Source organism: Hyperoodon ampullatus, assembly GCF_949752795.1.
Source record: "Hyperoodon ampullatus genome assembly, chromosome: 2".
Taxonomy (NCBI): domain Eukaryota; kingdom Metazoa; phylum Chordata; class Mammalia; order Artiodactyla; family Ziphiidae; genus Hyperoodon; species Hyperoodon ampullatus.
Window position 1 is genome coordinate 116698250 of NC_136915.1, and position 60948 is coordinate 116759197.

At 37.1% G+C, this 60948-nt stretch overlaps 3 protein-coding genes and 1 pseudogene across 4 annotated transcripts; 2 read left to right on the plus strand and 2 right to left on the minus strand.

The window, feature by feature from the left end:
- Nucleotides 1-3055: 3055 nt before the first annotated feature.
- OR10K2 (olfactory receptor family 10 subfamily K member 2) lies at nt 3056-4000 on the minus strand (the record flags this gene model as incomplete). Its single annotated transcript, XM_079726103.1, has 1 exon — nt 3056-4000. Exon 1 carries the CDS (start codon nt 3992-3994, stop codon nt 3056-3058), a length of 939 nt encoding a protein of 312 aa, XP_079582229.1. The 5' UTR covers nt 3995-4000.
- A 32948-nt stretch (nt 4001-36948) lies between these two features.
- Nucleotides 36949-37918, minus strand: LOC307065217 (olfactory receptor 10T2-like; annotated as a pseudogene). Its single transcript has one exon. The product of its transcript is annotated as an olfactory receptor 10T2-like (transcript).
- A 7041-nt stretch (nt 37919-44959) lies between these two features.
- On the plus strand, nt 44960-45865 carry LOC307068261 (olfactory receptor 10K1-like; the record flags this gene model as incomplete). The annotated part of the gene is given in 2 exon segments (XM_079726046.1): nt 44960-45736; nt 45740-45865. Coding segments are annotated over 2 exon segments (903 nt in total).
- A 13906-nt stretch (nt 45866-59771) lies between these two features.
- On the plus strand, nt 59772-60706 carry LOC307068224 (olfactory receptor 10R2-like; the record flags this gene model as incomplete). Its single annotated transcript, XM_079725985.1, is given in 3 exon segments — nt 59772-59981; nt 59985-60135; nt 60138-60706. Coding segments are annotated over 3 exon segments (930 nt in total).
- Between the last annotated feature and the right edge of the window lie 242 nt (nt 60707-60948).

Genomic DNA, 60948 nt, shown 5'->3' on the forward strand with positions numbered 1-60948 from the left:
TCATCTTCTTCCTATTAGTTATATACAGACTGTATTTCTGGTCACTGGGCTCAATGCCTTATTGAGACAAGTACACTTGTGCCACAGTCACATTTTAATTACAAGGATCATAGAAAGAGGATGGCTCTACACATATAAAAGTGTGCATGTGTGCTTTTCTGAGGAATTGTCTTCTCAAATGAAGGATGTCTAGGAGAAACTTGTGCTAGCAGAACTAAGCTAGCACAAGTAGAATTAATGTTTTATTTTATAAAGGCTGATTTTCTGAAAATGTGTGAAACTATTAGTAGCTCATTAAAATCACCAGGAAAGATAAAAAGACAGTAAGGAATTTAGAAAAAAAAATGCATTGAATTTTTTTCTCTGAATGTATCTACCCAATCAACCTATCAACTCTTAATCTTTGTGAATGTTGTTTTTTTTTTATATCACTGACTAGGAAAACAAAAATCTATGTGTTTTTAATAATCTTTCACTGACTTATATGGAATATATATCCTTGAGGCAGGAGAATCTTTGTGCTTGCTAAACACAAACTTATTCATCTTTCTCAATGTAAATGTCTCTGTGGAGTTATTTAACTGTTGTCTCTCAGCTGTAATTCACTATTCTCTACTTTATATATAACTTAGGTTGAGATCCTGAAAATTACATTTTCTTGAATCATAATTGGTTCATCTGTTCAATGATAAAGAGTGTCTTAGAAAATCAGTCCTAATATCAAGGCCAGCCTGATAGGCTACAAATCCAATTTCAGCGCAACTATATTATATCATGGCCAAGGTCACAGAAATTCCCTAATTCTGCCTTGGTTTAAGCTTTCCTACAGTGTATTCAAAAGATATATATATATATATCTTTATATATATATATATATAAAACAATGATGAATGGGAAATAAACATACCGATTTATTATTATTGGTTGAATTTATGCCTGAAACTTAAGTTCAGATTTCTCTATAAATTCAGCTGGAATACATGGCCTAGTTGAAGGCTGAAGGGGCTTTGTTTTCTTGCTAAAGCCAACCCCCAATCCAAAGATCTTATCTCTTTCCTGTAAGTTACATATGACTAAAGAGGGGAGCTAAAATTAACCAAGGGTGTGTGTGTGTGTGTGTGCGTGCATGTGTGTGAAAAGAGGAAGGATGGCAAGATGTTTAGTTCTAACCCATGAGCACAGGCCCAAAGCCAAATTAATTCTTTGGTGAAGTGAAAAAATAAAAAGAGCCAGAATAAAATGTCAGAAGGAGAATCATTCTAATATACATAACCTTCTAACAAACAGTGATCCTACCCACTTGTGAGTGTTCTGCTATCTGACTCAAAATGATGGTAGCCACAAGTCTTGGAAAAGAACAAAGCAAAGTTGGGAGTTTTTCTTGTTCCCCCTCCTTCAACACCATATTACATCAGGATAGGGATTAACTATACCATATGATATAAAGGCCATTTACCTAATACTTATCAGTATATCTTTTCTACAGAAGTCACATGGTTTAGCCTACTGTTGAAGATGAATATTTATGCATTTTGAAATCCATTAATTAAGAAAGTCATAGTCTTCACAAAGGGTCATGTGAGAGCATTGAAGGAGCATTAAAAAAGGAAGTGAGTGATGTGGAATCAGTATTAATTTTACTCAGTAATAAGAAAGACATTTTAATTTTATGAGTGTCAGTTTTCTCATCTATAAAAAGTAGGTTATAATATACACTTCCAAGGGATGCTCTAAAGTTCAAATATGGTGACATTTTAAAACAGAAGCTCATAAATGCAAATTTGAACAATTAACACATTAAACTGATTCACATTAAGGGTTATCAGTTTATTTCCTTTTCATGAGATGACTTGATAGGCTAGAAGTCTGGGCTGAGCAATGGTCCCAAGGAAAAAGAGAAGTTGGTGGCCAAAGAAATTAAGTTTGTTTTGGTCTCTGTGACCTTCAGGCCCCGCCCTCAGGAAGTCACAAGCTTCAGAGAAAGGGAAGAAATGCAGTAGGCTTACATTCTTAGCAGAGAAGCTCAGCATTCCACAATAAAAGAGGGCCTGTGAATAAAACATCCAGTTCCTTTCCTCTTCCTTCAACCCTTGAACGTATATAAGTCACTGATGAGGAAACTGGTGGAAGAAAAGACTAAGAAATGAAATGATTCAGTCAGAAGACCTTTATTAACAAGTTCATCTTGAAAAAAATATATAAAGCAAGGAAGAAGCTCTCTCCATGGAGCTCCTTGTTTGCTCTCCTTTCTGTAAGAAGGAGAGATAAGTAAAATGGCTAATTCAAATTCTGGCCTGAAATGCATATGACAACCCCCGAGATTCGTGAAACAGAAACTGTTTGCTCTTTACACAGATTTTTCTATTTGATTACTATTTAATAAAATGAGTTTAAGCTTAACCTGCTTTTCTTGACCACTCTGCATGATTTTAGGTGTTCTCTTTAACCTATACCTTTGTGAATATCTTTAAGGAATGCTGAGCAAATTAGATTTGTACCAGTTTATAAAAAAATTAGAAAAAAACCCAGCTCCCAGTAATAGAAACATAGAGGTGGAAAACCTTTTGCATACTTTTCTTATTTGAATATTAATTAGATATAACTTATGCACCAAAAATTATAACTTTACAAATGTTATCTCATTTAAAAACTGTTATCTGACTGTACTGAAGGACTGAGACTCAAGGAACATCCAGAAAAGGGAGAGATATAGAGACAGGAGAGTTAGGGTTGTACAATATTTTGTAGGATTGGTTTCCATTCTGGCTGAGATTGGGTAATGGTATTTGTCAGAGCCTAGAATTCTGAACATGTAGTTGTATTCCTACATTCTAATGTTAGCCATCCATCATTTATCCATCAATTGAAAAAACTTCAATAGGCAATAATTTATGTGATCATGGCAAGAAGCTATTATTTTTTTATTTGGAAATAAATGAGAAATGATCTCTGTTCTTAAACACTGTTCTCAATTGCTTGATCATTTTTGCTCAGAGAATTTTTTCCCACATACTTTGTGTTTTATTACTTGAAAAGAGCAGAATCTAGATTAATGTCATGGCAGAGAAATTGTTCTTTCCACAACTCTTTGAAGAGCTGATTTGAACTCTTTATTTCTCAAGCTGTAGATCACAGGATTGAACAATGGAGTTAGGATAGTGTAGGATACTGATATGAGAGCATCCTGGCTTGAGGAGTAGTTGGACTTAGGCCTTAAGTAGATAAAGGAGGCACAGCCATAATGGACAATGACAATAATGAGGTGAGAAGCACAGGTGGAAAAAGCTTTGTACCTGCCTAATGTGGAAGGAAACTGGAGTATAGCAGAGATGATGTGAATATAAGATACCAAAATCAATAACAGGGGGATAACCAGGACCAACGCACAGAGCATGATAATGACAAACTGACTAAAGTGGGTATGGTGGGATGCCACCTTGAGAACAGGAGAAATGTCACAGAAGAAGTGGTGTAGTTGGTTGGAGGAGTGAAAGGGCAGGTGAAATACCAAGGATGTGATGATCTCTGCAATAGTGAAACCACAAAGACAGGCAGCAGCCACAAGTCCCACACACATCCCATGTCCCATGAGCACTGTGTACCGCAGAGGGTTACAGATGGCCTCATAATGATCATAACCCATGGCTGCCAGCAGGAAGGAGTGAGAGCAACCTAGGAAGAGGAAGGAAAACATCTGGATAGAACAGCCCAAGAAGGAGCTGGTCTTCTTCTGTGCTAGCAGGTCAACCAGCATCTTGGGTACAATGACGAAGGTGTAGCAAGTCTCGGAGCAGGAGAGTCCAGCAAGTAAGAAGTACATAGGGGTGTGGAGGGCTCTGTCCAGCACAATGGTGGGAATGATGATGGCATTGGTGCCCAGGGTGAACATGTAGATGAGCAGGAAGACAACGAAGAGCAGCCACTGCAGCCCAGCCAGAGATGAGAAGCCGAGGAAGACAAACTCTATCACCAAGGTCCCATTGACCCACTCCATGGAAGACAGATCATCAGGAGACAATCTGGGAGAGAAGACAGTGCCAAGAAAACCCCCTGAAAACTAGAAGAATCATTAGAATGATTGTTATATTGATCATCATATCATGTGTTCTCAGGTTTTGAGTTCTAACTCATTCCTCTTCTTTCCAGTTTTTGTAAGACATGAAGAAGTATCTAAAATTATTCAAAGTGTGCATCCAAATTTGAGTCTCCCCAGTATTTTTAATAACATAGGAAAAATTTCTTGACATTTCCCAGATTTAACTATCCCTTCATCTCCATTCCCAGGATGAGGCTGCTATTAAAACTCTCAGCCTCGGGGACTTCCGGGTAAGATGGCGGAAGAGTAAGACGCGGAGATTACCTTCCTCCCCACGGATACACCAGAAATACAGCTACACGTGGAACAACTCCTACAGAACACCTACTGAACGCTGGCAGAAGACCCCAGACCTCCCAAAAGGCAAGAAACTCCCCACATACCTGGGTAGGGCAAAGCGGAGAGATTCCCGCACAGAGGATCGGTGCCGAGCGGCACACACCAGCCCGAGAGGCTTGTCTGCTCGCCCGCCGGGGCGGGCGGCACTGGAAGCTGAGGCTCGGGCTTTGGTCAGAGCGCAGGGAGAGGACTGGGGCTGGCGGCGAGAACTCAGCCTGAGGGGGGTTAGTGTGCCACAGCTGGCCGAAAGGGAGTCCGGGAAAACTCTGGGGCTGCCGAAGAGGCAAGAGACTTTTTCTTCCCTCTTGGTTTCCTGGTGCGCGGGGAGAGGGGATTAACAGCGCTGCTTAAAGGGGCTCCACAGACGGGCGCGAGCCACGACTGAAGGCGCGGAGCCCAGTGACGGGCGTGGGACGCTGGGGCTGCTGCTGATGCCGCCAAGGAGCCTGTGTGCGAGCGCAGGTCACTGTCCACACCGCCCTTCCGGGAGCCTGTGCAGCCCGCCACTGCCGGGGTCCCGGGATCCAGGGGCGGCTTCCCTGGGAGAATGCACGGCGCGCCTCGGGCTGGTGCAACGTCACGCCGAACTCTGCCGCTGCAGGCTCGGCCCGCACTCCGTGCCCCTCCCTCCCCCCCGGCCTGAGTGAGCCAGAATCCCCGAAGAGGCTGCTCCTTTGACGCTGTCCTGTCTGAGCGATGAACAGACGCCCTCCGGCGACCTACACGCAGAGGCGGGGCCAAATCCAAAGCTGAGACCCAGGAGCTGTGAGAACAAAGAAGAGAAAGGGAAACCTCTCCCAGCAGCCTCAGAAGCAGCGGATTAAAGCTCCATAATCAACTTGATATACCCTGCATCTGTGGAATACATGAATAGACAACAAATCATCCCAAATTGAGGAGCCAGGAGTCAGTGCTGTGCCTCTGAGGTGGGAGAGCCAACCTCAGGACACTGGTCCACAAGAGACCTCCTAGCTCCACATAATATCAAACGGTGAAAATCTTCCAGAGATCTCCATCTCAACACCAGCACCCAGCTTCACTCAACGACCAGCAAGCTACAGTGCTGGACACCCTATGCCAAACAAATAGCAAGACAGGAACACAACGCCACCCATTAGCAGAGAGGTGGCCTAAAATCATAAAAAGTCCGCAGACACCCCAAAACACACCACCAGAGGTGGACCTGTCCACCAGAAAGACAAGATCCAGCCTCATCCACCAGAACACAGGCACTAGTCCCCTCCACCAGGAAGCCTACACAACCCACTAAACGCACCTTAGCCACTGGGGACAGACACCAAAAACAACGGGAACTACGAACCTGCAGCCTGCAAAAAGGAGACCCCAAACACAGTAACATAAGCAAAATGAGAAGACAGAAAAACACACAGCAGGAGAAGGAGCAAGATAAAAACCCACCAGACCTAACAAATGAAGAGGTAATAGGCAGTCTACCTGAAAAAGAATTCAGAATAATGATGGTAAAGATGACCCAAGATTCTATTTCCCAGATCCAAAATCTTGGAAATAGAATAGACAAAATGCAAGAAACAGTTAACAAGGACCTAGAAGAACTAAAGATGAATCAAGCATCGATTAAAAACACAATAAATGAAATAAAAAATACTCTAGATGGGATCAATAGCAGAATAACTGAGGCAGAAGAACGGATAAGTGAGGTGGAAGATAAAATAGTGGAAATAACTGCTGCAGAGCAAAATAAAGAAAAAAGAATGAAAAGAACAGAGGACAGTCTCAGAGACCTCTGGGACAACATTAAACGCACCAACATTCGAATTATAGGGGTTCCAGAAGAAGAAGAGAAAAAGAAAGGGACTGAGAAAATATTTGAAGAGATTATACTTGAAAACTTCCCTAATATGGGAAACGAAGTAGTTAATCAAGTCCAGGAGGCACAGAGAGTCCCATACAGAATAAATCCAAGGAGAAATACGCCAAGACACATATTAATCAAACTGTCAAAAATTAAACACAAAGAAATCATATTAAAAGCAGCAAGGCAAAAACGACAAGTAACACAAAAGGGAATCCCCATCAGGATAACAGCTGATCTCTCAGCAGAAACTCTACAAGCCAGAAGGGAGTGGCAGGACATAATTAAAGTGATGAAGGAGAAAAACCTGCAACCAAGACTACTCTACCCAGCAAGGATCTCATTCAGATTTGATGGAGAAATTAAAACGTTTACAGACAAGCAAAAGCTGAGAGAGTTCAGCACCACCAAACCAGCTTTACAACAAATGCTAAAGGAACTTCTCTAAGAAAGAAACACAACAGAAGGAAAAGGCCTACAATAACGAACCCAAAACAATTAAGACAATGGGAATAGGAACATACATATCGATAATTACCTTAAATGTAAATGGACTAAATGCTCCCACCAAAAGACACAGAGTGGCTGAATGGATACAAAAACAAGACCCATATATATGCTGTCTACAAGAGACCCACTTCAGACCTAGAGACACATACAGACTGAAAGTAAGGGGATGGATAAAGATATGCCATGCAAATGGAAACCAAAAGAAAGCTGGAGTAGCAATTCTCATATCAGACAAAATAGACTTTAAAATAAAGACTACTAGAAGAGACAAAGAAGGACACTACATAATGATCAAGTGATCGATCCAAGAAGAAGATATAAAAATTGTAAATATTTATGCACCCAACATAGGAGCACCTCAATACATAAGGCAAATACTAACAGCCATAAAAGGAGAAATCGACAGTAACACAATCATAGTAGGGGACTTTAACACCCCACTTTCACCAATGGACAGATCATCCAAAATGAAAATAAATAAGGAAACACAAGCTTTAAATGATACATTACACAAGATGGACTTAATTGATATTTATAGGACATTCCATCCAAAAACAAGAGAATACACATTTTTCTCAAGTGCTCATGGAACATTCTCCAGGATAGATCATATCTTGGGTCACAAATCAAGCCTTGGTAAATTTAAGAAAATTGAAATTGTATCAAGTGTCTTTTCCGACCACAATGCTATGAGACTAGATATCAATTACAGGAAAAGAGCTGTAAAAAATACAAACACATGGAGGCTAAACAATACACTACTTAATAACGAAGTGATCACTGAAGAAATCAAAGAGTAAATTAAAAAATACCTAGAAACAAATGACAATGGAGACACAACGACCCAAAACCTATGGGATGCAGCAAAAGCAGTTCTAAGAGGGAAGTTTATAGCAATACAATCCCACCTTAAGAAACAGGAAACATCTCGAATAAACAACCTAACCTTGCCCCTAAAGCAATTAGAGAAAGAAGAACAAAAACATCCCAAAGTTAGCAGAAGGAAAGAAATCATAAAAATCAGATCAGATATAAATGAAAAAGAAATGAAGGAAACGATAGCAAAGATCAATAAAACTAAAAGCTGGTTCTTTGAGAAGATAAACAAAATTGATAAACCATTAACCAGACTCAAGAAGAAAAAAAGGGAGAAGACTCAAATCAATAGAATTAGAAATGAAAAAGGAGAAGTAACAACTGACACTGGAGAAATACAAAAGATCATGAGAGATTACTATAAGCAACTCTATGCCAATAAAATGGACAACCTGGAAGAAATGGACAAATTCTTAGAAATGCACAACCTGCCAAGACTGAATCAGGAAGAAATAGAAAATATGAACAGACCAATCACAAGCACTGAAATTGAAACTGTGATAAAAAATCTTCCAAGAAACAAAAGCCCAGGACCAGATGGCTTCACAGGCGAATTCTATCAAGCATTTAGAGAAGAGCTAACACCTATCCTTCTCAAACTCTTCCAAAATATAGCAGAGGGAGGAACACTCCCAAACTCATTCTACGAGGCCACCATCACCTTGATACCAAAACCAGACAAGGATGTCACAAAGAAAGAAAACTACAGGCCAATATCACTGATGAACATAGATGCAAAAATCCTCAACAAAATACTAGCAAACAGAATCCAACAGCACATTAAAAGGATCATACACCATGATCAAGTGGGGTTTATTCCAGGAATGCAAGGATTCTTCAATATACGCAAATCAATCAACCTGATACAGCATATTAACAAATTGAAGGAGAAAAACCATATGATCATCTCAATAGATGCAGAGAAAGCTTTCGACAAAATTCAACACCCATTTATGATAAAAACCCTGCAGAAAGTAGGCATAGAGGGAACTTTCCTCAACATAATAAAGGCCATATATGACAAACCCACAGCCAGCATCATCCTCAATGGTGAAAAACAGAAATCATTTCCACTAAGATCAGGAACAAGACAAGGTTGCCCACTCTCACCACTCTTATTCAACATAGTTTTGGAAGTTTTAGCCACAGCAATCAGAGAAGAAAAGGAAATAAAAGGACTCCAAATCAGAATAGAAGATGTAAAGCTGTCACTGTTTGCAGATGACATGATACTATACATAGAGAATCCTAAAGATGCTACCAGAAAACTACTAGCGCTAATCAATGAATTTGGTAAAGTTGCAGGATACAAAATTAATGCACAGAAATCTCTGGCATTCCTATATACTAATGATGAAAAAATCTGAAAGTGAAATCAAGGAAACACTCCCATTTACCATTGCAACAAAAATAATAAAATATCTAGGAATAAACCTACCTAAGGAGACAAAAGACCTGTATGCAGAAAATTATAAGACACTGATGAAAGAAATTAAAGATGATACAAATAGATGGAGAGATGTACCATGTTCTTGGATTGGAAGAATCAACATTGTGAAAATGACTCTACTACCCAAAGCAATCTACAGATTCAATGCAATCCCTATCAAACTACCACTGGCATTTTTCACAGAACTAGAGCAAAAAATTTCACAATTTGTATGGAAACACAAAAGACCCCGATTAGCCAAAGCAATCTTGAGAACGAAAAATGGAGCTGGAGGAATCAGGCTCCCTGACTTCAGACTATACTACAAAGCTACAGTAATCAAGACAGTATGGTACTGGCACAAAAACAGAAAGATACATCAATGGAACAGGATAGAAAGCCCAGAGATAAACCCACGGACATATGGTCACCTTATCTTTGATAAAGGAGGCAGGAATATACAGTGGAGAAAGGACAGTCTCTTCAATAAGTGGTGCTGGGAAAAATGGATAGGGACATGTAAAAGTATGAGATTAGATCACTCCCTAACACCATACACAAAAATAAACTCAAAATGGATTAAAGACCTAAATGTAAGGCCAGACACTATCAAACTCTTAGAGGAAAACATAGGCAGAACACTCTATGACATAAATCACAGCAAGATCCTTTTGGACCCACCTCCTATAGAAATGGAAATAAAGACAAAAATAAACACATGGGACCTAATGAAACTTAAAAGCTTTTGCACAGCAAAGGAAACCATAAACAAGACCAAAAGACAACCCTCAGAATGGGAGAAAATATTTGCAAATGAAGCAACTGACAAAGGATTAATCTCCAAAATTTATAAGCAGCTCATGCAGCTCAATAACAAAAAAACAAACAGCCCAATCCAAAAATGGGCAGAAGACCTAAATAGACATTTCTCCACAGAAGATATACAGACTGCCAGCAAACACATGAAAGGATGCTCAACATCTTTACTCATTAGAGAAATGCAAATCAAAACTACAATGAGATATCATCTCACACCAGTCAGAATGGCCATCATCAAGAAATCTAGAAACAATAAATGCTGGAGAGGGTGTGGAAAAAAGGGAACACTCTTGCACTGCTGGTGGGAATGTGAATTGGTACAGCCACTATGGATAACAGTATGGAGGTTCCTTAAGAAACTACAAATAGAACTAACATATGACCCAGCAATCCCACTACTGGGCATATACCCTGAGAAAACCATAATTCAAAAAGAGACATGTACCAAAATTTTTATAGCAGCCCTATTTACAATAGCCCAGAGATGGAAACAACCTAAGTGTCCACCATCGGATGAATGGGTAAAGAAGATGTGGCACATATATACAATGGAATATTACTCAGCCATAAAAAGAAATGAAATTGAGCTATTTGTAATGAGGTGGATGGACCTAGAGTCTGTCATACAGAGTGAAGTAAGTCAGAAAGAGAAAGACAAATACTGTATGCTGACACATATATATGGAATTTAAGAAAAAAAAATGTCATGAAGAACATAGGGGTAAGACAGGAATAAAGACACAGACCTACTAGAGAATGGACTTGAGGATATGGGGAGGGGGAAGGGTAAGCTGTGACAAAGTGAAAGAGCGGCATGGACATATATACACTACCAAACGTAAGGTAGATAGCTAGTGGGAAGCAGCCGCATAGCACAGGGAGATCAGCTCGGTGCTTTGTGACCCCCTGGAGGGGTGGGATAGGGAGTGTGGGAGGGAGACGCAAAAGGGAGGGGATATGGGAACATATGTATATGTATAACTGATTAAATTTGTTATAAAGCAAAAAAAAAAAAAAAATTTCTCAGCCTCTCACTCTAAGTTTACTCTGCAAAGCTAGTCCATTCAATTTTATTACCTTCATATTCTCCCACTTTCCTGCAGCTGCAAAATAAATCATCTGAATGCACTACGTTTATATATTACTTTATTTATAACTTTATACATAATCTTCAATAGTTTTTCATTATCCATCTGCTTATACCTAAAAGTCTACTCTTAGTTTAATCTCTCCATAATCTAGACTTACATTCTATCCAACTCTTTCTGCCTTATTCCTGACATGGATCATCAACTCCACCTTCTTATATGCTCATTAAGCTGACTCTTGCTTCCGTGTATGTATTCTGTTCCCAAATCTGGAAAAAGTTCTCCAAGATGGAATACTTCTACACATCCTCCAATGCCTATGTTAGATTCTTTCTTCCTGCAGACAGAACCACAATCTTTCTTCAAGCCTCTTGTCCATTTTCATCACCTTTCATTAAAGCCTACAAAAATCACCTTATGGTTATCTTTCCCATCACCATTCTCACACCTCTTCAGTCCAATTTTCCCCTGATGTCAGACTGATCTTCTGAAATATAAATTGTATCTTATTGCTCGCATCTTCAAAAATTTTACTCATGGCTATAGCACAAAGTGAAAAGTCTTTATGGTTTTTAAGGTCTCCTTTTGGGAGCTAAACAATGTTTCAGTGTTTATTCATAGACACTATGGGATGCATCACTATTGTGCAATATGTTGTATTCTTCCTTGCCTCTATTCTTTGCTCATGTTAGTTTGTTAACCATTTTTTTCTTTACAAATATTTTACCATTATTCTGAAGCCTCAACCAAGTCTATTTTTTTGGAAGCTTCCTTGGAATGTCCTCATAAAGGAGTTGTTTCTTCCTCAGAATTCACATAAGACATTGATTGCCAATTTGATTTGTTGTCTATTTAATTTTGAAATAGTGTGCTTTTTTTTCTTTTCCATTAAATTTTATACTCGAGGGTAAGAAGAGAATCGTAAGCATTTTAATCTAAATTCTCCTCAACATCCAGAACCATTTTAATTGCCTAATAGTTTCTCAATAAAAATTGTCATATAAATAAAAAAAGCTAACTTGGTATGTTGTTACATACCACATTCACATGACCAGGTTCTTCCCAGAACTCACAGAGTAAGAGAATCCTCAGTGTTCTCTGATTCTGGCTGTGAAGATTTTACAAGATCATAAATTTCTAAATATTTCTGTGCTACATGGAACTAAGTTTTACCCTTTCAGAGCAAAAGGAAAATCTCAGTTTATAATAGAAAAATAACACTGAAAAGAGCATCTGGTCACTGGAATTCTACATACCTAGATTTATTCTCAATTCCTAGTACGTTTGCAACTGTCTAGAACGTATCAGAATGCAAATAAATGGGAGGGAAATTGTAAAGTGACCTTGAGTTTATCCCATTTAAAAAAGTATACCTTTCAGGGCTTCCCTGGTGGCGCAGTGGTTGAGAGTCCGCCTGCCGATGCAGGGGACACGGGTTCGTGCCCCGGTCCGGGAAGATCCCACATGCCGTGGAGCGGCTGGGCCCGTGAACCATGGCCTCGGAGCCTGTGCGTTCGGAGCCTGTGCTCCACAACGGGAGAGGCCACAATAGTGAGAGGCCCGTGTACCGCAAAATAAAAAAAATAAAAATAAAAAAAATTATACCTTTCAAAATTATATCTTAACTGATATTAATAACAAAAAATAATGTCATCATACTCTACCTTAGACGAGAACCACTAAATCAAGAATATCAGGCACTATTCAACAGTTATTAATCAGAATGATTACGACCATGTGTCAGGCGCTAGATATGTGTTAAAAATACCCATATAAATGATTTGGTCCAAAGCCTCAAGTTGCTCACATTTCAAAGGTGAGACGTATTCAAAAGAAGAGATTGTTATAAAACGATGTGGTTGAATGATAGATATGCGTTTGCAATTGTGAGAAAACTGAGGAGACACTTTCTTTTATATAGCCTTGGAAAAATTATTTTGTATTTATTTCTGAGTTTATTGATGTCTGTTATAGCAATGTTGAATTAAAGCATTCTTGGAAAAATATCGTGAGTCTGGGCACTATTTAATTTCTATGACTTTTATACAGATGTGTAAGAGCTCAGGTAACCACAGTTACATCTCCTGCCTGGAAAGTGCTGCCCTGTCCCTTATATTTTCTGCTTTTATAGTTATACCTCCTCATCCCCCCAACCCAAACCTTGTGAAAGGGACAAATCTTCTCTTTCTCCATCTTATCCCCCTGGTTCTTTGTTCAGTACTTAACACAGGATTTTTATTGCCTAAAAGGTATATTTATTAATAAATAATTACTGTTATCTTTCTAATTCCAGGATCCTCAATTCTCAGGACTACTAATAAATTTCTACATATATAATCTTGAATTTTACCCTCACAAACACATGTAAAATTGAGTAATATAGGAATAAAATGTAGGAATTTTGAACTTAGATATAAGCTTTAAACCTGACTCTGGCATTTTCTTTTGGTAAGGTCTTACATTCTCTAAGCCCCATTTTCTCATTTGTATGGTGAAAAAAGTAATTCCTACCTTCCAGGTTACAGTGAAAATTAATTGAAATCATGTATACAGAAGAGACTAATTCAGTACATAGTGAGTGCTCAATAAATATTTCCCTCTAATCACTTTATTGTGGTTATACAGGGATTAAAATCAGAAATATTTTCATCAATGATATAATGAGCATTTAACTCATGGCAAGTTGTTGAAGCTGCCTTTCTGTACTTTCTCGAGGGTTGGGAGTGGATTTAAGAGAGATTAACATTTTTCTGAATTCTCCAAGCTTGATTAAAAGTAACTTGGTTTTACATGGAGTCCTGTTCTGCACTGGAAGGGAAGCAAGTGTTACTGATCTTGAAGTTCCATGCAAGTTCTTTGGTATCTGGTTGTTATGTAGTCAGAGTCACCCAAACAGTTATCCATACCTAGTAGAAAGCAAAAGACGTATCCTAAATTTTCTATTTTGGGGGGTGGGCTATAGGATAAACTTAGAATATAAAACTGTAGTTAAACTTAGTCACATACAAATAACAATGTAGAGGTTTCTCATTATGGACACTCTGTAATTGTCAATGATGCCTATTGTATATATGTTTTAATTTACATATTTAGATATCAACCTCAACTCTTTGTTGAGCTCTTAAAATTTGGAGTAGATTGTTTCATAATTCTCATATTTTATGATTTTATCATTTTGATTATGTTTTAAGCACTGCAGTTATAAATGTGAATAAAATAATTTTTCCTTTCTCAGAGGAGAGAGAATCAAATAGTTAGACATATTACAAGACAGACTATCATAAACACCATAAAGGAACAAGCAAAAAATGTCTGAAAATGTTGAGGAAAAAACAAACAATTTCATGGAAATCTTTAAAGAAAAAATAGTATTTGAATATTATCTATAAACATTTTGATATGTAGACTGAGCTTCAGTGGCACTATTTATGTAAACATTGGGATAGAGCTGATTAATATTTTCCTTAATGTTGATTGACCCTTCAGAATTGAACAGGTGCCTGCTGTTTTGCTGTCATAGAGATACACTTCTTTTACAAAGGAAATACTTAAATTTATATAGGGTTGTGAAAAGAGAGACACACCTTTCCTCCCTTTGTCTTCCTTTTCTTTCTTTACCGAAACCTTCACATTGGGGTCACAAACTCAAAAACAAACAACTCAATTCAATTAACTTCTTTAGGGATCATCATCCCAAGCATCAGTCCATCAGTATTGCTTTTAATATTTCCAGGAAGAAAAATAGGACACAATTTTGGTATTAATTTATTAACCAAAATTTAGATTCATAGTATAGAAATATAATGTGAGCTATCATTTATCACACGTTTTTAATAGTACAGACAGGGTGAAAATACTGTTATATATAGTCTCTCATTTGGTCATCATGATCTCATGAAGTAGGTATTACTTTTAAAATCTTCACTATGAAAAAGAGTAATTTGAGAATCAAAGTGTTTGTGGGCTCCACTCAAGTTCACACAGCAGGGAAACTAGCACTAAACTATAGATCTTCTGATTGGCATAGGAGTAAAATGTTTGTGTGTGTGTATGTGTGTTGGTGAGAAAGGGAAAACAGTATTCTGTCACCCTCCTTTCATATGAAGGTAATTAAAGAAAAGGATTCCTGTTACAATTTTGTTACAGACTCAAGTCCCAGCGCCACTGTGTATTAGCTCCAGGACTTTAACGTGTCTGAATCACTTTCCTCTTCTTTATAATGGGATTCATTCTGATATCTGCCAACCTAATTTTCAAGGTTTGTTCAAAATGAATGAGAAAATATCATTGCAATGGTTAAGTGTTACACAAATGTTAGTTTTGTAATTATAATTTAGAGTTGAAAAGTGACAGACAGTTTTGAGAATATTACTCTCATACTGCTTGGTGTACTCCATTGATTTCAGGAAGGGTTTAATAGGATAAAGATGATTTCCCTTCCCCAAACTGGGGAAGGTATATTGCATTTTTTGTCCTTGTCTCTTATTTGAGGATCTCCAGAAAGCTGGGGTTATAAGTGTTATAGCTGTAGGATACCTTAAAGATCTAGCCTAGTAGTCTCATTTGACAGAAGAAGAAATTAAGCCTCAGAGAGTACTGTGAAGATTCCAAGACCAGAAAGCAACTGGGTGGATGTGCTAGCAATAGAACAGAGGACTTTTGTTTTTCAAATGAATGGGGTTCCCACAGTATTGTGCTGCCTCCTGAAGATGTTTATTATGTAGATATTGACTTGGCTCTTTTCCTGAGTCTGCTCTCTATGACCTTGTGCTAGTGTTTCTGACTGTCTCTGAGTTTATGTTCCCCAAAGGCAGGGTTTCTGTGTCTTTATATCTGCCAAGTAAAATTATTTTCATCAGAGTACTCCCTAATTTCTCAAACCTGGATTAAGTATTGTAATTTTTTTTCTAGATCTCACCTAATATAGCCATTTCTGAAAAAAAAAGGGAAAATATTGTGATTTAAGATTTTGTAGGTATATATATATATATATACATACAATGGAATAGTATTTGGCCCTAAAAAAGAAGAAAATCCTGCCATGTGCGACAGCATGGATGGGCCTGGAGGACATTATGCTAAGTGAAATAAGCCAGTCACAGAAGGAAAAATTCCATTTGTATGTGGTATCTAAAATAGTCAGATTCATAGAAAAAGAAAGTAGAATGGTGGTTGCCAGTGCTTGGGGGAAGGGAGAAAGAGGAAGTGGCTGTTCATTGGATATAAAGTTTCAGTTACATGACATGAACACATTCTAGAGATCTGCCGTACAACATTGTGCCTATAGCTAACGTTATGCTACTGTGTACTTAAACATTTACTAAGAGGGTAGATCTCATGTTAGGTGTTCTTACTATAAGGAAACAAAAGATTCTGTGAGGAAAATATTGAGTGCACTGTTGAATTAAATCAGAACCAAGACAGTGTCTGTGTAAATTTAGGAAGAGCAATGAGTCAGTTAATTCAGTATATGTATAAAATTTATATGCATAGTTTTATAAAAATTCACTTTAAAATTTCATTAATCCTGGTTAACATTATTTGGAGTCCACATTCTTAGTTGTGGCTATCTCTTTGTTTCACTGGCATTGTACCAGCTTGGGCCCATCACCCTTCTCTGTCTCTTACCTGAGCTGTGAAAGGACAGGTCCTGCTGGGGGATAGATGTTTACTCTTATTCCCTCCCCACTGTCCAGTTTCTCATTGCTGTAGGTGCTCAGTCCAACATGGTTGCCTGTTATTCATAGATAGGCCCCAATTTTCCACTCCTTCTCCCTAGGCACAGAGGCTACAGGAGACAGAATACAAGTTGAAGGGAAAAGATCAAAATGGGGCAGAAGCAACTGATCTCTACTCAGGGGTAGAGATATGATGATGGTCTGGGGACTTAGACCCCGACCAAAATAAAATGTAACCAGTTTCTTCCCAACTTTTTGTGCCAATTGACCGAAGACCAGAAGTCATATCTAATAGTGATCATAGAGCAGTTGGCACTTTCATTGAATTTATTGGTAACGGGTGGTTCTGTGGGTCTCCTGATGCCAGAGTCATTGCCATGGAGACATTGCACTGGGTTTAATTAAACAGCTGAGTTGACTGTGGAAAATAGAGGCAAGTTATCAAATGCCAAAATGCTACAAATTGAGCCCGGGCATTAGGGCTTGGGGAGTAGAAGCCTCTAAGCCATGCTCAGATGCAGCAATTTTTGAAAATTTGATGAATTTTAAGTTGGTTTCTCAATTTTATGTTACCAAAGGGATGAAAAGATAATTACACACAAAATTCATGATGATAGGGGAAACTGAGTTCATTTTTTTAACCACTGAGTTCATTTTTTTTCTACTTCTCTATTCCATTATCCAGAAACTAATGCAGTGTATTGTTATACATAGGAGTCACTAAATAAATATGTGCTGAATGTTGGGTGAATGAACGGTCAGAGACAGCGATACCCTGATAATATAAATGACCTTTTGGTTTAAGCAAAAATACCATTATTACTTTTCTAATCTCCAAAGTTTCTAGTTTCCACTTGCCTTGTGGCTAAGCCAGAAATTAATGATTTAAACATCACACATGTCAATGAATGTTAAAGACACCTACCAATGGCTTGGTGCCTAATAAGAGCTCATAAGTATCTGACAGATGAAGAAATAATGATATTAAGAACAAAAGTGAGAACAAAGCGAGACAAAAAATAATTTAGAATAAGAAATAATGCCCATAAAGAAGTAAGAATTAAGAAGAGTGGACTTTAATATATTTGAATCTGAATGCTGAACATTTTTTTGTTATTGATGTCCATCATTCAGTCCAAGCTCACAGTAGTTTTTAAAAAAAAACTACATTAAGGTATGATTGACATGGAAAAAGCTGTACATATTTAGTGTATATAACTTGATGAGTTTAATATAAGTATACACCCATGAAACAATCACCACCATCAAAGCCACAGACATATGCATCACCTCCCAAAGTTTTCTCTCACCAACTTTATTATTACTATTATTATTAATTGTGATAAGAAAACTTAACATAAGATCTATCTTCTTAGCAAATTTTAAGTATACAATACAGTACTATTACCTGTAAATACTATGTTATATAGTAGATCTCCAGAACTTATCTTATATAGCTGAAATTTTGTACACTTTAACCAACATTTCTACATTTCCCCCCTCTTCCCCAGCCCCTGGCAACCACCCTTGTACTATCTACTTCTATGTGTTTGACTATTTTAGATTCCAGACACAAGGAGATCATGCAGTATTTATCTTTCTGTATCTAGCTTATTTCACTTAGGATTACATCCTTGAGGTTCAACCACATTGTGGCAAATGGAAGACCTCACTTCTTTTTTAAGACTGAATAGCACTGTGTTCTATGTTTTTTATCCACATTTTAAAATCCATTTTCTTTGATGTGTACCATTAAGTTGTTCATATATTGGTCATCGTGAATGGTGCTGTAATGAACATGGGAATGCAGGTATTTCTTTGTGATTCTGATTTCAGTTCTTTATAAATGCCAATAAGTGGGATATCTGGATCACATGGTACTTTTATTTTTAGTTTTTTGAGGAACTTCCATACTATTTTCCCTAATGGCTGTACTAATTTATATTACCACCAACAGTGTACCAGAGTTCCCCTTTCTCCACATCCTTACCAACACTTGTTATCTTGTCTTTTTGATGATACTCATTCTAACAGATATAAGGTGAATCTCACTATGGTTTTAATTTTCACATCCCTGATGACTAGCCATGTGAGTAGGTTTCATATACCTGTTGGTTATTTGTATGTCTTCGAAATGGGGAAACCATAACCTCTTCTAGAAATGACTGTGGAAAAAACTGCATAGCAACTTGCCAAAGAAAAAAATTAGACCCTTATGCTACACCATACACAAAGATCATTTCAAAATAGATTAAGATTTAAACATGAGACCTGAAACCATAAAACTCTTAGAAGAAAACATTGGGGAAAATCTTCTTGACATTTGTCTTGGCAACAAGTATTTAGAAATGCCACCATAAGCACAAGTAACAAAAACAAAAATCAACAAGTGGGATTACATCAAACTAAAAAGCTTCTGCACAGCAAAGAAACAGTCAACAAAATGAAAAGTCAATCTGTGAAATAGGAAACAGATTGGCAAACAATGTATCTGATAAGGGGTTAATATCCAAAGTGTATAAGAAACTCATACAACTCAATAGCAAAAATAATAATTTGATTTAAAAATTGGTAAAGAAACTGAGTAGAGTTTTTTTTCAAAAAAGAAATACAAATGGCTAATCCCACTACTTATAGTACTCCAATTTTATTTTATTTTTAAAACATTTTTTCTCATTCTCATCCAACTGATTCATCCTGAAATTTCAGGGGGAGCAGATGATCTGTACTAAGTCAGTCAAGACATTGAGTTCTCTCTGTAGTGTTTGGCTATAATGTTTGGTTCAGCATGGGCATGTGATCCAAGTCTGTTCAATCAGAAACAAGATTCAGTCTCCCAACTTTTGTTTTCACATCAAAAGAAGTGAATTATTTCTTCCTCTGGACTAGATTTTGTGAGCTGATGTTGTCAGAGACTGCCGAGTTTAGGCTAAAAATGAAGCCAAGGCTGAATAAGAAGAGCTATGAGATGCATCCAGATGACCGAGGATGACTGTTTAACTTCTATCAAATATAGGGCTAGAACAATTATACCAATGGACTTTTCACCTTTCTTAAACCAAGAGATTTATTTTTTGCTAATGCCAGTTTAAGTTAGATTATCTTTTATTTGCAACCCAAAAAATTTTAAATTATAAGATTCTATTTCATTCCATGTTGGATTTGAGATGACTTAAAATATGTACTATTAAGGCAAGCATAAATGTATTATGTAAAAATATAAGAAATTAGAGGCAAAGTAAAGTGAAGATACATTCATATGAAATTGGGAGGGGTCATTATACAGAAATGTATATAGTGAGCAAATATGTGTATTAAATTTACTCTCAAAATTAAACATCGAAGTTCATACCAGCTAATTCAAGAGACAACATAATCAAGTCATATTGTTCTCAAATATAAAACATCTGAAGGATGTGATCTCCAACAGTACTTCCAGTAGAAGTACTGATCATATTAGTTAAACCATAAATCATCATTGGATATCCAAACAGAATAAAAGAAGATCTATCAAACAATGTGACCATATCACATATCAGCCTTATAGCCTAAGTGGAAAGTGTAGGCTTATTTATCTACTCTCAGCCCACCCAGATCTCCAGTTTACATGAATCATTCCTCTGGATTAAGATGGACCAGACTTTCCCCAGGTGCAATTCCCACTCTACAACCTCTTCAAGTCCTCAGGAGTTAGGGATGACAAAACAAAACATCCCAGTCCAATTGCTCATGTCTCTTCTCCCTTCCACACCACCAACATGAGTGTGACTCTGAGGCTCTGTCATGTTTACTTCAATTTCTGTTATCTTGCTCCAATGTGCACTTCAAAATCATCTGATATCTCACATCACCCATCTTTTCTTTCCCTCCTCTTCCCAATAGTTTCTTCTTTTAAAGTTATTCTCAGTATTCTTCCACATTTTCACTTTGTCTTCTCTCTGGCAGTCTGAATTTGAGGAGTTTATCTTACTACTTTGCTCTACAGGCATCTCCCAAGATAAGCGAATAGGACGAGAGTCAAACATGTTTTCCTTTACTCAGTTGATCTGCTTCAAAATCCACTGCACTAGATTCCTCCTCCTGTGCAGTTAGGAGGATAAGCCACAGCTTGAAAGGGGAATAGTTGCGAAGGAAGGGAGAGGAGGAAACATGTAGTTCATTCTAAGTGTCAAATCTCTTAAGTTCTGTGTTGTCTCTGGGCCAAGATGGCCCACAGCCAACCAGTGTGTTATTAGGTGGAGGGCAGGTCACAAAAGATAACAGGAAGGAATGTCTAAAACAGCATACAAATGGATATTGGTATAAGTTAATTTCTTATTAGGAATAATAGGAAGTAACTCACATTGAAACAGATTACAGAAGGAAATCAAAATTATTATAGAAATTTATTTATTCACTCATATTTATTGTACCTAATTTTACTATAAGTGGAACATTAAAAATTAAAATTAAATATACAATTGGTGAATAACACTCTATGAGTTACATTATTCTGAACATTCAGGGGATGTAAGGATGAATGAGGTATAGTGCTTGTCCTCATGGTGTTGTAATGTATTCATGGAGTAGGAAACAATTAGGAAACAATAATACTCTGTATATTAAAATACATAATTTATATCCATGTACCTTACATTTTCCATTAATCTTTTCTCTTGTCTTTTCAATTTAGCCTTTTCAAGTTGATTCTTTCCTAAATTTTAAGCACATTTTATTAAAGGGTAGCATACATCACAGAAATACACATCAAACTGTATATGTGAATTCACAGAGTGGGGTACCCATGTATCCACAACCAGATTTAGAAGTAGATTATTGCCCACCCCCTTGCCTGAGGAACCATTATTCTAACTCCTACCAGCATATATTGACTTCCCCATTTAAAAAATATATATGCATACAATTATATAGTGTGTATTGTTTCTATCTTGGCTTTTTTCATGCAAATTATGTTTGTGAGATTTAGGTATGATATTAATAGCAGTGGTAAATTTTTACTGCTGTATAACATTAAATTACATGAATGCACTTCAATTTATTTATTAGTTGTACTAGTGATAAATATTTAGATTATCCAGGTTAAGCCTATAGTGAAAAGTGCTGTTCAGAACGTAGATATACCTACCTTTTAGTAACATATGTCTCAATCTGGTCTACGCTAGCAGTGGAACTGCTGGGTAGTAGATTACTGCTGAAGATTGAATTTTTAGCCACAGCTCTCTATCTCTTTCTATGTCTTCTGCTCTGTGATATTGTAATCACTCTAATTAGATAGAGAACATAATTCCCGACCCAAGAATTTTGATTTGGTATTGATATTTACGTTAGCCAATGAAATGTGGGCAGAAGGGATAATTCACTAGTTCCAAGTCTTGGCCAAAAGAAGCATTGCTGGTTTTCTGCTATCACCATAAGATAGCTCCCCTTGTCCTTTTAAACCTGGGATGTAGAATAGAAATGCTGGTGCAAATCTGATCCCAACCTATCAAAAGGGGCCAAACGCAAGAGACATGTGGCTTGAAGCAAAGTATTATGCTGAGCTCACCTTAGATCAGCCAATCCTAAGGCAACCTGCCCACACAGCAAGAAATATTGTTTTGAGTGAAGTCAAGGAAGTGGTGCCATGTTACAAAGCCAGTAAGAGAGGCAGAGCTGTGACTCAAACACAGGGATGCCTGTGTCTAGGTTCAGTGTTTTTAATCTCTATCTTTAAAGATAAAATTATATAACTAGAAGGACCTCCAAGATGGTGGAGGAGTAAGACGTGGAGATCACATTCCTCACCACAAAAACATCAAAAATACATCTACCTGTGGAACAACTCCTGCAGAACACCTAGTGAACTCTGGCAGAAGACCTCAGACTTGCCAAGAGGCAAGAAAGTCTCCACATACATGGGTAGGACAAAAGTAAGCAGATAAAACAGAGACAAAAGAATAGGAATGGGACCTGAACCTCTGGGAGGGAGCTGTGAAGGAGGAAAAGTTTCCACACACTAGGAGGCCCCTTCAATGGTGGAGACAAGGGGGTGGGCAAGGCAGAAGCTTTGGAACCATGGAGGAGAACACAGCAACAGGCGTGTAGAGGGCAAAGTGGAGAGATTTCCGCACAGGGGATCGGTGCCTACCAGCACTCACCAGCCTGAGAGGCTTGTCTGCTCACCCGCAGTTTGGGTGGGTGTTGGGAGCTGAGGTTTGGGCTTTGGAGGTCAGATGCCAGGGAGAGGATTGGGGTTGCTTGCATGAACAAAGTCTGAAGGTGGCTAGTGTGCCACAGCTAGCGGGGAGGGAGTCCGGGAAAAAGTCTGGAATAACCTAAGATGCAAGAGACTATTGTTTTGGGGTGCATGAGGAGAGGGGATTCAGAGCATTGCCTAAACGATATCCAGGGACAGATACAAGCTGCGGCTATCAGTGTGGACACCAGAGACTGGCATGAAACACTAAGGCTGCTGCTGCAGCCACCAAGAATCCTGTGTGCAAGCACAGGTCACTATCCACATCTCCTCTCCCTGGAGCCTGTGCAGCCCACCACTGTTAAGGTCCTGTGATCCAGGGACAAGTTCCCTGGGAGAAGACACAGCGTGCCTCAGGCTGTTGCAGTGTCAGGCCGGCCTCTGCCGTTGCAGGCTCGCCCTGCATTCCATAACCCTCCCTCGACCCAGCCTGAGTGAGCCAGAGCCCCCTAATAAGCTGATACTTTAAACCCATCCTGTCTGGGTGGGGAACAGATGCCCTCAGGTGACCTACATGCAGAGGCGGGGCCAAATCCAGAGCTGAACCTCAGGAGCTGTGAGAACAAAGAAGAGAGAGGGAAATTTCTTCCAGCACCCTCAGGAGCAGTGGATTAAATCTCCACAATCAACTTGATGTACCCTGCATCTGTGGAATACCTGAATAGACAACGAATTATACCAAAATTGATGTGGTGGACTTTGGGAGCAACTGTAGCCTTGGGGTTTGCTTTCTGTATCTAATTTGTTTCTGGTTTTATGTTTATCTTAGTTTAGTATTTAGAGCTTATTATCATTGGTAGATTTGTTTATTGATTTTGTTGCTCTCTTCCTTTAATTTATATATATATATATAATATATATATATATAATTTCTTTTTTTTTCTTTTTTCCCTTTTGCTGAGTGTGTATGTGTATGCTACTCTGTGTGATTTTGTCTGTATAGCTTTGCTTTTACTATTTGTCCTAGGCTTCTCTCTGCCCGTTTATTTCTTTTTTTTTTTTTTAGTATAATTTTTAGCACTTGTTATCATTGGTGGAATTCATTATTGCTTAGGTTGCTAGCTTATTTCTGTCTTTCTTTTTATAAGATTTATAAAATTTATAAGTGGCTCATGCAGCTTAATAATAAAAAAATAAACAACCCAATCCAAAAATGGGCAGAAGACTTAAATAGGCATTTCTCCAAAGAAGATATACAGACTGCCAACAAACACATGAAAGAATGCTCAACATCATTAATCATTAGAGAAATGCAAATCAAAACTACAATGAGATACCATCTCACACCAGTCAGAATGGCCATCATCAAGAAATCTAGAAACAATAAATGCTGGAGAGGGTGTGGAGAAAAGGGAACACTCTTGCACTGCTGGTGGGAATGTGAATTGGTACAATCACTATGGAGAACAGTATGGAGGTTCCTTAAGAAACTACAAATAGAAGTACCATATGACCCAGCAATCCCACTACTGGGCATATACCCTGAGAAAACCATAATTCAAAAAGAGTCATGTACCAAAATGTTCATTGCAGCCCTATTTACAATAGCCAGGAGATGGAAACAACCTAAGTGTCCATCATCGGATGAATGGATAAAGACGATGTGGCACATATATACAATGGAATATTACTCAGCCATAAAAAAAACCCAAAATTGAGCTATTTGTAATGAGATGGCTAGACCTAGAGTCTGTCATACAGAGTGAAGTAAGTCAGAAAGAGAAAGACAAATACCGTATGCTAACACATATATGGAATTTAAGAAGAAAAAAAAGTCATGAAGAACCTAGGGGTAAGATGGGAATAAAGACACAGACCTACTAAAGAATGGACTTGAGGATATGGGGAGGGGGGAAGGGTAAGCTGTGACAAAGCGAAAGAGGGGCATGGACATATATACACTACCAAACATAAGGTAGATGGTTAGTGGGAATCAGCCGCATAGCACAGGGAGATCAGCTCGGTGCTTTGTGACCACCTGGAGGGGTGGGATAGGGAGGGTGGGAGGGAGACGCAAGAGGGAGGGGATATGGGAACATATATATATGTATAACTGATTCACTTTGTTATAAAGCAGAAAATTAAAAAAAATAGTTAAAAAAAAAAGAACGTCTCAAATACTGAATGGGATGTACTTATACTAGAATATTTTTCATTGTTTATCTGAAATTACAGTTTAACTGTGTATCCCGTATTTTTATTTGCTGAATCTCAAAACTCTCCCAGGGGGCATTTCAGCAGTGGGCAGTACAGATGGAGAGAGGATTGCCAGCAGACAGGCAGCATTGGCAGAAACAGGAGCATGTGCTGAGCAGTGATCATTTGTGTCGCCGGAGCAGAAAGGGTGTAGGCGAGGGACAAGGCTATTGAAGTAGGACCAGCCCCGGGGAGGGCCAGTGAAGCCAGACTCTGGAGTCACAAGGCCCCGTTCTCCCAGGCGGATGCTGCACCAGCCTCATGGTCCTGCAAGCCCATCCCTCCCCTCTAGTCAGTGTTCCACATTCAGCCTGAGTAACAGTCACAGAACTTCAGTCAGACCATCTCACTCCCTGCTCAGGCCACACCTAGAAAAAGACATCTGAGCTCCTTACCTGGACCTAGAAGACACTGTAGAATATGACCTTGCCTATTTGAATAAAATCTACTCCAAAAGGTTGTTGTGAAGATTAAGGGGGATGGCATTAGGCAGTGTTCTCAACCTCGGCTGCCTGGTGAAACCACATGGGGAGCTTTAAAAAAGGCAGATGTCTGGCCCCAGCCCAGGGATTGTGGTTTAATTGGTCTGGGGGAGTCCTGGACATCAGGAGTTTAAAAAGAGTCCCAGTGATTCCGATGTACAACCAGACTGAGTGTCACTGATGTACAGTGTACTCTCTAGCCTGACATAAGCATTTGCTGAGGACCTGTTGCCTTCTGCCTTATGTCCAGCTTCATCTCTATCCATCTTCAGCTTCCCCCTCCCTCCCTGGCCTTCCACTCCCAAAGCCTAGGGCTTCCCACCTGCCATCCCTCTGCCCAGAATGTTCTACCTCCTTTCTCTTAACTTGGCCAACATCTATATTCATCTCTCTCTTCCCCAGTTTCTCTGTTCTCTTCTCCCAGAACACACTGAACTTTTTCTTTACAACACTTAGCATACTCTGCACTTATGTTTTTAATTGTGTGGGTACCTGCTTAGTTTCTCATTCCCAGCAGACTGTAACCTACATGGCAGAGCCCCTTTCTTTCTTGTTGCTCACTGTCCCCACCCCCCTGGAGCTGGACACATGATGCTGGCACTTGGTAAATGTCGAACAAATGAACGGATGAAAGAATGACTGATCACGGGGGGATGTGGTTAGGTTTGCCTTTCCAGAGAGATCTTTCCGGCTGCTCTGTGCTGAATGCTGGTGGGGGAAGATAGGAAGAGACTGAGGCCAGAGTACTAGTGATTCCACAGCTGTGATAATACAGGCGAGAACTGATAGGGCCTTAACCAGGACAGAGGTGATGGAGTGGGAGGTGGGACAGATGAGAGGCTCTGTATAGGAGGGTGAGGATTTAGGGGAAGGGGTGCCATGTGACTGAGGGTCTACCCTGAGGGACAGGCAGGATGACCAGATGGAATGTGATCCAAAGGAAGAGGCTGTTGTCAGGAAACAGGAGTTCCGTTTTGGCCAAGTTGGGTTGGACGTGCCAGTGGGACATCAGATGGACATCTTGGTATCTGAGGCCAGGGACAGAGAAACCTAGGCTGGGGATGGAGATTTTAGAGTCACATCAATAGAGGCAAGAGTAAAAACCAAATAAAATTTGAAAGTTAAAAAATGATTAATTTTTAATATTTAATAATTTTATTAATTTTTAATTTTAATAATTTAATTTTATTTATTTTCATTTTTTTCCTCCCTTTTCTTCTGAGCCATGTGGCTGATGGGGTCTTGGGGTTCTGTCTGGGTGTCAAGCCTCAGCCTCCTGGTTGGAAGAGCTGAGCTCAGGACATTGGAACACCACAGACCTCCCAGGTCCATGTCATATCAGATTGCAAAAGCTCTCCAAGAGATCTCCATCTCAATGCAAAAACCCAGTTCCACTCAATGACCAGCAAGCTACAGTGCTGGACATCCCATACTAAACAACTAGCAAGACAGAAACACATCCCCACTGATTAGCAAAGAGGCTGCCTAAAATTATACTAAGTTCACAGACACCCCAAAGAACACCACTGGACACCATGCTGCCCACCAGAGAGACAAGATGCAGTTTCACCCACCAGAACACAGGCACCAGCTCCCTCAATGAGGAAGACTACACGACCCACTGAAATAACCTTATCACTGGGGGCAGACGCCAAAAACAATGGGAACTATGAACCTGCAACCTGCAAAAAGTAGACCCCAAACGTAGTAAGTTCTCAAAATGGGAAGACAGAGAAATACACAGCAGATGAACGAGCAAGGTAAAACCCCACCAGAACAAACAAATGAAAAGGAAATAGGCAACCTACATGAAAAAGAATTCAGAAAAATAATAGTGAAAGTGATCCAAATTCTTGGATATAGAATGGAGAAAATAGAAGAAATGTTTAACAAGTACCAGGAAAAATTAAAGAGTAAACAAACAATGATGAAGAACACAATAAATGAAATTAAAAATTCTCTAGAAAGAAACAATAGCAGAATAACTGAAGCAGAAGAATGGATAAGTGACTTGGAAGGTAAAATAGTGAAAATAACTATCGCAGAGTAGAATAAAGAAAAAAAATGAAAAGAATTGAACACAGTCTCAGAGACCTTTGGAAGAACATTAAACTCACCAACATTCGAAATATAGGGGTCCCAGAAGAGGAAGAGAAAAAGAAAGGGACAGAAAATATTTGAGGAGATTATAGTTGAAAACTTCCTTAATATGGAAAAGGAAATAGTCAATCAAGTACAGGAGGTGCAGACAGTCCCATACAGGGTAAAACCAAGGAGAAAAACAGCAAGACACATATTAATCAAACTATCAAAAATTAAATACAAAGAAAAATTATTAAAATCAACAAGGGAAAAGCAGCAAATAACATACAAGGGAGTCCCTATAAGGTTAACAGCTGCTCTTTCAGCAGAAACTCTGCAAGCCAGAAGGGAGTGTCAGGACATATTTAAAGTGATGAAAGAGAAAAACCTACAAACAAGGTTACTCTTCCCAGCAAGGATCTCATTCAGATTTGATGGAGAAATTAAAACCATTACAGACAAGCAAAAGATTAGAAAATTCAGCACCACCAAACCAGCTTTACAACAAATGCTAAAGGAAATTTTCTAGGCAGGAAACACAAGAGAAGGAAAAGACTTACAATAACAAACACAAAACAATTAAGACAATGATAATAGGAACATACGTATTGAAATTTACCTTAAATGTAAATGGATTAAATGCTCCAACCAAAAGACATAGACTGGCTGAATGGACACAGACACAAGACCCATATATATGCTGTTTACAAGAGACCAACTTCAGACGTTGGGACACATACAGACTGAAATTGAGGAGATGGAAAAGGATATTGCATGCAAATGGAAATCAAAAGAAAGCTGGAGTAGCAATTCTCATATCAGAAAAAACAGATTTTAAAATAAAGACTACTACAAGAGACAAAGAAGGACACTACATAATGATCAAGGGATCAATCCAAGAAGAAGATATAACAATTGTAAATATTTGTGCACCAAACATAGGAGCACCTCAATATATAAGGCAAATGCTAACAGCCATAAAATGGGAAATCGACAGTAACACAAAAATAGTAGGGGACTTTAACACCCCACTTTCACCAATGGGCAGATGATCCAAAGTGAAAATGAAAAAGGAAACACAAGCTTTAAATGACACATTAAACAAGATGGACTTAATTGATATTTATAGGACATTTCATGCAAAAACAACAGAATACACTTTCTTCGCAAGAGCTCATGGAACATTCTCCAGGATACATCATATACTGGGTCACAAATCAAGCCTTGGTAAATTTAAGATAACTGAAATCATATCAAGTATCTCTTCTGAGCACAACGCTAAGAGACTAAACATCCATTACAGGAAAAAATCTGTTAAGAACACAAAAACATGGAGGCTAAACAATACACTACTAAGTAACCAAGAGATCACTGAAGAAATCACAGAGGAAATCAAAAAATACCTAGAAACAAATGACAATGAAAACATGACAACACAAACTCTATGGGATGCAGCAAAAGCAGTTCTAAGAGGGAAGTTTATAGCAAGAAAATCCTTCCTCAAGAAACAAGAAACATCTCAAATAAACAACCTAACATGGCACCTAAAGCAATTAGAGAAAGAAGAACAAAAAGACCCCAAAGTTAGCAGAAGGAAAGAAATACTAAAGATCAGATTAGAAATAAATGAAAAAGAAATAAAGGAAACAATAGTAAAGATAAATAAAACTAAAAGCTGGTTCTTTGAGAAGATAAAATTGATAAACCATTAGCCAGACTCATCAAGAAAAGAAGGGAGAATATGGAAATCAATAGAATTAGAAATGAAAAAGGAGAAGTAACAACTGACACTGCAGAAACACAAAGGATCATGAGAGATTACTACAAGCAACTATATGCCAATAAAATGGACAACCTGGAAGAAATGGAAATATTCTTAGAAAAGCACAACCTTACGAGACTGAAGCAGGAAGAAATAGAAAATATAAACAGACCAATCACAAACACTGAAACTGAGACTGTGATAAAAAATCTTCCAAAAAACAGAAGTCCAGGACCAGATGGCTTCAAAGGCAAATTCTATCAAACATTTAGAGAAGAGTTAACACCTATCACTCTCAAACTCTTCCAAAATATAGAAGAGGGAGGAACCCTCCAAAACTGATTCTACGTGGCCACTATCACCCTGATACCAAAACCAGGCAAAGATATTACCAAACAAGACAACTACCAGCCAATACCACTGATGAACATAGATACAAAAATCCTCAACAAAGTACTAGCAAACAGAATCCAACAGCACATTCAAAGGATCATACACCATACTAAAATGGGGTTTATCTCAGGAATGCAAGGATTCTTCAATATACACAAATCAATCAATGTAATAAAACATACTAACAGATTGAAGGAGAAATACCATATGATCATCTCAATAGATGTAGAAAAAACTTTTGACAAAATTCAGTATCCATTTATGATAAAAAACCCTCCAGAAAGCAGGCATAGAGGGAACATCTCAACATAATAAAGGCCATATATGACAAACACACAGCCAACATTGTTCTCAATCATGAAAAACTGAAACCATTTCCTCTAACATCAGGAACAGACAAGGGTGTCCACTCTCACCATTATTATTCAACATAATTTTGGAGGTTTTAGCCCCAGCAATCAGAGAAGAAAAAGAAATAAAAGGAATCCAAATGAGAAAAGAAGAAGTAACGCTGTCACTGTTTGCAGAAGATGACATGATACTATACATACAGAATCCTAAATATGCTACCAGAAAACTACTAGACCTAATCAATGAATTTGGTAAAGTATCAGGGTACAAAATTATTGCACAGAAATCTCTAGCATTCCTATACACTAATGATGAAAAATCTGAAAGAGAAATTAATGAAACTCTCCCTTTTACCATTGCAACAAAAAGAATAAAATACCTAGGAATAAACCTACCTATGGAGACAAAAAACCTGTTTGCAGAAAACTATAAGACACTGATGAAAGAAATTAAAGATGATACAAACAGATGGAGAGATATACCATGTTCTTGGATTGGAAGAATAAACATTGTGAAAATGACTATACTACCCAAAGTAATCTATAGATTCAACGCAATCCCTATCAAACTACCACTGGCATTTTTCACAGAACTAGAACAAAAAAATCACAATTTGTATGGAAACACAAAAGACCCCGAATCACCAAAGCAATCTTTAGAAAGAAATACAGAGATGGAGGAATCAGGCTCCCTGAGTTCAGACTATACTACAAAGCTACAGTAATCAAGATAGTATTGTACTGGCACAAAAGCAGAAATATGGATCTGTAGAACAGAATAGAAAGCCCAGAGATAAACCCACGCACATATGTTCACCTTAGCTTTGATAAAGGACGCAAGAATATAAAATGGAGAAAAGATAGCCTATGCAATAAATGATGCTGGGAAAACTGGACAGCTACATGTAAAAGAATGTAATTAGAACACTTCCTAACACCATACACAAAAATATACTCAAAATGGATTAAAGACCTAAATATAAGGCCAGACACTATAAAACTCTTAGAGGAAAACATAGGCAGAACACTCTATGACATACATCACAGCAAGATCCCTTTTGACCCACCTCCTAGAGAAATGGAAATAAAAACAAAAATAAACAAATGGGACCTAATGAAACTTAACCTCTTTTGCACTGCAAAGGAAACCATAAAGAAGGCGAAAAGACAACCCTCAGAGTGGGAGAATATCTTTGCAAATGAAGCAACTGACAAAAGAGTAATCTCCAAAATATACAGGCAGCTCATACAGCTCAATATCAAAAAATCAAACAACCCAATCCAAAAATGGGCAGAAGACCTAAATAGACATTTCTCCAAAGAAGATATACAGGTTGCCAACAAACACATGAAAGGATGTTCAACATCACTAATCATTAGAGAAATGCAAATCAAAGCTACAATGAGGTGTCATCTCACATCAGTAAGAATGGTCGTCATCAAAAAATCTAGAAACAATAAATGCTGGAGAGGGTGTGGAGAAAAGGGAACACTCTTGTGCTGCTGGTGACAATGTAAATTGGTACAACCACTATGGAGAACAGTATGGAGGTTCCTTAAAAAGCTAAAAATAGAGCTACCATATGACCCAGCAATCCCACTACTGAGCATATATCCTGAGAATACCACAATTCAAAAAGAGCCATGTACCACAATTTTCATTGCAGCTCTATTTATAATAACCAGGACATGGAATCAACCTAAGTTTCCACCGACAGATGAATGGATAAAGAAGGTGTGACACATGTATACAATGGAATATTACTCAACCATATAAGGAAATGAAATTGAGTTATTTGTAATGAGGTGGATGGACCTAGAGAGTGTCATACAGAGTGAATTAATCAGAAAGAGAAAAACAAATACCGTATGCTAACACATATATATGGGAAAAAACGGTTCTGAAGAACCTAGGGGCAGGACAGAAATAAAAAGATGCAGACGTAGAGAATGCACTTGAGGACACAGGGAATGGGAAGTGTAAGCTGGGACGAAGTGAGAGAGTGGCGTGGACATATATACACTACCAAATGTAAAATAGATAGCTAGTGGGAATCAGCTGCATAGAGCAGGAAGATCAGCTTGGTGTTTTGTGTCCACCTAGATGGATGGGATAGGGAGAGTGGGAGGGACACACACCAGGGAGGAGGTATGTGGATATATGTACATTTAGAGCTGATTCACTTTGTTATGCAGCAGCAACTAAGACAACCTTGTAAATCAATTATACTCCAATAAGGATGTTAAAAAAGAATATAGATAGATAGATAGATAGATAGATAGATAGATAGATAGATAGATAGATAGATATTATTGTGGTTAAACAAAACAAAACAAAACACTTTATATAAAATTTACATTTCACCACTTAAGTGTACAGTTCAGTAGTGTTGAGTATATTCATTATGTTATAAACAGATCTTCAGAACTTTTTCATCTTGCAAATCTGAAACTCTATAAACAACAATTTCCCTTTTCCTAAGTGAAATAAGCCAGTCACAAAAAGACAAGCAAGACTCTTATCTACTGTGCTTTGAAGTGTTTTGTTACACAGCAAATATCAAATGAGAATATGCATATATCCCATATGCTAGACTCTGCCAAACAGGTTTTCAAAGTGGTTGGACCAGTTTATACTCCGGCCAGTATTGTATGCGACTTCCAGTTGCCCCACAGTTGCAACATTGGGTGAGAGTCAAATATGCTCTCCTTTCCTCAGTTATTCTCTCTCCACATCCTCTAGATTTTTCCTCTTGGTCAATTAGGAAGATAAACCTCAGCCTGAAATAATATTGCAACTCATTTTCATTTGAGACACCCTGGTATGTGTGGGTAATCACACTTGCATTTTCATGATACTAATGAAATTGAACCCCTTTTCACAAGTTTATCATCCAATTGGATTTCCTCCTTTTTGAGAGTCATGTTCAATATTTTGCACACCAAAAATGGGGGAATATCTCTTTTCCTTGTTGATTAATAGAAAATTACAAACATTCTATAAATTCTTATTTAATTAGTCATGTGCATTTCACATATTCTGGCTCTGAAAATTGTATTTCATTCTCTTAAGGTGTCATTTGATAAACAAGTATTTTTAATTTTAATGAAGTGTAATTTATCAATCTTATGCTTTCTGAGTAACGCTTTGGTATGCTGTTTAAATAATTTTTGCCTCCACAAGATCATAATTTTTTAAACTATTCGAAAATGTTTATTGCTTACCCTTAAACATTTAGTTCTAATATCCACGTAGAATTGATTTTTGTGTATGATATGAGATAGAGGTAAAGATTAATTGTTTTTTCTCTTGTGGATATCCATTTGTCCTTGTACTATTTTTCATAAAGATCATTTTTTATACTGGATGTGGGAGGAGGATGCACTTGAACTTCAGTGTCATTCTTGTCATGATCAGATGAATATATATGTATTGGTTTATTTCTGAATTATCTTTTTTGTTTCATTGCTCAAGGTATGTATACTTGCACCAATACTGTACTCTCTTTTTCATATGAATTTCTTATATATTTTATATTGGGAACTATAATTCATCTAGGTTTGTGCTTCTTTAAGATTACTTGGCCTTTCTTGTTCTTTTGTATTTCCATACTTCATATTCCTAGACATAGCGATTTTCTTTTCTGCTGAAACTCAGAAATATAATTTATTTTTATATTATTGACTTTATCAGGTGATTTAACAAATGCATTTCATTTATTAATTCTTACTTATCTTTATATTTTTATAAAATTTCTATGTCCCTAATAATATTTTCTTTTTTATTAAAGCATAGTTTTTATACAATATTATATTAGTTTCAGGTATACAACACAGTGATTCAACATTTATATACTTTATGAATTGATCACCACATTAGGTCTAGTAACAAACTGTCACCATACAAAATTATTATAATACTATTGACTATATTCCCTCTGTTGTGCATTACATCCTCATGACTTATTTATTTTATAATTGGAAGTTTGTACCTCTAAATCCCATTCACCTATTTTGCCCAACCCCTCACTTTGTCCCTTCTAGTAACTACCAGTTTGTTCTCTCTATATATGACTGTTTCTATTTGGTTATGTTTGTTCATTTTTTTTTTATTTTATATTCTACATATAAGTGAAATCAGACCATATTTGTCTTTCTCTAGCTGACTTATTTCACTAACCGTAACACCCTGTAGGTCCACCCATGTTGTTGCAAATAGCAAGATTTCATTCTTTTTTATGGCTGAGTAATATTCAGTTGTATATATATGCATATATATTAAGTCTTCTTTACCCATTCGTCTATCAATAGACATTTGGGTTGCTTCCATATCCCAAATATTATATACAAAGCTGCAATGAGCATAGGGGTGCATATATCCATTCAAAGTAGTGTTTTTATTTTCTTCAGTTAAATACTCAGGAGTGGAATTGATGGATCATATAGTAGTTTTATTTTTAATTTTTTGAGAAATCTCCGTACTGTTTTCCATAGGGGTTGTGTCAATTTACATTCCCACCGGTAGTGTATTAGGGCTTCTTTTCTTCTTCACACCCTCACCAACACTTGTCATTTTCTTTTCTGTCTTTCTTTTATTTTATTTTTTTAATAATAGCAATGCTGACAGGCATGAAGTGGTATGTTATTTTGGTCTTAATTTGCATTTCCCTGTTGATTAGTGATGTTGAACATCTTGTCATGTACCTGTTATCCATCTGTTTGTCTTCTTTGGAAAAATGTCTATTCAGATCCTCTGTTCACCTTTTAATGCATTGCTTTGTTTTTTGATGTTGAGTTGCATGAGTTCTTTTTTTATTTTAGATACTAACCCCTTGTTGGATATATCATTTCCACATATCTTCTCCCATTTCATAGATGCTCTTTCCATTTTGTTGATAACTTGGTTTTTTTTTTTTTTTTTTTTTTTTTTTTGCTGTGCAAAACTTTTTAGTTTGATGTAGTTCCATTTGTTTATAATCACTTTTGTTGCCCTTTGCTTGATGAGACATGTCCAAAAAATATTAATAGACCAATGCCAAAGAGAGTAATGCCTATAATTTCTTCTAGAAGTTTCATGGTTTCAGGTCATACATCTAAGACTTTGTTCCATTTTGAGTTTATTTTTGTGTACAGTGTGAGAAAGTAGTCATTTGATTATTTTGCATGTAGCAGTCCAGTGTTTCTAACACTATTTCTTGAAGAGGCTGTCTTTTCCCCACTACATATTCTTACCTCATTTGTCGTAGATTAATTGCCCATATAAATATGTGTTCATTTCTGGGACCTCTATTATGCTCCATTGATCTATGAGTCTGTTTCTGTTCCAATGTCATAATGTTTTGACTAGAGCAGCTTTGTAGTATAGTTTGAAATCAGGAAGTGTGATACATTCTGTTTTGTTCTCCTTCCTCAAGATTGTTTTGGCTATTCAGGGTCTTTTGTGTTTCCTTAAAATTTTTACAATTTTTTGTTCTAGTTCTGTGAAAAATGCCATTGGTTCTGTGAAAAATGCCATTGATAGGGATTGCATTAATCCGTAGATTGTGTGGGGAAATATGGTCATTTTAACAATATTAAGTCTTCCAATTCATGAGTATGTATAACTTTCTATCTATTTGTGTAATCTTCAATTTCTTTCAACATTGTCTTATAGATTGCTGAGTACAGGTCTTTTACCCCCTTAGTTAGATTTATTCCTGGGTATTTTATTCTTTTTGATATAATTGTAAACATGATGTCTCTGGCTGCAGGGCCTGGGAACCAGAGCTGGTGCCCCTTACAGGTGGGTGAGGCTGATCCTGGGGCTAGTGATGGCCCACTGGTGGGAGGATCTGTGTTCCAGGGTCTCTGTTTGAGGGTCCTGGGCATCCTTAAGTTGATGTCAGACTCACTGGTAGGTGAGATTGGGTCCTGGGCCCTCTGGTGGTCAGGACAGGGTCCCTTAGGACCCAGCATGCTAGTGCGTGGGCCTGTGTCCCTTCCTGGCTAGCTGATTGACCTGTGACTTCACAGTACAGTCTTGTGGGTGACCAAGTCCTGGTGCTGATAAGCTAGAGGGAGGATTCTAAAATATCACTTGCCAGCATGAGTGTCCTCATGGTAGAATGAGCTCCCACAAATGGCTTCTGCTAGTTACTATGTCCCCAGGTTGAGCACTAGCTGTCTCCTGCCTCTCCAGGAGACTCTCCAAGATCAGCAGGTGGGTCTGACCCAGGGTCATTTCAAATTACTGCCTCCTCAATGGGTCCTGGAGTGTGTGAGATTTTGTGTGTGCTCTTTAAGGGTGAAATCTCTGCTTTGTACAGCCCTCTCCCAAAAGTAAGCCCTTCTGGTTTTCAAAGCCCAACCTTCTTGGGTGTCATCTTCCAGGTGCAGAGATTCTCCATAAGAATTGCAATTATCCTCTGTTTGTGGATTGCCCACTCAGGGTTATGGGTTGTTACTATACCCCATCTCTGCCCCTCCTCTTCTTCTTGTTGTGGGTCCTTCTTTATACCTTTAGTTGTAGAAGATCTTTTCTGCTAGCCTTCCAGTCTTTCTCATCAATAGTTGGTCTGTAAATAGTTGTGATTTTGGTGTGTCTGTGGGAGGAGTTGAGCTCAGTCTCCCTAATCCACTGTCTTGGCCACTCCAGTCAGAAGGACTTTCCAATAAAAAAAGATTAAGGTGACTTGAAGGCTTTACTTCTATTTTTTTATTAAAAAATCAATTTGTTTATAGAATTGAAGTTTTATCTAGGACACTTTCCTGAATATAACCTCCCTGACATATTGACTCACTCATATAGTTTTGGGAAATAAATATCTACTGAGAACCATTCTCAGAGCCATCTTCACTTCTTTATTCATCAGTGTGCAGATTAGGGGGTTGAATAGTGGGGTGATCACTGTATAGGTCACTGCCACACGCTGTTCCTTATAGGAGGAGAAAAGGGATGTGGGCCTCAAGTACATAAAGGAAGTAAAGCCATAGTGGAAAATAACCACAGTGATTTGGGAGACACAGGTGGCAAAGGCCTTATGCTGTCCCTCCACTGAGGAGATCTTGAGGATGGTGGAGACAATGAAGACATAGGAGATGAAGATCAACACTAAGGGAACCAGCAATACCAGAATGTTGAGGAAGAAGATAACCATCTCCTTCTGGTTGGTGTCTGTGCAGCCCAGTTTTATGACAGGGGAAATATCACAGAAAAAGTGGTTGATTCAGTTGGAGGCAGTGAAGGGTACACTAAAAACCAGGACGTTGGCAACCACAGAGATCAGGAAACCACAGAAGCCTGAGGCTAAAACCAACTGCATGCAGGTGGCTCAGCTGACAATGAGTGTATAGTTGAAAGGGTTGCAGATGGCAACATAGCAATCATAGCTCATCACAGCAATTAGGAAACAGTTGGTTCAAGCCAAGCCCACAGAGAAATAGAGCTGGGAAACATACCCAGAGAAACAAATAGTCAGACTTGTGGAAAGCCCTTGTTCAGCATTTTGGTACAATGACAAATGTATAGCAGATTTCAAAGCAGGAGAGGCCAAAGAGAAAGAAGTACATAGAGATGTGCAAAGCCCAATTCAGATGAATGACAGTCATGATGGTTGAATTGGCCATCAGAATGGTCAGGTAGTCCAGGAGGAAAATAAAGAAGAGAAAGATTTGCAGATATGCCAGGTTTGAGAATCCTATAATGTTGGACTCAGTGATCATATTCTGGTTCTGTCTCTCTAGTAGGCACTGGTGTTCTGACTCAGACATCCTAACATTCAGAACAGAAAGAATTTGACAAAAGTGAAATGCTGCCATGGAAACCACAAATATGTTTCTGTACAAAGCTAATAATACTGGTAGGAAAAAATGAGTAACGAGTTAAGCACATTGATCATGGAATGAGGGGAAAACAGGAGGCATGATGAGTAGTGATGTAAGTAATATCCTAATTCAATGATATCTGAAGAAATTTATTTTTGTAAGTTGTTTTCATTCTTTGTATTCTTATTTGCACAGAAAATTCATATAAAGTTCATTAAATCAGTAAGTGATTTCAAGCTCATCTCATCCAATCCTGCCATTTTATGGAAGAAGAAACTGAAGCTTAAAAAATTTAAACCATTTGCTTAATTGACATGAGTTCACCTAAACTTAACAGAAGGAGTAAAATGATGAATTAGAGAAGAAATCCATCAAATATAGACTAGAAAAAGAACATAAAATATCAATAAAACTAAAAGCTGTTTTTTTGAAAAAATAAACAAAATTCACAAAGTCTTAGCTAAACTAAGTAGAATGAAAGAGAAGACTGAAATAAAAAATGAGAGAGAAGATATTATGATGTATGCCTCAGAATTTAAAAAGGGACATAAATGAATATTATCAACAATTGTGCACCTATAAATTGGATAATTTACAAGAAATGAACAAATTTCTAGAAATATTAATCTATCAAAACTGTATCAAGAAGAAATAGAAAGCTTAAACAGACAATTAACAGATAAAGAGATTTATCAGTAATCAAAAATCTCCCAACAAAGAAAAGTCCAGGACCAGATGGTTTCATGGGTGAATTCTACCAAACATGCAAAGAATTAATACCAATCCTTATTAAACTCTTCCAAAAAATCAAAGAAGAAAGAACACTTTCAAACTCAAATTATGAGGCTAACATCACCCTTATACCAAGGCCATATTAAGACACAACAGACAAACTGCAGGCCAACATCCCTGATGAACATAGATGCAAAAATCCTCAACGAAACACTAGGAAATTATTGATAAATATAAGAGAACGTTAAATTTATTACATATTATTCTTTGGATGCAAGGATGGTTGAAGATATACAAACCAAACAATGTACTATACCACATTAATAAAATAAAATAAAATGCATGATAAAATCTATAGATGTAGACAAAGTGTTTGACAAAATTCAACATCCAGTAATGATTAAAACTCTCTCTAAAGAACTTAGCTTAACACAGTAAAGTTTATACATGAAAAGCCAACAGCTAAATCATAATCGGTAGGAGAAAATTGAAAGTATTTCTCTAAAACTGGATACAGTAGGGAGGGTTCCCACTCTCATCACTCTTAATCAGCATAGTACTAGAAGTCCTAGTCAGAACAATTAGACAAGAAAAAGAAATAAAAAGCATCCAAATCAGAATGAGAAAAGTTAAATTATTTCTATTTGCAGATGGTACAATCATATATGTAGAAAATGCTAACAATTCAATCAGAAAAGCTATTAGAAGTAGTAAACAAATTTAGTAAAGTAGCAGATACAAAATCAACATGAAAATCAGCCATTTTTCATTACACAAACAATGAATTATCCAAAAAGAAAATTAAGAAAACAATCTCATTCACAATAGCAACAGAAAGAATAAAATATTTAGGAATTAACTTAGCCAAAGAGGTGAAAAACTTGTACACTGAAAACTATAAAATATTGAGAAAGGAAATTAGTAAAGAAACAGATAAATGGAAAAAGAATCAGTGTTCATGGGCTGAAAGAATTAATATTGTTAAAATGTCTATACTACTCAAAGTGGTCTACAAACTAAATGCAATCCCTATCCAAATCCTATAAGCATTCTTTACAGAAATAGAACAAAAGTCTTGAAATTAATATAGAACCACAAAGGACACTGAATAGCCAAAACAATCTTGAAGAAGAACAGCAAAGCTTGAGGCTGCACATTTTTTTTTATTTAACAAATTTAATCAGTTATACATATACATATGTTCCCATATCCCCTCCCTTTTGCGTCTCCCTCCCGCCCTCCCTATCCCACCCCTCCAGGCAGTCACAAAGCTTGTTTTTGATTTCAAAATATATTACGAAGCTACAATAATCAAAATGGTATGCCTCTGACAAAATCAAACACATAGACCAACAGAACACACTAGAGCCCAGAACTGAATCTATGCATTTATGGTCTATCTATAACTTACAGATCTATAATTTAAGTTTATATTTTTATATTAAGCAAAACATTTTCAGAAAAATAAAATCAAATATGTAGCAATCATAAAAAAAGTAGGATCAATTACCCTACCTAGTGTAAAAGCCCCTTTCTGTCTGTAGAGTATTTGTACAATAGAACAAAGTAGACTGAAGTAACCAAAGGCAAGTCTCAATTTCTGTTTTTGTGTTTACTGATAGAAACAACACTCCTTTGGAAAGTAACACCTCTAAACTATGAAGCTCATCATTATGAAGTCATTAGAGGTAATAATGAAAACAATCATTTCCGTCTCCCCTTACATTGATTCCCAGACTTACATATTCTCGTTATTGGAGAATAGGCACAATACATTGTTTGTTAGTTCAGAGAATACACTGCCTTGAGTAGACATGTCGGGTTTCATCATGTGTTGTCACACAGGTGGTGCTCTATCTGAGCCTTCAGTAAGCCATTTAATTTTCTATATGACACCTCATAATGAGTGATGTGTACATAGAAGGAGCCAGGTTTCCCATTATTATTTTCTAAATACAGTTTCCTTACTGACTTATGAGGTAATTTCTATTAAAGACCAAGTTTCCAAATATACATAGATCAATTTCTGAGCTCTCCTTTCTGTCTCTTTGTAATATTTAACTCTTCCTGTTCCAGTAGCAAGCTCTCTTTATCACTAAGGCATCTTACTATTGGGAAGAGTGAGCATCTATGTCACTTTTCCTTTTTCAAAAATGTCTTAGTATTCCATATAAACTTTAGAAATTTGTATTGTCAGGTTGCCTTCACAATTCATGCTGGGGTTTGGAATGGAATTATATTGCTTTTGGATTAGCTTGGATGAAATTGACAACTTTATGTATATAGTTATTCTAGTAAAAAAATTAAGATAACAAGAAAGTTAATGATAATATTCAAATAGGTTTAAGACACTTGTTAAAAATTTAGGTTTTGGCAGAACACCCCAATGGTTCTAATTAGGATTTCTATGGACAAAAACCTGAGAAGATAAATTTGCAATTAAGCCCTCTTTTGACTCATAAACACTAAATTTGAGAATCACTGGACAAATATACCAGTTTCCTGACCTAAAATTCAATGAAAAATTTCCACTTGGCCTCTGCATTACAGTCTTAATTGTGGTGATTTTTCCTTTAGAATCCATAACATATGGGCTCAACTTCCAGTGAAGACATGGGCTAATTATGCTTATGGCTCCTACTCTTCAGGTACCTCAACTAAGGCTACCTTTGAGAAACTTGTGACATTATTTTCTAAAATAACCTTGACTTCTAATTAACCCCAGGGCAATGTCTCCAGTGCAGTTGATCAAGCCTCAGGAGTCCAACGATCAGTATATACTTCTAATAACCACACCCCATGTTGGTCACCAGAATTTCTAAAGATAATGACTTTGGCTGGAGAAGTTGAGAGACCTGATGGATAGAGGAGGATGCAGAGGAGAGCTTCTGTCTCAAGGCAGATTCACTCTCTTTTGCTGATATTTCTTCAGGTTCTGCTCTTTGGCTTAGAATCTACTTGTCAAGGGATCCCAGACCCTGAATGTTTCTGTCTGAATTGAAAGGAGGAGAGCAATGTAGGTACTTGCTAAGCAGTGGGAATGTTGCTCTAGTCTGGGGTTTTGTGGGGTTTAGACCTGAGTGCGGGCTAGTGCTTGTGAACATTGGCCCCCCATTGCAATTCTGGCAAGTGGCAAGGTTAAGAAGGAGAATCATAGGCTGCTTTTAACTCCAGGTACTAAAAGTGATTTGGCATGCTCCATATAGTTCTCTGAATTTTTCTTAATGATCAGATTGGGTCATTTTTGCTGCCAGCTAGATTTTCTTTTCTTTTTTTCATTTTTTTGAACTGGTTGCCTCACGGACTAAGTGAAACACATACTTAACTAAATCCTCTCTTCTCTATCTGCTGTGTACTCATGGATGCATATTTTTAGTTATAATCTAATACTTAAGCTCCATTTTAATAAGGTAATTCAGGATTTTCATGTGTATCTAAGAATACAAAAATTTCACTTCTTTTATATCTGAGGCTGAGTACATAATTTCTCTCAGTTAATTGACTGATTTTTTTCCCCTAAGATAAGTATTTGAAAACTTCAAAATTTTGCATCAGAAAAAATTTGTAGATTTGCCCCCTTTTTGAGGTACCCAGTACCCTCAATTATTGAGTCACTATTTAAGCTTAAATTGTATAAAATTTTTTGGAGCATCGAAGAAGTTAGAAAAATAAGGTGCAGAAGTGTCATCTCCAAGGATCATAACATGAATTCCATTGCTTTGTTCTAGAATATCATAAAGGGAATTTAGGGGTAATCTAACTAGAGAATGTTGGAGTCTCTGAGTTGAAAAGTATCTTAAGGATTAGTATGCAACTTTTACCCTAAGTCAAAACTTCTTCTGCAACATGTTATTCAAGGAGCCTCTGTTTAAGTACTTTCCAACAGTTTATTACAGTTATTGCCATACCGCCTTTAATTTTAAAAATAAAAAGACTGAATATCCAAATTAAGTACCTTGCTCGAAGTCACACAAAGCTAGAACTGAAATATAGATCTTCTCACTCCAAACTGAGGGATTTTTTACCTTAATTTTATAGACTGTGGGTATTTGCTGGAAGATCTTTTTATTCTTCTGCACTTATGTCTTTCTATCCTTAGTACTGATATAACATGCTCTGGTGGTCTTTGATGTTTTCTTGAACAGATGGGGGCTGCCCTCTCAGATATACTGTGTCAGTGAGTCTCCATACACCACGAAAAGCGAAAATATATCAATCATAAAACTCGTTTAGACTGTGGGGTTATAGTAAGTGTATGTAAAAATCCCCTTAACTGAAATCAGCTGCTCTCATGGGTTTGAGTGACAAATAATCTAAACAGTTTTCTTTTTTTGTTTTTTGTTTTTGATATTGGGGAGAAACAGGTGCTCCTACAACATCAGATAATTCTAGCTTCTGTGGTCTACTCTATAATTCATACTCAGTGGAGTGAGAATATAGTGGGGATGAGGTGTGGATTAGTTGACAGTAGAACCAGAAAAATCTTGGGAAACTAATAAGAGAAGGATAAGCAATGATCATAAATTTAGATTTCCCTCACTGTTTTGAAAGAGACAGGGTCCCTTTGTCCAGGTGGAGGTATTATACAGGGAAACTGCCTTGTTAGTTTGCCTTTCTTCATATAGAAAATATATGTATATTATACCAATATATATAAGTATACACATACAAATGTATGTATATAACAGGGATATATATGGTATTTATATTCTTTATATTTATATATAATAGAGATACCTTTAGAGTTACAGAATGAAAAATATTCCTATTACTTGTGTCGAAGAACTTTAAAAACAGCATGTGTGGCTATCCTAATATAAACCTCAAATAGTTACACCTACTAAGTTTATGACCACTTTCTAGGAATTAAGAAAGAACAAAACTTATCTTCAAATTCTAAGGATAGGTACAGTGAGGTTCAGAAATTTCCGACCACTTAACTTAAGGTCTAGAAAGCCAAGTTTTGCTATTATCATGAAAAATGCAAAAACAAAATTCTGGTAGCAGATGCAAACAATTCCTCAACACATAATGATGTAAAAGTTTAAATATGCTGAAAAGTGTACAAATGAATACTGGATACAACCAATAAATGTTAAATGATTTTGCATACAAAGAACATTTTCTTTACTTCTTAGGCTTAGGCAGTTGGGAAATACACCCATGAAAAAAATGATCTGATATAAGCCCTAAAAACGACTTTAGAAATAATTTTTTTCTAGCAGTTTTCAAACTGTGTTTAGTAGCAGAATATCCAAAAGGAATCTTATTGACATAACAATATGCAAAATATATAAAGCCTATGATTTGATCAGGAGATGTAATCCTGGAAAACTGCCCAATTGTCACATTCTCTGTCACTCTGTGTGACAAGGAATGTCTTGCCATTTTTGGAAAACTCTATTTTTCTGAGGCACCTCGGAACAGGAAAAGTGAAGTGTGTTTTAAATGCCACAAAGTAAATGAGATTCTTTCTAACAGTATGATGATTCTTCTCTTTCTAAAAAAAGGAGAAAATTTTCTTTAAATTAATGTTATCTTCTGTTCCACCCTTGGCTCAGTGCTCTAGTTTGTGGAACTTCCAGTAATATTTCTAACTGGTCTGAAAACTAAAGGTTTCTTTTTTTTTTTCTTTTTTTCATATTGTTTTGCCTATTGACATAAAATTGTTACAATGAGTACTTGACATAAGGTATATGATATACTAACCACATATCTTATCATATAATAAGTTGTCAATAAACACAAATCCCCTCACAGTTTTGCTCAGAGATAATCTAGTTCTTCTTTTCCTTCCCCATTTGTGGTTGGATAAACTGAAATTCACCTGCTGTGTCTGAACATTACTCATTCTTTCATTCCACTTTCTGATCAAGTTCAGATAGCTGAAGTTTACCATATTTTTCACTTTTGGAGAGCTGTTTTCCTTAAGCTTGTAGTGAGCAAAGGAAAACACAATAATCCATAAGTAAGATACAAGGGGAAAAAAACCAGATACTTCCTTAATCCTTAGCTAGAGAGACAACATGTTCTTGGTCTTGGAAAAAAGGCTTCTAATTGGTCATCAGTTGTTTTGTTCCATATTTAGCCTTAATTCTTATTTTGGCAGGTATTTTTGGAGAAAATGAAAGAGTTCCACCAAACATCTGGAAATGCCTGCCACCTGTAGGCTTTGTGCTGACTTCCCCGTATATATTTCTCCCTCCCTGGATCCTGGCTTCTGACTCTGACTCTGGCTCTCCTAATAACGTGACCATGGAATGGGTTAATGAGACCTTGGTGAGAGAGTTTGTCGTCCTTGGCTTCTCATCTCTGACTGGGCTGCAGCGGCTGCTCTTCATTGTCTTCCTGCTCATCTATCTGTTCATCCTGGGCACAAATGCCATCATCGTTTCCACCATTGTCCTGGACAGAGCCCTCCATACACCTATGTACTTCTTCCTTGCTGTACTCTCCTGTTTTGAAACTTACTACACTTTCATCCTTGTACCCAAGATGCTGGTTGACCTGCTGGCCCAGAAGAAGACCATCTCCTTCTTGGGCTGTTCTATCCAGATGTTTTCCTTCCTCTTTCTAGGTTGCTCTCACTCCTTCCTGCTGGCAGTCATGGGTTATGATCATTATGTGGCCATCTGTAACCCTCTGCGGTACACAGTGCTCATGGGTTATGGGGTGTGTGTGGGACTTGTGGCTGCTGCCTGTGCCTGTGGCTTCACTGTCTCACTGGTCACCACCTCCCTGGTATTTCACTTGCCATTCCACTCCTCCAACAAACTACACCACTTTTTCTGTGACATTTCTTCTGTTCTCAAGCTGGCATCTCATCACTCTCGCCTCAGTCAGTTGGTCATATTCATGCTTGGTGTGTTTGCCTTGATTATTCCACTGTTACTTTTCCTGGTTTCCTATATCCGTATCATCTCTGCCATTCTAAAAATCCCATCCGCTGTTGGAAGATACAAAGCCTTCTCTACTTGTGCCTCCCATCTCATTGTGGTAACTGTTCATTATGGTTGTGCCTCTTTCATCTACTGAAGGCCCAAATCCCATTACTCTTCAAGTCAAGACATCCTAATATCTGTGTCTTATACCATCCTCACTCCATTGTTCAATCCAATGGTTTACAGTCTGAGGAATAAGGAATTCAAATCAGCCGTTTGAAGAACAATGGTCCAGACTTCATACCCTGTTAATTAAAGAGGCAGTTAATAATTGTTCAGTTAATTGTATGCCTTTTATGTGCCAAGTAAAATGTGTGCTTTCAAATATTTTCTCATTTAAATGTAGAACATGCTGTAATGTAAAGACGTTTTTCATATGAAGAGAATGAGGCTCAAAGATGGTAAGACATTCTGGCTTTCTTCCATGAGTAATACTCTAAGAAGGCTATGTAGACATGTGAAAAGATTACTCATTTCTAGAATAAATTTCATCACATTTACTGCTGTAAAAATTTATTATTCAAAAACAAATAAATCCATTGATTAGAGCAAAGATGCACCAAAGCTGTCTAGTTCAAAGGAACAGAAGAATATATGACTATCTATTCCTACCCCTCCTGATGTTAGTTCGTCCTTTCCAGAAGAAAACAGGCAACCTTGGTCCCCTCCATTCTACAGCAAACTTAGTGTCCCTTTTTGGTCCCTGATTCCCCCCCACCACCACCAAATCTACATATTGAAATGGCTTTAGCTTTACTTGGGATTGCTTTGTCCTTTCCTTGTTTGAGACTGGAACTTTATTATGGAGTTTCCTTCCTATATATATATGCCCTTCTAATATTATCCTGTCATAGGCCCCAAATTCATTCCCTGAATATCATACCTATTTATTCTCCTCAAGGCAGCTGCTAACATGGAATGATTGCTGAAGTATCTCAAGTAATCTAGCAAAAGGGTAGAGTTAATATTAATAGGGTGAAAAGCAAGACTTCCCTAATGTCTAGAAAATCCATGAAAAAGTTCTTCAGTGACTCCTCTTTCCATAGAGGATGAAGCCAAGGATTTATCACCTAGTCCCCGCCACCTTTGTGGCATTATTATTTCTAACATTATTACTATCCATTTCTCATATGCACCTTGTTGTGCCTTCTGAAGCTAATCCACTATTTGCTGGTCCTCAAAGTAACATGATTCTGTAGTCTGCCATGTTTTCTCACTTGCTGTTTCTTCTCTGGAAGAATAATTAAAAAAAAAAAAGAGTGGTGAAGTCACGTTCAGGTGTGTGGCTGCCTACATGGATGAGCTGACATTCACCAAGACAGGACATGAAGGTGGCTGAGCCAGCTTGGCAGCAGAAGATGGCAGAATAAGGAAGGCTATTCATAACACAAACTTCTCTTTAGTTCCAGGTATGGTACCAGGAACAGGGTCGACAAGGTTGCTTTTAATATAATGAATCTGTATTTCCTGAAGGCACAGATTTTATATTAAACACAAGCTTGTCAACACGGTTTGGTTTTCTTCAATATTCTTTATTGAAACTATTCTGAGATATAAAGGAATTTTTCCTTCAGGAGAAGGGTGGGAAGTCAAACCCAACAACATCCCCCAATTCTATTTTATTTCTATGGGAGTAATTTTGCTTATCCATGCTCAACAGCTGTGCTCTCCTTGACCAAATCTGTTTAGTCATTACACCAAATTATGCCTTTGTTCACAAAGGGATGGAATGAGGTAACATGAAGACATCTGTATAAATCCAATCTCAATACTAATAACATCACTCAAAGGATAAACCATACATTTGGATTCCTGTAAAGAAAGGCACTTCCACAAATTTCTATTTCAGACAACATGGAATTAAAAGTCTAAAACTTACTTGGCATAAACTTAAATATTTCCGAGCTCTAACACAAAGTCTTACAGTCTTATAGTGACATTCTTGAGATCTTTACCCTGAGGCAATAGTTTCCTGAAGCACCTTGAGTTTAATCTTTCCCTTGAAGCCATTTCTTACTTTCAGAATCTTTGCTGGGAGATATTGGGGATTGGATGGGAAAAGCTTTATTTTCAAACCCAGGAAGTTCTGGATTCTTTATAGTTCTTCTAAATTTTTCTCAGAAGCTTAACGACATCTTATTTTGTTCATTTCTTTCTTCTCATATGTTATCATTGATTGGAACTTTCTATAATCTTCCTAGAAATTTCTCATGAGTTTAATAAGTGATTTTTCTGTGTTCCAGGCTATAGTAATGCAAACTTTCCAAGAAAGCACGTAAATGTCCCCTTTTACCAAATTATAATAACAGCTTCCTCTCTGTCCTTCAAATGCTTACCAACAGTGGCCTCAAGGCTCTTACACCTTTCAGTGATAGATCCCTTAAGGCTTTACAGATTTTCCTACCATCAAGTCCAAACTCAGTGCCATATTTTTAAAGTTTTAATTATAATAGCACCCTGACTTTAGATACCAAATTCTGTTCTAGTTATTTATTTCCATTTAACAAACTACCCTGTAGTTTAGCTAAGATAACAGCAGTTATTTATTTTACACACAAATCCACAATTTTGGCAGGGCTTCATGGGACAGCTTGTATCTACTTTTTGTGAGGTCACCTTGGTTGGCCCAACTAGGGCTGAAGGGCCATTTCCAAAACTGGTCACTTATGTGGCTCATTAGTTCATGTTAAATGTTGGCTGTGTGCAAACCTGGGGCTATTGAGTCTTGGTTTCTTACCACATGGATTTTATAAGTACTGCTTGGGCTTGCATGGTGGCTAGAGTAGGATATCAAGATGGCAGAGTAGGAGGACACCAAGCTTACATTGCTCCACCCACACATCAAAAATACAGATACATGTGGAACAATTCTCAGTGAAAACTGGAGGCTAGCAGAAAGACTCTTATACAACCAAGACTGTAAGAAAGATCTACACAGGGTTGGGTAGGGAGGGAAGAGAAGTGATCAGGTTGGGACATTCACCCCTCGGAGGGGACACAGAAAAACAGGTAGATTACACAGGCTCAGAATAAGTCTGAACCACATATTGGATGCCACAGCCCTGAGCTCTGACACCAGGAGGACGAGATCCCTTAGCTGGTTTGAAAACCATGAGGACTGATAGCAGGGCTGTAGAACCTAGACCCTTCTCATGAAGAGCATGTACATGCTTGCTTACACCCAAAACAAGGTGGAAGAAGCAGAGTGAAGGTGCCCAGAACTCTGGCCAGTTTTCCACAACCACCCTAGTGCTCGCCCCAGCCCTGCTCTGGTCCCTCTTGCTCTGCAACATAGCGCCACACTAGGATGAAGGTGCTGCAGCAGAGGAGAGGGCACAGTTTCAGGGGATAGAGACAGCTCAGACCCAACACAGCATTCAAACTGGGTTCTGGCAGACATTATGGCATTCATGGGAGCAGCAGATCAGAAGTAGTCAGAATTCTGACTGATGTTGGGACAGCCCCAGCCTATGCCCTTACTCACGCCAAATCAGTTAATGTAATAGATATACCCAGGATATTCCATCCAAACTCATCCCCAAGTGTACAGGGAACATGCTCCAGGATAGATCAAATACTAGGCCACAAAACAAGTCTCAACAAATTGAAGGGGACAGAAATTATATCAAGTACTTTTTTCTGGTTCTAATAGTATGATACTAGAAATAAATTATGGTAAGAAAAATGGGAAAAACACAAACATGTAGAGACAAAACAACATACTACTAAAGACCCAGTGGGTCAGTGAAGAAATCAAAGAAGAAATCAGAAAATACCACAAAACAAATGAAAATAAAAACACACCTTCCAAAATCTAAGGGATGCAACAAAAACAATTTTAAGAGGAAAGTTTATCGTGATACAGTCCTACCTCAAGAAAGAATAAAAATCTCAAAAAAACTACCTAATATACCATTTAAGGGAATTAGAAAACGAAGAGCAAACAAAGCCACAGTCAGTCAGCAGAAGGAAGGATAATAAAGATAAGAGAGAAAATAAATTAAATAGAGACCAAAAAAATAGAAAAGATAAATGAAACCAAAAGCTTGTTTTTTGAAAAGATTAAAAAAAATTATAAGCCAAGCTCAACATGAAAAAAGAGAGAAGACCCAAATAAACAAAATAAAATTTGAAAGAAGAGAAATAACAGCTGATGTCACAGAGATATGAACAAATCATGAGAATATTACAAACAGTTAAATGACATCAAATGGGCTAACCTAAAAAAACTGGATAAATTTCTAGAAATATACATCTCTCAAGACTGAATCAGGAAGAAATATACAATCTAAACAGACTTATCATTAGAAGTGAAATTGAATTTGTAAAACAAAACAAAACAAAACAAAAAACTCCCAGCATACAGAAGTCCAGGACAAGGTGGCTCACAGGGCAAATTCTATCAAACACATAAAGAAGAGCTAATGCCTATTATCAAACTATTCCCCCAAATTGCAGAGGATGGAACATCCCCAATTTTATGATATGGGACCCTCATTACCCTGGTACCAAAACCAGAAATAAAGAAAATTCAGCCAGTGTCTCTGATGAATGTAGATGCAAAAATCCCCAACAAAATTTAGCAAATCTAATTCAACAATATATAAACAGGATCATACACCATGATCAAGTGGGATTTATTCCAGGGATACAAGGATGGTTCAATATCTGCAAATCAATCAATGTAATACACCATTTTAACAAAAAGGAAGGGTAAAAATCACATGATCATCTTAATAGATGAAGAGAAAGGATTTGAAAAAAATTAATATTTATTCATGATAAAACTGTAAAATTCTTATTGAAGTTGGTATAGAGGGAGCATATCTTAACATAATAAAGGCCATTTATGACAAACCCACAGCTAACATAATACTCAGTGGTAAAATGCTGAAAGCTTTTCTTCTAAAATTTGGAACAAGACAACAATGTCCAGCCTCACCACTTCAATTTAACATAATGTCAGAAGTTCTAGCCACAGCAGCCAGGCAACAAAAAGAAATAAAAGTCATCCAAATTAGAAGAGAAGAGGTAAATTGCCACTATTTTCAGTTGACATGATACTATATATAGGAAGCCCTAAAGTCTCCACAAAAAATATTTGACCTAATAAATGAATTCAGTAAAGTTGCAGGATACAAGATTAATACACTGAAATTTGTTGATTTCCTATACACTAGTAATAAGCTGTCAGAAAGGGAAAGCAAGAAAACAATTCTGTTTAAAACCACATCAAAAAGAATAAAATAAATAGGAATAAACTAAACCAAAATGTGAAAGATCTGTACTCTGAATACTGTAAAACAATGATGAAAGGAATTGAAGAAGATACAATGAAATGGAAAGATATCCTGTGTTCATGGATTGGAACAATTAATATTATTAAAATGTCCATACTACTGAAGGCAATCTACAGATTCAATACACTTCCTATCAAAATATTCATGACATTTTCACAAGTAAAACAAATAATCCTAAAACTTATATGGAACCACAAAAGACCCTAAATAGCCAAAGCAATCTTGAGATAAAAGAACAAAGCTGGAGGTATCACACTCCCTGACTTCAGACCATACTACAAAGTTATAGTCATCAAAACAGTATGGTACTGGCACAAAAACAGACACATTTATCAATGGAACAGAATAGAGATCACAGAAATATACCTATATACCTATGATCAATTAATCTACAATAAAGGAAGCAAGAATATACAATGAACAAAGGACAGCCTCTTCAATTAGTGGCACTGGGAAAACTAGATGGCTACATGTAAAAGAAAGAGATTAGAACATTTTCTCATACCATACCAAAATAAACTCAAAATTGATTAAAAACTAAATATAAGACTGGAAACCATAAAACTTCCTGCCGAAAAAAAATATAGGTAGAATATGCTTTGACAGAAAATGTAGCAATATATATTTTTGGATCTGTCTCCTATAGCAAAAGAAACAAAAGCAAAAATAAACGAATGGGACCTAACTAAACGTAAAAGCTTTTGCACAGAAAAGTAAACCATTGACAAAATGTTTTCCCTACTGAATGGGAGAAAATATGTGCAAATGACGTGACAAATAAGGGGTTAATATCCAAAATATATAAACAACTCAATATAAAAAAAGATTAAAAAATGGGCAGAAGACCTGAATAGACATTTTTCCAAAGAAGACATACAGATGACAAACAGGCACATGAAAAGTGCTCAACATCACTAATAATCAGAGAAATGCAAATCCAAACCACGAGATATCACCTCACGCCTGTCAGAATGACTATCATCAAAAAGTCTACAAATAAAAAGTTGGCAAGTATGTGGGGAAAAGGGCATCCCAGCACACTGTTTATTGGAATGTAATTGGTGCAGGCACTATCGAGTTTCCTTAGAAAACTAAAAATAAAACTACCACATGATCCAACAATTCCACTCCTTGGAATATATCTGAAGAAAATGAAAACATTAATTCAAAAATATATATGCACCCCAATGTTCACAGCAGGTTTAGTTATAATAAACCAACCTATAGAAGCAACTTATGTGTCCATCAACAGATGAATGGATAAAGAAGATGTGAGGTATATATATAAATATATATACACACAAGGGAATATTACTGTCACAAAAATAATGAAATTTTGCCATTTGCAATAACATGAATGGACCTGGAGGGTATTATGCTTGGTGAAATTAGTCAGACAAAGACAAATATTGCATGTTATATTTATATGTGGAATCTAAAAAAATAAAACAAACAAGTGATTATAACAAAACAGAGAGACGCACAGATATAGAGAACAAACTAGTGGTTACCAATGGGGAGAGAGAAGGCAGGATGGGCAAGATGGGGGTAGGAGATTAAGAGGTATAACTTACTATGTATAAAATAAATAAGCTATCAGTATATATTGTACAACAGAAGGAATATAGCCAATATTTTATAATAATTGTAAATGGAGTGTAATCCACAATAAAATTGAATCACTATGTTGTATACCTGAAACTAATATAATATTGTAAATCAAATAAACTTCATTAAAAAAATACTTGTAGGGAATAAAATTTGATGTTCCAATATGGCCAAGTGACACATGAAAAGATGCTCAACATCTTTAATTTTTAGACAGATGCAAATCAAAACTAAAATGAGTAATCACCTCACACAGATCAGAATGTCCATCAGCAAAAAAATCTACAAATAGTAAATGCTGGAGAGGGTGTGGAGAAAAAAGAACCCTCCTACACTGTTGGTGGGAATGTAAATTGGTACAGCCACTGTGGAGAACAGTATGGAGATTCCTTAAGAAACTAAAAATAGAGCTACTGTATCATCCAGCAATCTCACTCCTGGGCATATATCCAGAGAAAAACATGGTTTGAAAGGATATATGCATCCCAATGTTCACTGCAATGCTGTTTACAATAGCCAAGACATGGAAGCAACCCAAATGTCCATCGACAGATGAATGGATAAAGAAGTACAGATGGTACTTGTATATTGTGGTACATATATACAATGGAATATTACTCGGCCATTAAAAATAATTAAATAATGCCATTTGTAGCAACATGGATGGACCTGGAGATTATCATACTAAGTGAAGTAAGTCAGACAAAGACAAATGTCATATGATATTGCTTATATGCAGAATCTAATAAATATGATACAAATGAACTTATTTATAAAACAGAAACAGCCTCACAGACTTAAAGAATGAACTTACAGTTACCAGGGTTAAGGGTTGGGGGGGAGCGATAGATTTGGAATTTGGTATTGACATTTACATACTACTATATTTAAAATAGATAACCAACAAGGACTTATTGTATAGCACAGGGGACACAGCTCAATACAATGTAATGGCTTATATGGGAAAAGAAATTGAAAAAGAATTGATACATGTGTATGTATAACTGAATCATTTTGCTGTACACCTGAAATTAACACAACATTGTTAATCAACTCTACTCCAATATATAAAAAATAAGTTGATGTTCCAAGAATTAGAAAGTAGAAGCTGACAGGCTCTAGAGACCAGAGTTTATAAACCAACATATCATCAATTTTGCTATAATCTATTGGAACAAATAGTCATTCAGCCTACCCAGATTCAGGGGAAATATATAGCTTTCAGATGAATCTTCTCACTGAAAGATTTCCTGAAGATCTAGCCATGGTCCCAATCTGTGACATAACTGAAGGAGAGAGAAGCCACCAAGTCCTAGTCATCAAATTCTTACTTAATACCTTGGAATTTTCTTCTCCTCTTCATGCCTGCAGCATCTCTGATATAATTTATACAAGAGCAGATCACACGAGCCCCTGAGAAAGACATCTATGAGTGTCTAGTATTACCCCATTTCTAGCCCGAAGTGTCTGGACTCACTGACAGAGGGAATAAATATGTAATGTGAAATTAGGAGGTAGACTCCTGAGAAGTCTCAGCTAATACCTAAAACAGGGCACTATGACATCTTACTCCAGAACCCAAATTTTCTTTCTTTATTTATTGAACAAATATCAGTCATGCTCATGTTATATTCCAGAAACAAATACGTTTCTCATGTGTCTGAAAGACCTATGTTGCTTCTGCCCTTCTAATTTTCTGTCCTCTATTCTTTGTATCTTTCTTCCTCTCTTCTAGCTTTCAGAAATGTGAATATGAAATGGATATTTTTCTCAAAACTAAGAATAAAAATTTAGTCATTAGGTAGGGATACTCAAAGGAGGTAATTAACAAATTACCTGTCTGTTTTAACAAATAGAACCAAGAAAACCTCCACCTCTCTAATAAGTCCCTAGAGGATTTCTGGGAGGAAACCAACTAATTTCCACAGTATATTAGAAAGGGTCTTTTCTTTGACTAACTAATTCTCATAGTGTATTACCATAGTTCTACTTGTTAATTGGGGAAATTATGGATACACATTGGGCAAATGTGGTAATTAGATCCCTATGGAGATAAACATTTCAATTACTAACCAAGGCATTGAAGTCATTGCTAATGTAAAAAGGAAGACCATTGTCGTACTCATTGAGGACTTACCTAAACTAACCTAAAAATTTCACCATGGTACAGGTGAAATTTTCGTGTGGAGCAGTGTAGATAGTTTTTTTTGTTTGTTTGTTTGTTTGTTTGTTTTTTGCAGTACACGGGCCTCTCACTGTTGTGGCCTCTCCCGTTGCAGAGCACAGGCTCCGGATGCGCAGGCTCAGCGGCCATGGCTCACGGGCCCAGCCGCTCCGCGGCATGTGGGATCTTCCCGGACCAGGGCACGAACCCGTGTCCCCTGCATCAGCAGGCAGACTCTCAACCACTGCGCCACCAGGGAAGCCCTAGTTTTCTTATAATGGTCCAGAGTTTGTAGAAAATGATAGAAGAGCCCTTGGACATTATGACAGTGAAGATAATTTTGGCAAATTTCACCTAGAAACCTTATAGAAGATTCCAGGATGTGTCCGAGAATGAAGACACCTGCATGTTACTGGGCACTAAACTCCGATTTGAAAAAAATTTTTATTTTTATTTAGGGACTCTCATTTCCTTATTGAGAAGAGCAGTGACAATCCACTTATTTTTATGTCAAATTTTAAAATTGTTGGGTTTTCCCTGGAGCCAGTGATCTGTTATCCCCTAGTTGTTAGTAGTGGAAGATAGAAAATGTGATCAAATGATAGAAAGGGCAGTTCGATGGTAAAAAAATGTAAGGATGGGCTTCCCTGGTGGCGCAGTGGTTGAGAGTCCGCCTGCCGATGCAGGGGACACGGGTTCATGCCCCGGTCTGGGAAGATCCCACATGCCGCGGAGCGGTTGGGCCCGTGAGCCATGGCCGTTGAGCCTGGCGTCCGGAGCCTGTGCTCCGCAATGGGAGAGGCCACAACAGTGAGAGGCCCACGTACAGCAAAAAAAAAAAAAAAAAAAAAAAAAAAAAAAAAAAAAAAAAAAAAAAAATGTAAGGATAAAGATAAAGACCAAGATGAAGAGGAAGGCAGGGCCACAGGGTAAGTTTTGATTTTTTCATAAGGGGATACAGTATAAGAAAGAAAGAAAACAAAAATTTATACAGAACATGGAACATAAGGAGAGCATAAAAAGTATTTTTACTTAGGAGGCACATGGTGGTGCAAAGGGGACCAAGTTGCTGTAAAGTGAACTGAGATCATTATTAATTCATTAATGGGCTATTTATTTATTCATCAAGATTTTTTCATATATTCCATATATTTAAATATTGTGTTATGTTTTAAGAATTCGCAGGGCATATGTTGTGGTATTTATCCTTGAGGCTGTCTGGTCTATTGGAGAGACAAGCAGGAGACAATAATTTGGATGTAACATGTTGAGTATTTTGATAAAGACACATGAAACAACCTTTAAATATATTAAGCTTTAAATATACTAGAAACAACAAATTCTTCCTAGACAGATTAGAGAAACTTCAATAACTGGTGACTTTAAAAAGTGTGAAGAATGAGTGGATCACAGATGAAAGTTAGAGGATATTTGAGGCTGACATTTCTTTCTCTCTCTCTCTCTCTCTCTCTCTCTCTCTCCAAGAAGTCTTGAAATACAAAGGCATATATAGAAAACTCTCTGTATTTTAGTGCAAGTCCTGTGTGATTAAAATTTAGGTTGCAAATGTAGATAAGGGGTAAAATTAGTTGCCTTTATAACCAACTTAAGAAATTGGCTTTACCTTTCAAGTGATAAAGAAATATTGAGCAAAATAATGAAAAATCAATTTGCTCTTTCCCCTTGTTGAAGAGGAAACTTAATTACCCTATATGTCCTTTTCTTTTTCCATCTTTTTATTTTCTCCAAGCTTTCTTTGAATGTGTAATATCCTCCTTTCCAAATTCAGAAAATAGCAATACCACTTGTTTGTCCGCACACCCGAAGGACTGTGGCAGCAGCCTCCCTATGGCTCTTTTATAAAAGGTATAATGACTTGAAATGGTCTGTAGGGCCTTTATTTTCTTTCCTGCTTATGTCTGCATGTCCAAATCCAAAATATTCTCCCCAGCTTATTTCAACTGCCATCTCTCTGCCATGCAGATGTCTCAGATCCTAGAATCTGTAAGTAACAAATCTTTCCCCGTATAGAATTCCCATATTCCTTTAATGACAATTCATGTTCTATTTTGTGTAAAGATCTTATCTCCAGTAGACTATAAGCTACTTGTAACCAAGGTCCTTGCCATTTCATCTTTTATTTACCCACATTACTTAGCATAGTGCCTGGCATGTAACAGAAACTCCACAAATATTTGTCAATGAATAAATCAATAGCTATTTCCCAAAAAAAAAACCACTATCTGCTACTTACCAAATATTTTATGCAGCATTCCAGACTGGGTTAAGTACAGTCAACATTTTCCATAGTTAATTTATTCTGCAACTTCAGTTCCCACATAAGTTCTGTGGATAAGTTTGAAAAAGTAAATGACGTATTACAGGGGTTTGCAGGGGAGGGTCAGGGAATAGCCATTGAGTAATGTGGCCTTTCTTTCCTTTCAGAAATTCCATCTTTCTCTGGGTAACTATTCACTGTCCTTTCTGAGGATGACCCTATAAAAGAGAAAATATTCAAAGAAAGGAGACCAGGAAGTTGGAAATGTAGAGAAGATATCCCAGGAGGGATAATAAGGGAGTCTTCGTTCTGGTCAAAAGCACAGGGTATACTTCTTATTTATAAAGTTTAGAGATAAGGCAATTCAAAGATATCAAAAGTCCCATTTCAAAATTTTACTAAAACTTTATCTAAGCAAAAGATCAAACAATAATAGAAACTGTATTATTTGTAAAGGATTTTAAGACCAACAGTAAAGTGCTATTAAAATTTTAAAAGCGTGAGGTAATGGAGAAAATCATTTGATAATCAGAAAAGAAACTGAAAAGGCAGCACTTTTTTTCTTCCAGTTTTACTGAGATATAATTAACATGCAACACTATGTAAGTTTAAGGTATACAGCATACTGATCTGATTTACATACATCATGAAATGATTATCACAGTAAGTTTAATGAACACCCATCATCTCATTACAAAATTTAAGAAGTACAAAATTAAAGAAATTAAAAAAAAATTAAAAAATTAAATAAAGTATTAATAATTATATTTTTTCTTGTGATGAGAACTCTTAGGATTTACTCTCTTAATAACCTTCATATATAACATGCAGCAGTTAATTATATTTTTTGGGGATGACAACAATTTTTAATTGATCATTTGTCTCTGCATTTAGAAAATAATATTATAGAGATTTTTCATCACAAAATGTCAAAGCAGAAGGTTAATATTATATGCTAGATTAATATCAAGGGAAAAAGTTAAAAAATCCCTCAAATCAAATGTCATCTACCCAGGAGTCATTAAATAATTCAGAAGAGAAACTGGAGTCATTGGTCACTTTGGTTCTTCAACAAGTTTTCAAGTACTTGGTATATACTAGACACTACGGTATGTGTGGGGATGCAGTTTCTGTCTCTGGTGAGTTAATTTGTGTAGTCAAAGATAAACTTATAATACTATGCCAAAGCAAATAAGATTCTAATGATTGCTAAGGAAACCCAGATAAAGTGATAAAGCACAATTAAGAAGCTGTAGGAACGACAATGTGCACATGTTATTTTAACTGAGAATTTAAATATATTCGCACAATTAAAAGAAGAATAAAATGAAGACAAACATAAAGTATGGACTATTTCCAGATGTAGGGGGTAGTATGAAAAAGGACATGATTGTTCAAGTTTTCTCAATGTTAAAGTGCATGTGAAGAGATATATAGTGGAAGTTATGAGTGGAAATTACTTTTCAGACAAGAATGAAAGTCAGAATATAGCTTTTTTAACTTTATAGATAATTGAAGGCCATTTAGTTTTGTTAATAGGATAGAATTTGCCCTATAGAAAGACTTTACTGCTGTAGCGAATTGTGGCTTAGAGTAGGAAGAGATAGAATCCTAGGAGTCCATTCATAATGCTCTTGTAATAATCCAGGTAAGAGCTAATTTCTGGAAGAACAGAAGAAATGGATTCTAGAACTATTACAGAAAAAAAAAATGGATTGGATGTGGAGAATGAGAATTATCATGTGTTTAAACATGCCTCAGAAATTTACAGCTTGGATGACTAAGAAGTTTTGGAAACTTTTTATTAATATACAGAATCCAGGTAAAGGAAAATATTTGGGTTGGAGTTTGGAGAGGATAAGAATGTTTTAAATAAAAATATATAATCTAGTACCAACAATAAGAACTGTGTCAGAGGCCTCAGGGAAAGTATCTGAGCAACACTGCTCAGGAATCCAGAGACAGATACTGGGAGCGACAGTCTGTTGGGTCTCCAATTCAGGTATATCAAGGATAAGATACATAACCAAGTGGAAAAACAGTGAATGCTGAAGGAAAACTAATTAATTCTAGCCACAAATTTTCTGCAAAGGGAAATCAGGCCTGGTGTCCTAGAAGAGTTTGTAGAGTATTCATAACACTAGTTCTAAGACAGTAGCTGTAGTTCTAAGCCAAATTAATTTTAATGAATGATTGCATTAAAACTGTAGTCAATTTTAATGTGATATATAATTAGTAAAAAAAGAGAATTCTGTTCTTTAAGGACAAGCAGCACAAAGACAAATCAATGGTTATTGACCTAGATGAGGAAAGTATTAAAAGCAGGTGGAACGTAGATCTTCAGACATTGGTGGTATTGCTTGTGAAATATATGTATCAGTAATGTGGATAAAACTATGACCACTTAAAATCATAATTAATGTAGAGAAAGGCTTTTTTGAGGATTAAATTACCAAAAAATTAAGCAGAGACTATATAAGTCTGCAAGTAAGGGACCTGAAGAACAGGCTTTCTTTGAGCAAATGTCTGTACATTTCATGTGAACACTTGTCCCCAAATTCAGTGCTAAAATCATAGGCAGAAAAATAGCACTGTGGGTGCATATTAATTTAGGATAAATTTTGCTTAGTTTACAATCCTTTTTTTTCTCCCATGCCTGTTGTTTCTCTTCCATATGAGACTGGCTACTTTATGAAGGGTAAATTCCCTTGACTTCTCACTTCTAAAGGTCTCTGAAATTGATCATATTGACTTTATTCCGTGGGATCAACTCTCCATGGCCAATTTCTCCTGTGTTACTGAATTCCTCCTGCTGGGTTTTTCCAGCCTTGGGGAATTGCAGTTTGTCCTCTTTGTGGTCTTTCTCTGCTTCTATTTGATCATCTTGAGTAGAAACATTACAATCATCTCAGTCATCTGCTTGGATCACAGTCTCCACACACCCATGTACTTCTTTATATGTGTCCTTTCTACCTCTGAGACCTTCTAAACAATTGTCATCCTCCCCAAGATGCTTATCAATCTGTTCTCCATACTTAGGACACTCTCCTTCATGAGTTGTGATTCAGAGATGTTCTTTTTCTTTGTTTTTGCTGTCACCAATTCCTTGCATCTAGGAGTGATGGGCTATGATCGTTATGCTGCTGTCAGTCTTTGCACTACCCCATTCTCATGAGCTGGAGGGTTTGTGAGCACTTGGCAGTAACTTGTATTGTTAGTGGTTTCCTAATATCTCTACTGGGAACAACTTTGGTCTTTAGCCTCCCTTTCTGTGGCTCCAACAAGGTCAAGCATTATTTTTGTGATATTTCACCAGTCATCTATCTCGCCTACACTGAAGCCTACATTAATGAACCTGTCATCTTCATTTGTGGGGTCTTGGGGCTTGTGCCCTTGATCTTCATCTGCATCTCTTATGAATTTATTGTCTCTACTATCCTGAAGATCTCATCAGCTGAAGGCAAGCAAAAAGCATTCTCCCCCTGTGCCTCTCATCTCATTGTAGTCATTGTCCACTACGGCTGTGCTTCCTTTGTCTACCCGCGACCCTCAGCCAAATATACATCAGGCAAAGACAGGCTGGTGACAGTGACCTATAGCATCATCACCCCACTGTTGAACCCTATGGTATACAGCCTCAGGAACAAAGATATACAGCTGGCCATTCAGAAAATGATTGGAAAGACTGGGTTTTCTGTTAAGACTTTATAATTAAAACATTTTTCAACAGTACACACAAATTTGATTCAAATATGTCTCTAATTGTTTAAGTCATAAACGTTTCTAGTCTATTCACCTGTATGACTGTGTGGCTTTGGATAAGTTGTTTGACACTGTGGGGCTGTAATGTTCTCTTAAGTAAAGCACACATAGCAACATGTTTATCTCAAGGTTGTTGCAAAATTAAGGGAGATATCAAAGCATCTGTCATTAAAAGACAACTCTCCTACTTA